This window comes from Tamandua tetradactyla, chromosome 16 (assembly GCF_023851605.1).
Source record: "Tamandua tetradactyla isolate mTamTet1 chromosome 16, mTamTet1.pri, whole genome shotgun sequence".
Taxonomy (NCBI): domain Eukaryota; kingdom Metazoa; phylum Chordata; class Mammalia; order Pilosa; family Myrmecophagidae; genus Tamandua; species Tamandua tetradactyla.
In genome coordinates, this window is record NC_135342.1 from 12,852,483 (window position 1) to 12,913,430 (window position 60,948).

General features: G+C 44.3%; 2 protein-coding genes across 12 annotated transcripts; both read right to left on the reverse strand.

Moving 5' to 3' along the window:
* Window positions 1-3,696: 3,696 nt before the first annotated feature.
* LOC143658893 (caspase recruitment domain-containing protein 8-like) lies at window positions 3,697-35,984 on the reverse strand. 6 transcript variants are annotated; one of them, XM_077131289.1, is made up of 13 exons: window positions 35,800-35,984; window positions 34,877-34,907; window positions 26,810-26,914; window positions 25,391-25,552; window positions 23,822-23,935; window positions 21,490-21,560; window positions 19,903-20,053; window positions 19,317-19,546; window positions 18,983-19,245; window positions 14,873-14,998; window positions 12,639-12,780; window positions 10,311-10,355; window positions 3,697-5,269 (listed from the first exon to the last, which is right to left on the reverse strand). In XM_077131289.1, exons 3-13 carry the CDS (start codon window positions 26,869-26,871, stop codon window positions 4,998-5,000), a joined length of 1,638 nt encoding a protein of 545 aa, XP_076987404.1. In that variant the 5' UTR covers window positions 26,872-26,914; window positions 34,877-34,907; window positions 35,800-35,984; the 3' UTR covers window positions 3,697-4,997. The 6 variants fall into 6 exon arrangements, with proteins under 6 accessions (XP_076987404.1, XP_076987406.1, XP_076987405.1 ...); XM_077131291.1 differs by having other exon boundaries at window positions 35,494-35,984; XM_077131290.1 differs by having other exon boundaries at window positions 34,708-34,907; window positions 35,800-35,983.
* Window positions 35,985-36,352: 368 nt separating this feature from the next.
* LOC143658894 (uncharacterized) lies at window positions 36,353-50,187 on the reverse strand. 6 transcript variants are annotated; one of them, XM_077131299.1, is made up of 4 exons: window positions 49,873-50,187; window positions 48,007-48,225; window positions 44,725-45,102; window positions 36,353-43,682 (listed from the first exon to the last, which is right to left on the reverse strand). In XM_077131299.1, exons 2-4 carry the CDS (start codon window positions 48,115-48,117, stop codon window positions 42,981-42,983), a joined length of 1,191 nt encoding a protein of 396 aa, XP_076987414.1. In that variant the 5' UTR covers window positions 48,118-48,225; window positions 49,873-50,187; the 3' UTR covers window positions 36,353-42,980. The 6 variants fall into 6 exon arrangements, with proteins under 6 accessions (XP_076987414.1, XP_076987412.1, XP_076987409.1 ...); XM_077131297.1 differs by having other exon boundaries at window positions 48,007-48,343; XM_077131294.1 differs by having other exon boundaries at window positions 48,007-48,202; window positions 49,692-50,187.
* Window positions 50,188-60,948: the final 10,761 nt, after the last annotated feature.

Below are 60,948 nucleotides of genomic sequence, written 5' to 3' on the forward strand. Positions count from 1 at the left end.
TCATTCTCTGGATGCCTTAATTTGGACATTTTTAAGGCTTTAGGACTGTATATCTGTAACTTAATAAATCCCCTTTATTAAAGCCATTCTATTTCTGGTATATCGCATTCTGGCAGCATTAGCCAACTAAACCAGTGAGTTTGCCTCAGAGGCTGAGGGTGAGGGGAAAAGTATTGCTATCTTAGGCGTCAGAGAGGGTGGAACATATTCACTGGGGATTATGGAGACCTGACCATCACCCCATTGCTCTGAAGGGGCTGAGAGATGGCAGAGGTCTGGGTGCCACCCAGATGCTTGAGGAGGGTGGGGTTGAGAACAAGGTGGTCTCCCCAATGTTTTCCTATGTTGCAACCCTCGTTCCAGTGTTTACAGAAAGCAGGGCCACTGCATAAGCCCTTGGAAAGGGTGAGACTGCTACTTACTCAAGCCCTGAGAATAAAATGCCACTCTATAAATGATTCTCAGACCTCAAAATCTAATGAAACATGCCCTGCAAGTTTTTGGAACTATTTGGGTCCAGTATCTCCCGTTTTCCTTCCAATTTCTTCCTATGGAAATGAGAACATTTATCCTATGACTGTCCCTCTTCCCTTGTATATTGGAAGCAGAAAACTTTTTCTGAGTTTCACAGGTCTACAGCCAGGGGAGAATTTTTGCCTTAAGACAGACCATGCCTGTAACTGACTTTGACGAGATTTTGAACTTTTTATTGTATTTGTATCGTTACTGATATGATTTAAGGCCTTTGTGATATTGTGATGGAATGAATGTATTTTGCACTTGGAAATAACATGTCTTTTGGGGGTCCAGAGACTGGAATGTGCTGATTTGAGACTGTTTTATACTCCAGAAAAAAAATCATGCTGTTTTAATCCAGTCTTGTGAGGGCAGACCTGTTTGGGTGGGATCTTTTGATTAAGTTGTTTCCAGGGAGATTTGACTCCAACCATTCAAGGTGGGTCTTAATCAGCTCACTGGAGTCCTGTAAGAGGGAAGCATTTCGGAGAAAGCTCAGACAGGCGCTTAATGATGCAGACGGAAATGACCCAGGACATGCTAAACCAGGACACAGTAACAGAAAGCGCCAGAACTTGGAGAGGAAGCCATGGAAATCAGAAGCAGGGAGAGGACAGTTGGCATCGCCATGGGCCTTTCCGGCTGACTGAAGATCTCGGTTACCAGCTGCCTTTCCTCCGAGAACATATCCTCGTGTTGGCGCCTTAATTTGGACATTTTCATGGCCTTAGAATTGCAACTTGTAAGTCAATAAATCCCCACTGTAAAATCTATTCCATTTCTGGCGTATAGCATTCTGGCAGGCTTAGCAAAGTGAAGTAATGTTGAATCCTGTGCCTTTGAGAACCTCTCTTGATTCTAGGAGCTTTTTTGTAGCTATCATAGGATTTTCTGCCTAGACAATCATGTCATCTCAGAATAAAGTGTTCCTTCTACTTTCCAACCTGTATGATTTTTAATTTCTTTTTCTCTCTTTTTCACCAACTATAACCTCCGTTCTCTGTTGAATAGAGTTGGTAAGAGTAGGTTTCCTTACTTTATTCCTAATCTTGAGGTCAAAGCATTTAATCTTCACCATTAATTATTATTTCAGCTAAAAGTTTTACATAGATATCTTTATTAAATTTAGAAAAGTCCCTTCTGTTTCTGGTATCTGAGGGTTATCAGAAATGGTTGTGGAATTTTTCCTAATCCTTTTCTGCATCTATTGAGATGGCAATATGGTTTTTCTTCTTTGTCATTCTAATAGCAATTACTGTGATTGACATCAATTGTATACCTATAACAGTTCTTGATCTTTGTTTTGAGAAGCAGTTAATTTATTTGCAAACAATTTGACCCTTCAGGTTTTGATTTTAAGCTTCCTTCAGGATGGACCAGCAAAGCATTTAGTCTAAGACTAATTTTCACCCACTTCTAAGTACTCAACTCAATGCACCATAAATTGTGAGATTTTCCCGTCTGGCTGGTGGGCTATTACCAGCCCTATGTAAATTCTTGTACTCTTTCCTATTTCTTTCAAGTGGTTCTGCCTCTATTGCTGTCAGAAAACATGGTCCTATACAGTCAGGCTCTCCTGATTCTGCATCAAACAGAGAAACAAGTCTATTTGCTTTGGTGAGAAGGTGAGTTTACTGCAGATGCATCATCAAGGAACTGGAGATAAAAATCTTTCCAAGACCAGTTCAGAGTGGAAAGGCTGGTGTTATAGTTTGCTAGCTGCTGGAATGCAATATACCAGAAACAGAAGGCTTTTAAAATGGGGAATTTAATAATTTGCTAGTTTACAGTTCTAAGGCCGAGAAAATGTCCAGTGAAAACAAGTTTATAGAAATGTTCAATCTAAGGCATCCAGGGAAAGATACCTTGATTCAAGAAGGTTGATGAAGTTCAGGGTTTCTCTCTCAAGTAAGGAGGCACATGGCGAACATGGTCAGGGCTTCTCTCTTATCTGGAAAGACACATGGTGAACACGGCATCATCTGCTAGCTTCCTCTCCTGGCTTCCTGTTTCATGACGCTCTCTGGGAAACATTTTCCTTCTTCATCTCCAAAGGTAGCTGGCTGGTAGACTCTCTGCTTCTTGTGGCTATGTCGTTTTGCTCTCTCAGAATCTCTTGCTTTCTCTAAACTTTCCTCTTTTATAGGATTCCAGTAAAGTAATCAAGACCCACCTAGAATGGCTGGAGACATGAAACAAACACTCTTGATTGAGTCACATCTCCATGGAGATAATTTAAATAAAGTTTCCAACATACAGTACTAAATAGGGATTAGAAGAAATGGCTGCCTTTACAAAATGGGATTAGGATTAAAACATGGCTTTTCTAGGGCACATTCATCCTTTCAAACCAGCACAGGTGGTTTGGGCTTTCATAACCCCAGACAGGCAGAGAAATGGCCAGGATCCAGAAGAAAGCAAAAAAGAAAAATAATAGAAGATAAACTGTTTGGTCAATATGTGCTGTTATCTTGTAGGCACCTCTTGTTGTTGACTATTTGAGCTTTTGATCTTGTCCTTCAAAAGGGAGAAAGGTGCTGATATTAGTTCATTGGTGTTTCATTCCTGCAAGCAGAGCAAGGGAGAGTTTCTAGGAACAGAGAGTAAGTTTTTGAGATTCGACCAATAGCAAACTATTTCAACAAAGGTTTTCTATGCTTAAAATAACTTTGAGGCTGCTTGAGTGATCATTAAAACACATATTTTTTTTCTAGCTACTGAAGATTATACCAAACATTTTAGCTAAAGGATTATATTGAGTATTTTTTTCTATCTATCCAGCTATCACCTCCAGCCTCACCTGAATGTGCATCATTGCTCAGCCGAATATTTGTGGGGAACTCTGCAGACTTCCGGCATTCTTTCTTCACAGCCCTCTCCAACAACCCACCCCGTGACCTCTGCCACAATGTTCCCGCTGGACACAGTTCTAGCTCTGCAACTCGTTAAGACTGCCAGAGTCTGCCTGGGCCACCTTCTCTTCTCCGTGACCTGGAAACTCTCCAGAAAGTAGTCTGGCAATATTATAAGGATGGCCGGTTTGTTTATCATCTCTCAAGGATCACTGTCCTTCATTGCCTGATGTCCAGTCTCTTGAAAAGTGTTATTCCTTATATTTTATCTAGTTCCGCCCATGTTCTAGTTTGGTAGCTGCCAGAATACAACACACCAGAGACTGACTGGCTTTTAATAAAAGGGGATTTATTTTGTTAGTTCTTCAGAGGAAAGGCAGCTAACCTTCAGCTGAAGTTCTTTCTTATGTGGGAAGGCACAGGGTGATCTCTGTTGGTCTTCTCTCCAGGCCTCTGGGTTCCAACAACTTTCCCCGGGGTGATTTCTTTCTGCATCTCCAAAGGCCTGGGCTGAACTGCGAGTGCTGAGATGAGGTATGCTGAGCTGCTTGGGCTGTGCTATGTTGCGCTCTCTCATTTAAGCACCAGCCAATTAAGTCAAACATCATTCATTGCAGCAGGCACGCCTCCTAGCCGACTGCATATGTAATCAGCAACAGATGAGGTTCATGTACCATTGGCTCATGTCCACAGCAACCGAACTAGGTGCCTTCACCTGGCCAAGTTGACAATGGAATCTAACCACCACACTCCACCTTTGGTTGTTTTAGACAAGAAAGTAAATATAGTCTTTACTCCATCCTGGTGGAAGCAGAAGTCCAAAATTTCTCTTGATTGCATTTACTGTCCCATACTCCAAGTTTTGTATACAATACATAGGTATCCGCCATGTTATATGTCCCGAGTATAGCTTGTGCTATGGGTAGGTGTTATCCAGCCCTCCTCTCTCTTGAGTAATAAATGCAATGATCACCTTCCATTTATCCAATGCCAATGAAGATTGGCTGGATTCTCTCTACCTGAGTTCAAATTTGGGGTGGGGTACCCAAGACCTCTCTCAGGTACAATTAATCACTAGAAGGACTCTTAGAACTCAGCCAAGTCATCATTCTCATGGTTATAGTTTATGACAGTAAAACTATAACCATGGGACACAGATTAAAATCAGCAAAGAGAAGAGGTCCATAGGGCAGGGTCTAGGAGAGGCCAGGTGCAGAACATCCAGTTGTCCATTCCCAATGGTGTCATGCAGACAGTGGTGTGTGGCCACTCACATGGAATTCTGCCAACCAGGGAAGGTCATCCAAACCTTGGTGTCCAGAGTTTTATGGCAGATTGGCATGTAGACATAACTGAATGCTCACGAGACTGACCTCAGTCTCCAGCCCTCCAGAGGTGGAGCTGATGCTGAATGGCCCAAGGCTCCCACCATAAATCACATTATTGGCACAGACTATCCAACATGGGTCAAGGTCCCACCATATTGCTGGCACAGCCTCTCTGGCATGCCCAAGGTCTCGGGTAAACAAAGACATTCTTATCAGGTAGGACATTCCAAGGGTTTAGAAACTACCAAACCTTTATTTGGGAAAGATTAATTCTTTACTGCACACTGAAGATCTATCTAAATCACTGTGAAAAGCTCGGCTGCCTGAGGTAAGACACGAGATAAGGGTCTCTTTCACTGAGGCTCCTGTAGAGCTTCTCCAGGGCCTGGTCCCCTTTGTTCTTTACAAACTTCAGCAGGGTCTCATTCCTCCTCTCCCGTGTCTGCTCCTGCTCCACCAGCTCCGTCTCATTTTCGGTGAGGACCTCACTGTCTTGAAGGTCATCCAGCACCCCGTCCAGATCCCCCATCCTGGCTTGGAGGTGCCGGAGGTGTTTCTTCACAAAGGCTGCACCTGGATGGGAGAAGGATGTAGACTCAGAGAGGGAATGCTCACTCATGGGATTCTGGACTGTGCCAGTTTGAAAGGATGATGTTCCCTAGAAAAGTCATGATTTTTATTTTTTAAATATTGTTGTTGATAAAACACATACAAAAAAACATTCTTAACATACAAACATTCCATACATGGTGTACAATCAATGGCTCACAATATTAGCACATAGTTGTGTATTCATCACCATGATCATTTTTTTGAGCATTTGCATCACTCCAGAAAAGGAAATAAAAAGGAAAAAACTCATACATACATACCCTTTATCCCTCCCTCTCATTGATCATTAGTATTTCAATCTACTCAACTTATTTTAACCTTTGTTCTCTCTATAATTTGTTTATTTTTTAATCCATATTTTTTTACGCATCTGTCCATACCCTAGATAAAGGGAGCATCAGACACAAGGTTTTCACAATCATACAGTCACATTGTAAACGTTATATCTTCATATAATCATCTTCAAGAAACAAGGCTACTGGAGCACAGCTCTAAAGTTTCAGGTTCTTACCTTTAGCCACTCAAATATACCATAAACTGAAAAGGGATATCTATATAATGCATAAGAATAACCTGCAGGATAGCTTCTCAACTCTCTTGGAAACCTCTCAGACACTGAGATTTTACTTTTTTTCATTTCTCTCTTCCCTCTTTTGCAAGATTTTCTCAATCCCTTGATGCTGGGTCCTGGCTCATCCTGGGATTTCTGTCCCACGTTGGTGGGGGGTAGGGCAGTGGGTTCTTGATTAGATTATCTCCAAGGAGATGTGATTCGCCCAATTGTGGGTATTAACCTTGGATTAGATGGAGATATGACTCCACCCATTCCAGGTGGGCCTTGATTAGTCTACTAGAATCATTTAAAAGAGGAAACAATTTGGAGAGAGCAGCAGAGCCAAGAGGCTGAGAACCACAGAGCCCATGCAGCCAGAGACCTTTGGAGATGAAAAATGAAAATACCCCCAGGGGAGCTTCATGAAACAAGAAGCCTGGAGAGAAAGCTAGCAGATTTTGCCATGTTTCACCACGTGCCTTTCCAGTTGTAAAAGATACCCTGAACTTCATCGGCCTTTCTTGAGTGAAGGCAACCTCTTGCTGGTGCCTTAATTGGGACATTTTTGTAGACTTGCTTTAATTGGGACATTTTCACAGCCTTAGAACTGTAAACTAGCAACTTATTAAATTCCCCTTTTTGAAAGCCATTCTGTTTCTGGTATATTGCATTCCAGCAGCTAGCAAACTAGAACAAGTACCTATGCCCATCTATAAGCTATTATTCTAGGACAAGAACACTGTTCCTTTGTTTTGTGCATGTTGCCTAAACCTTCCAGACACACATTCAGTGGGCATGGCTCCATTTCCAGTGGTCCATGGATTTAGGTGTGTTCAGTGAATGTATCTTCCTCTTGGAATGTACCTTCCCTTCCAAGCTCTGCTAGCCTCTTTTTTTTTTAATTTAATTTAATTTTTTTAAATACCAAAAAACATCAAACAAATGAAAACATTCCTATTTTGATCATTCCGTTCTACATATATAATCAGTAATTCACAATATCATCACATGGTTGCATATTCATCATCATGATCATTTCCTCGAACATTTGCATCTCTGCTAGCCTCTTATTTCTATTTTTTCATTTAAGCCTTAGACCAAGGGTTATACCTTGCTTACGAGGCTTATACCTTGCTGTATATTCAAATGTCCATCCTTCTAAAAATCCAACAGAAACCGAAGTCCATAAATCCAAGAAAAAACCTGGAGTCTGTAAATTTTCAGAAGCTGTGCGTGATGCTAGATATATGGAGATAGATTAAGCTGCTTCCCTGCCCTCATCACTTTTCTGGCAAATCCGTGAAGGAAGAAATATGAATGCATAGCTACAACATAGAAGTAACATGGGACTTTCCCATCAGACTTAGGGTTCATACTGGCTTCTATATTTAATATCTGTGTAACTTGAACCAAGTCACATCATTTCCCTGCATCTCATTTGCTTCATCAAAATGGCAGTTACTTTGTTTGTACAACTGGTGCCTCTCTCTCTTTTTTTTTTTTTACCAAAAAGTCAGGGATAATTAATGCCATGTCATCTGGGACTGCAATCCAAACAGTTAATTTTAATGATGAAATTTGTGTGAAGTATTAAGATTTATCTTGAAAAATTCATTCACTATTTCCTAAACATGAATTAAGTCGTTCCTACAGAAATATTTTTTCCTATCCTATTCCTGTTGCAGGCATCTCTTCTTATTTTGTCTTGCAACTTCTAAACAATCTTCTGATCTTGGCATAAACTTCTCTTTTTGCTTTCTCAAGGATGCCCCCTGTCTTTCTCATTCTCCCAAAGTGAGATCAGAACACCCTATTATACCCTTTCCTAAATCTATCTAATTTTCCCGGGAGCACATATCACAATTGTATTAAATAATTACTGTGTAATTAGTTTCATTATTATCCCTTTCATAACATATAAACTCCATGAGTCCAGGGTCTATATCTGTCTAAACTGCATTTCTTGAGATACTCAAAATATGATTGTTTATTTATGGATGTTACTACATTCACTCTGATCCTCCTCTGAGATTCTCAGTTCTAGCCCAGCCAGAGGTTTTTTGACAGGATTAAATGAACTGGAAGACAAAGAGTACAAATATAGGTACCCAGAATATTTAGCATACTATAGGTGATTGATAAATTCTACCTACCGCCACCGACATCATCACCACCACCACCACCATCACCGACACCTTTATCACCACCATCACTGCTATCGTCACTATCACCATCACCGTCATCATCACCATCTTCTTTACTATTATAAACGCTTACAAGAGAAATGTGAGAATTGCCTTGAGATCATAAAAGAGGGGAATATCTTGACTTCGGACATACGTGGCACTGGTAAAGTCTTCACAGAAGAATAAGTATCAGAGGAGTTTGAAGTAATACTATTTTATTATTAAAGCTGAGATGATACCAAGCAAATAGGAAAAGAGGGACAGATAAAGGTAGTGATTTACAGGGCAGCTCCAAGGCAGTGTGCAGTGTGCAGGGTGAGGATTTAACTCTAGGGGTTCTAGAAATTCTGGGGCTAACTTGTGAACAGTCTTATATACATGGAGCTAATGAACTTAGGCTTTGAGCTGCAGGAACAGATGACATTTATTGTTCAAAACCCTGTATATGGGCAGTGCAACGGTGGCTCAGTGGCAGAATTCTTGCCTGCCATGCCAGAGACCCAGGCTCATTTCTTTGAGCCTGCCCATGCAACAAACAAACAAACAACACTATATATTTATTTGTTGTTCCTATCCAGCATTCAGTCACCACCTAGAGGGAAGTTCTTTGAATTTCATCTTCAGCAGATTCTTACTGGGCTCTTTAGTTCAATTTGATGCCCATGGTAGCTCCAAGTAGGAGACATGCTTTTGAAAGATAGTCTGCCTCTCAGAACCTCCTGGCAATAAAGGGTGGCCAGGACACTGGTTCATAACCATTTCAAGTCCGTTGAAGACCCACTAAAGCTACCTGTTGTATCTTCATTGGAAGATACAAGAAGAAGCTCTATGTTTTTCTCTCGACTGGTCTGTTTTGAGGTGTGAGGCTTTCCATTTCTATTGAGTGGAGCTTGAGGATGAAGCCAATGTGGAAGGCAGAGTGGGTATATGCAGTGAGACTGCAACCTTGTGACACTATGTGGGTCAGTGGACCAGCCCCTCATGAGATTGGTCCCACCTCTTGTCCTTTCATTCACCTGAGCCATTACACACTCCCTATATTGTCAGTTAATTTAAGTTGGACTTTCTGTCTTTTGCTACACAAATGTTTACCCACATAACTGGGTGTAGTAGTTAAGTTTGTGTCAACTTGGCCAGGTGATGGTATCCAGCTGTTCTGTTGCTGTGGACTTAAATAATCAGCATGTGAATTTCCTGTATGGCTGATTACATCTGTGGTAGGCTAAAGGCAATGCCTTCCACAATAAATGAGGCTTAAAAGGAGAAGTCAAAAGAGAGAGAAACAACTCAGCCAAGCCCCAAGGAGCTCAGCACATCTCAGACCCAGATGTCTGTAGATGCAGAAAGGAATCATCCTAGGGAAATCATCCTCAGAAGCCACAAGAGAAGCCAGTAAACATCGCTGTGTGCCTTCCCATATGACAGAGGAACTCAGAAGAAAGCTACCTGCCTTTCCTCCAAAAGAATTGTAAATTTGTAACTAAAAAGAAAACCTTTATAAAAGCCAAATCCATCTCTGGAATATTGCGTTCTGGCAGCCTTAGCAAACCAAAACACCAGGACATTGCAGATTGTTGACTCATGTTATATATTTTTTTAATTAATTATGGATATGAGGGCATCAAGAGACCAGTATTTGCAGTCCTCAATCCACTACTTAACAGATGACGGATTTAAGTCCTCTGAGTCTGAACTCCTTATTTTAAACAATTTATTTCTCTGTTACATATCAATTCCAGTGACCCTAACCGATTCCCTGCTAAGGCACTGCCTTTATTTTTATCAAGTGTCCTAACCCAGATCCCCACTTCCTGTCTCATTCCCAACACTCAGTCGGTGATCTACACTGTCGGAAAGAGTTAGAACACTGTTATCTATCTTTAATAGTTACCCTTTGCTTTCACTCTAAAGTTAATAGTCAGACATCATTCTTGGACTTCCAACATTGGGCTCTTGCCTGCCTCTCTAATTTCATGTTTACCTTGTCCTTCTAAAAATGTATGTTCCAGCCACATCAAACTATGTTTACTTGTTGCTCTCAGATGCAAGATGTTTTTTCAATAGTTTGTGTTTGAATGCTCTTTTGTTTGCATATTACATCCTAACTCCCTCACTTAGGTGAATCATTTACATTGTTTATATCTATCTCTTATATTAGACAGTCTAAGATGAAAGGAATGAACTCTTGGCCGATGATATCAAACCATTCAAAGACCTCTGATTCAAAAACATTCTCTGGCTTTTAACATACTATTTCACTGACCTGAGAAAGTAGAAGGGGTTGATGCAGCACCAAACTGAAGATCCACTAGGAAAGAGGGAAAAATTGTAGTAAAGTAAATATCAATCATATACACTTATTTAACTTTTCCAGTCTTTGATACAAGCAACTAAAATAATTTATCGATTTCATAAAGGATCCTCTTTTGAACCTTAATATACTAATGCAATCCATGTAAATAGAGGGGCATCCACCAGCCATTAAGGATGTTTATCAGAGGAAGAAAAAAAATTTTCCAATATTCTTTTAGCTTCTATCTGCAAGCCAATGTGTTAGGAAATGTGATGGCTACAACAAATGCCTGTTACACTGTCCTACCTTAGTACAAAGCTTAGATAAATGCATTTTAGAAGTTAAAATAACAGCAATAAATGACTAAACTTGAAAATATATTTAAAAACATGAAAACACCAGCACTGCTAACAGTGTGGAAAGTTAAATTGTTTCATAAGCTGATGGAAGAATGCCAGTTGGAGTTAACATTTTGGAAAATAACAGATAATGTTTACAATTAAGGCTACAAAATGTCTTCCACTTTTACCTAAAGTCCCTGATATACTTTAAAATTTGAATTAATTTTGGAGCCCCCTCTTTTTGAAGCGGTTCAGACTCCATGTAGACCAACACAGAATGAAATTGGGTTCTCCATCGTCAGTCAGGTACCATAGTTTGGGTTTATGGTCATTTGACCTAAGAGCAGAGCATGTGAAGTCTTCTATTACTCCACTCATCTCAAGGTCCAGCCATTCACAATTTTCCTATTTTGCCTATACTTTCCTTATTAAAGTTGTCCTTGCAAGCTGGCAAAAGAATTTTTGAATGAAAGAAAAGTTAACATGAAAATACATTCTGATGTTTAAAAAGACGATGAGAACATGACGGCATTTGTTTTTTATTAAAAATATACACTGCATGTCTGCCATAAACTAGACCTTATTCTAGCCTCTGAGGATGCAAACAATGGAAAACGAGACAACTGCATTGGTTCTTTCCACATTGGAGACCACAGAAAAAGTCAAGAAAATCTCACAAATAAAACAAGACTCTTAAAATCCGAGTTGCTAAGACATTTTAGAGAATGAAGGCAGGAAGAGGAGAGGGCAGCATGAGGAGACAAGGCCTAGGAGATGAAATGCCATTGATACCTGAAATGTGACCAGGAACACTATGTCCGGGCCCAATACATGTCCACGACCTATACAAGAGGGTGCTTAGTGGGAGGGAGGAGAGCACTGGAAGCTGAATACTATTATGGGGCAAAGAGAGGAAACAGGTTGTGAAGCCTCTGAAGAAAGAAGACAAGTGGTGGAGGAACACGAGGGGACAGTGTGGCAATGTGCCCACACAGAGGAACCACATCAGTCGGTGACAAACTCATTTTAAATAGTTGTAAAATATTACACAATATGATTCATACATTTTTTTTTCAAATGTTGTCCTACTATTGGGCATTCAGTTTGGCTTTATTTTTTCCCCACTACAAATGATGCTCTGCCATATCCTTGCATCCCATTTCCCTGCATATGGTGGTTTTCTTATAGAGGATAGATGTCCAAATGTGGCTTTCTGGATCAAGGGACAATCAAAAAATTTAAACTGTGTTTCCATATTAGTATCCAAAAAGGGTAAAGTAATTTATTGCTCCTCTACTAATTTATCTTAATGCCCTCTTCCTGATAAAGCCTTATAGAAACTCCTCCTTGCATAATATTGCCCAAGGCAATGATATGTTATTTTTAAAGATTTGCGTAGCCTTTTCAAAGCATGCTGTCTTACACTTTTGCATTATTTCCAGGGATTCAAACACTCATAGAAGGCTTTGGGCAAGGCTCCTAGGAGCTTCTTAGGAACTTGAAATAATGTTTATGATGTTGAATTTATGTAAAAAGATTAAACATTTTACAATGACTTTCATCAGATTATATAAAGGCATCTAACCCCCCAAACTATTAACTCAGACTATAGAAGGAATTATACAATTTCACAGAAGATGGAATTAAATGACCTCTACATTCCTTCTGACTCGTATTATATCTCCTGTAGTTTAGGTATTGAGTGATTTCCAATCACAGCACCGACAGCCATCCTCACTCACAGGAACACCAGGACATTTCACACCCTAGAAGTGAACATTGCCGCCATCTTGGTTTCACACCCTTTGGCTATATAATAGTTTACTCTCTGGGTAATAATTTACTCTCTGCGATAGGACCATAAACAAACTTTCTCCTTTGACTCATTTCACTACACCCAAGGTTAGAGGTGCATAATTTTCCTCTGCAAAATACTCAGCCTCATAATTTTACCTACCTGGCTTCACCGAAGTTTTCCAAACCAAAGTCCCAACTCTTTTGTCAGTAATTTCAAGTTCGATTTTTTCTTTCATCTGTCCAGCGTAAATTTTAGCAAAGGGCTGGATTTCTCCAGGGCTCCTGTAGGACAATTTCAATTCCTAGAGGAAACATATCACTCGACTTAAAATTTGACCTACAGTGAACAGGCCAATGGAACTTGCCCCCTGACTTTGCCTGCAACTCACGCTTGTTTGAAGGCAAAACAGAGGGACAGCTATCGATTCTTTTAAATTTACAATTTGAGGAAATATTGTTATACCTTTAGAGGAAGAGTAGCCTAACTGACAACAGCACATGGCTCAAAGAAAAATTATCTGAGCTATTGATTGAATACAAAACTCTTTAGATCTTGAGGATCTTCATAAACGATTCCAACAGATCACAATCTGAAAGTCTTCAGAGAAGTAAGAGTACTGTCAAAGAAAGTGCATCAGTTCTCTCCGCCTAACTGGGAATGCCAAAGGTCAAATACTGTCATTTCGGGTCCTTATCTCTGGTCTGCACCTCACTGTCCAAGATTTCTGGGGACAACTTCTTTGGGAGAAATTGCACTAACATCCTGACCAGGGGAGAATTAGGAAAAGGTTGGTTATGCAGATCTCTAGGAAACAAGCTCCATAGCTCTTGGGAAACAATTTTTTTAGAAATTGATCAGAGGAGACATCATAGATTCTAAACCTTTTTGATGGAATATAAATTTGCTCAAAATTATTTATCACTACACTTTACTATTTTACTATTTTACATTTCATACCTCTTGTTCATTATATCGTATTCTCATTTAAGGAACACGCTGTGCCCTACTCATTTCTGTATACTGATGGTTATGGAAGGTCTTGTGACATCTAAGAATGTATCATACCTAAAGGACAACCAAATGTTGGGAGAGAGTTCCTGCTTTGCAATGACTGATTCAGGATGTATGAAGGAAATTGGTAAGACTAAACAGACCATAAGTAGGCACTTTATTATAGTCTCATTATCTAATATATGTAGAAAAAGAGCACTGAGTTGATGTTTTCAATTAGCTTTGCCACTTATATTCTGTGTGACTTTGGGGTCCCAAAAGGATAAATGGGAGCACTGACACCCAACGCCCTTGATTTTGCCAAGCCTTAGCTTTGCACCCTTAGTCTTCCTGGGCTATACAACAGAAAAATTACATGTCTCCAAAAAAGCATTAAAATTTAACAAATTCACTATTAATTCAAGCACTTAAAATAGATGTTTTTCCTTTATTATTCAAATTGGAAAACCATTAAATTTTGAGACTTTACTGGTGAAATGATATTGTGCAAAATCTCTGTAAATTTATTTGTTAATCCTGTGGCTTTGAATAGGGCAATACTCTTTTTAATCAGTGGTATCACTCATGGTAGCCTCATGCCAAAAGGCACATATAAAACCATACGAAGGGGCACCCGGGTGGTTCAGTGGTAGAATGCTCACCTTCCATGCAGGAGACAAGGGTTCAAATCCCAGACCATGCACACACACACCTTTCCCCCCAAAAAAACATATGCATGCAAACATTTATTGCCAAGGCAGCTCTAATGAGAAATTAGAAACAACTAAATGCTGGATAACAGGGGAGGGCTAAATAAGATTTAGAGTTGTGGCTATTTGGAATATTTAGTCTTATTAAAATAATATGTAAGGGGTACCCAGGGAGTTCAGTGGTTGAATTCTTCACTGTCCTGTGGGTGACCCACGTTCGATTCCTGGACCATGCACTCCGAAAATAAAAAGGTAAAAAAATAATAATATGTAAGAATAACTTTAATGTACAAAAGATCATCTCAAGTTAAAAAAAATGAATAAAATTAGAGACATAGTATAAAATCAGCTATACGTTCAAGTACTTTAACAAATACCTATTGAGTGCCTTCCTCAGGCAAGATGTCAGGCCTACATGCAAAGATGCCAGGCAAAGGGAACTTCCAGTTACAAAAAAGAAACTAACAATGAGTAATTTTAAACACAAAATAAATGCATCAAATGCCAAAATGTTAACTCTGCGTGTGTTAACATCTTGGAACTCTGTAGTCTGATTAATATTCCTTTTCTCTCTTTAAAACAAACATGTTTGACACTAATAAAGAAAACTACTTGCATTTTGCCAAGTTCTCCCATTTGTTTTGAAATTCAACAAATTGTAAAACCTGCTGAGTTAAGGCAGATTCTACCCACCTTGGGCATTATTTCCAGCTGTGCAGAACCAGACACAATGTAACGGGAACCAAAGTTCAGGGGCTCCAGCGGGGGTGAGGTCTGCAGACGCTCTCCATGGAAATTAGCTTCTTCATCATCTATTGCCTGAGAAGAAAAAAACAGAAAGAAATTAGAAGAAAAATGAATAAATCAAATATGGCCATCAAGGTTATCTCTATATTTCAAAAGTAGTATATATGACATTATTCAACATTAAAATTTCTAGAGATAGATACATCTATATGGACATGTCAATCTTCATGAAGAAATTTTAATGGTTTTCTCAAGGCCAAGGAATCTATTGTGAGTATATAACTTTTTAGTAAAAAATCTTTGGGCTGTTTTGATTTTTTTCTTTTTTACAAGCTGGCTTCTCCAACCTGGGAGCCAAGAGGCTTCCTTCTGGTGCCTCTCCGGGGTACAGGTAGCTCCACTGAGTCTGTGGTTGATAAGTGACACCCAAGGTTGGAGACCTGACCTCTCCCCATTCCTGGGCGTGCTGCACCAGACAGGCTCTGCCCCTGACCACCAGTGAGATGATCCAGTTGTGACATCCCAGCAGAGAGGCCCAGAAACCAGAGGAGAAAAGGGCGCTCGGAAGTTTAGGGCAGCCAGCAAAGACCCAGAATAGAACTTGAGCAAGATAATAAAACTAACATGTGAGGAGTCTCAGGTGAGGCTCAGTAAAGACTTGATGGAAGTGATCAGCAAGAATTTAAACTAAAAGTGATCATGGAAGATGGTGGGGTAAGACCAGGTATAGATTCCACGGTGGAGGGGTAGTGAGTGGAAGGGGTCACCAGGGCACTTCTGCTCTGGGGCTGGGTGCTGTACACAGGTGCACTCACCACAAAAATTCATTGAATGGTATAATTCTCTTCCTATGTGTCATACTTAAAAAATAGATGGTATAAGTCAGAACAAAAAAAAAGGTAGATGCATTTGCAGGAGAGGATGACCAACACTGAAACCTGAATTGGGTCAGGAAGATAGAAAGAAAGAAAAGTCAAATTGTACTGCTCGGAGATGAAAACCAACATGGAGAGGAAGCAGGAAAGAGACATGGAGTGCTGTCCAGGAGTCATTTCATATACGCTAATAAAAAATAACAATTCTAGGGGGGTGAAGAGGAACTGATGGAGGAAAGACAATTGATAAATATGGGAAGGCAAGAATCCGATGATGTGGAGGTAGAATTCATCTGCCAGAGTGAAAAAAAAAGATAGGCAGTGAGTCAAACGGCATATCGCTAGTGTACAGACCTTGAGGACTTAAGTTGACCAGTGAATTAAATAAAACAGAGACCTCAAGATAGGGAAAGAAAAAAAGGAGCAAATACAGAGTGGAGCAATGATCTTCGTAATATAAATATATTTACAGTAAATGGACCCCAGGGAACTGGGTGTGTCTCATGCCATTTCCGATGGAGAAATTTGAAAATGTAGAGACACTTTTGACATTGTGATAACAGGCTGGAACTAAAGTAACTGATTACAGCAGCATAACATTGGCGGGGTTAATTTATAGAAGGATTTATACAGGCATTGAGAGACAACGCACTGCATTCTATTCTTATGGATTGAAATGCCCAGCTCTCCCAATTCTCTTAAGCAGCTGCTATATTTGTTTAACTCTTATCACATGCACAAATAATTTTCCTATACCATCAACATTTTAAATAATCTCTTAGTTCATATATTTTTGACTGTTTTGGTCACTGAAGTATCCCCCAGCCCCTAAAATAGTGCCTGGAGAATGTAAGGTACACAATAAATACCTGCTGAATGGATAAACAAATTTCCCTAGACCTGTTGATAGAAATATAATGCGAGCCATATGGTTTAAAATCATCTAGTAGCTACATTAAAAAAAAAGAAGCAGGTGAAATTAACTTTAACAATATACCTATATTTTATTTAATCCAAAATATTATCATTTAAAACACACAATCAGTGTAGGAATTCCTAATGTGAAATCCATGCTCTTTTCTTCACATGAAGTCTTCAAACTCTGGGGTGCTTTTCAAATCACAGCACATCTCCATCCACATTAGCCATATTTCAAAGTGTTCAAAAGCCACTTGTGCCAAGGGCTACCAGTGGTGGACGGCACTGCTCTGGAAGGACGAAGCGAGAGCACCCAGGGCAACAAAACACAATGTGGGTCTGACTTGTGGTTTGAAGTGAAGAAAGGGTCTTTCCTCTATAGGAGGATAGAGGAGGAGAGAGCACATTTCACTCAGTCAGTCAACAAAACTTAAGTCTCTAAGTAGAGTGAGGAATCATTAAAAGTCGTGATAGAAGGGTGACATGATATTATTTAGGCTTGTAAAAGACCATCCTATTGCTGGATAGAAAGCAAATGAAACCAGGAAGATACATCTGAAGGTCTCTATAATGTTTCTAACACATGATTATATGGCTTGGACCAATGAAGGCAGTGGAGATAAAGGGAAACGAAATGTGCTCAAGTTACATTACAAAGGTGGGAAAAGGAAGGAAATAGATAAATCCAGGCTTGACCAGCTGAGATGGTCTGAAGCTGTATGTACCTCAAAAAAGCACGTTCTTAAAAGTAATCCATTCCTGTGGGTGTGGATCCATTGTGAGTAGGGTGTCTTTGTGAGTAGAATCTTAATCTGAGATGTGACCCAACTCATTCTAGGTAGGTCTAATGCTCTTACTGGAGTCCTTTACAAAGGGATAAAAGACAGAGAGAAGACACAGGAGAAGAAGCCCCAGAGAAGGCCCCATAGAAGCCACGAGACAGAAAAGCTGAGAGAGAAAAGCCAGGAGCTGAAAGCAAAAAAAAAAAAAAAACCAGGAGAGGACAAGTTAGACACCATGTGGCAGAGGAGCTGAGGATCTTCGGTAGCTCATCTTGGGAGAGAAAGTATCTCCTGTTGATGCCTTGATTTGGACATTTTTTATGGCCTAAGAATTCTAAGCTTGTAAGTTAGTAAATCCCCATTGTAAAAGCCAACTCATGGGCAGGCCATGGTGGCTCAGTAGCTGAGTTCTTGCCTGCCATGCCAGAGACCCGGGTTCAATTCCTGGTGCCTGCCCATGCAAAAAAAAAAAAAAAAAAAATCCAACTCATTTCTGGTCTATCACATTTGGTCAGCTTTAGCAAACCAAAACACAAAGTGAATGGAATTTAGCTTCATACGATAAATGAGGAAGGGAGTTGGAAAAAAAAGTTTTAGAGTTAAAAGTCAAGTCAACAGACTGGTAGATAATGCCTATTAAACAATCAAATGGAGATGTTATGTGGGCAATTATAATTTGTAGGTCTGAAGAGGGACCCGGACTCGAAACAAATATTTAGGATCCTCCACTTATTTGGAATTCAGTTATGGGACCAGAAGACTTCACAAAGACCATCAGTGAGTACAGAGAAGGGAGAAGGAAATCCAAGATTCTGTTCTGGGAATTCAGTGTTCAGAGGTGGATTTTGGAGTAAGAGCCTGAGGAGGACATAACAAAGAGGTACCAGAACAGTAATCGGAAGATGGGGAGACTGTGATGTCCCAGTATCCTAGACGGGGCTGTTTCACGGCAGGGAAACCATCAACGGTAAGGGAGGCTGCTGAGACTTCAGGTAGAATACTTAACACGAAAGGGACCGGTGACTTTCGACAGAGCCATTTCGAAAAACGGTGGTGAAGCAATTCATGTTGAGGGATCTGGGGACAGCGTGGGAACCAAGGAAACACGGAAAACCAGAAACTGTGGTGGAAGAAGGAAGACCAGACAAGGATGATATTTCCAGTGTGCTGGGTATGACCTGTTGGCTTTTGTTGATGGGAAGGTACAGTAGAAGGGGAAGATCTGGTGATGGAGGTGAAGGAAGATGCCTCAGAACGTGGAGTCCTATGTGAAGATACAGGACACACGTTAATGGATGGCCTTTGAAAAGAAGAGGGCGACATCCTCATTTAGAGGAGAAAGCAAAAACAAAAACGATAAAAGAATGCATAGGGCACAGAACTGGGCTTACAGAGTTGAAGGTGAAAAGAGAGAGAGAAGGTGATTTCCATCTCACAGATCATTCTCCTTCTCTTATAATTCCCAAAAGCTGTCACCTCACCTTCCTCAGTACGGAGTCGCTGGGAATGAGGTACAAGTGGAATTTACTCTCCTCGGGGTGACTGTGGTGATAGACGAGCGTGGTGGAAGTGATAGGGACCGAGAGGCGGGTACCACTGGCGATCCTGAGCAGAAGCCCCATCAAGGAGAAGCTGGGGTTTTCCAGGACGCCGTGGAAAGGCTCCACCCAGGCCGGCTGCTCCAGCACCAGCCCTTCATCCTTGAAATGGGCCACCTGGAACCAGGCGACGTCAACCTCATCTGCTGGAGGAGAAGCGCCAGGGAGGTCAGGTCGCTGCGCCCGGGTCCCCCCACAGCCCCAGCCCCCCGCTCACCGTCGAGGGAGATGAAGTGCGGCAGGTGGATTTCGGCGATGGCCTCCGGGGGCTCGGCCACCACGTCGAACAAGGGGCCCGCGGCCATCCATTGCGGGTGGGACTGCAGCTCCGGCGCCAGGTGCTGCGCCCAGGACGCGAACGCCACGTGCACGGCCACGGCCGCGCGCGCCACGAAGCCCAGGCCCGCGGCCGGCCACAGGTACCTGCCGGCTGCCGGCAGGTGGGCGCTGCGGGGGGCAGGAGCGCCAGTCAGGGGGCCGGGCACGCCTCGGCGGCAACTACCCGGGGGGAGGAAGAGGGTGTCCCGCCTGGCAGGGGTTCGAGGCCGGGCTCCGGCGCTACTGAACCAGAACTCTGGGAAGGTCACCAAGCTCCCCGGGCCCCCCTTTCTCTGCATTCTGTATATGTCGAAATTAAAATACCAGCTTGCCGGTGCAGAAAACAAACATGTAATTGATGTAATTTCAGTATCTGAGAGGATGGATCGGGAGCATTTCCTATACATTAGAGTGATACGGAAATAATCGGCATCAAAAAGAAAGAGAGAGAGAGAGAGAGAGGAATCAGCATCTTCTATTCTTACCTGTATCTGTTTTCACTTTCATCAATTAACTCAATATCCACATTTCCTCCAGGTCCCAGGAACTGATAATTTTTACCATCTGTTTTAATCCCGGGACAGAGATTAGTAGCCAAGGAGGGCATCACTTGCTCCTCCTTTGAGCAGATATTTCCTGGGGGGAAACAGGAGCACGTGAGATGCGCTTGGACAAGGCAGGGCCTGGGCACCTGGCGCTGAGGCGCAGGCGGCTGTGGGGGGAGGACAGGGCGCGGACGCGCGGGCTAGGACGTGGGGGTGGGGTGCTTTGAAAATGGACCAGGAAGGCACAGGGGTGCTCTTTGTTGCTAATAAGATTGTACCCCAAATTAATAAGGGTTTTCTGGAAGCCAGAAAAATGGGATTGGGGCTGGAATCGGAGCAGCTAAATTTCCGACGTGACCCTAAACAGCAGGCGTTGCCTTCTGCTGATCAAAGTCGAGGCCAGAGAAAGACAAGCGCAAAAGCTGAGGGGGCCGAGGAACTCTCTCCTGCTGGCCCCCGCCACCCTCCGAGCCGTGGACCCCGCGAGCACGGCCCATTCCAGCAGGGAGAGGGTTAGCGCGGCCTCGGGAACCCCCGTGCATGCGCCGCTGGCTTCCTTTCCCCAGTCGGGCCCCGGACCGTGGCCCTTGACACGACGCGAGTCCTTGCACACTGCCTGGTCAACTCTCTGATAGTCTGTGGGTGACGCAGGTCACTGACAAGGAAGTACCCACGCGGGACCTCATTTGTGTGGTGTCCGTGGAGAGCGGGGATTGCGTATGGGCGTAATGAGGCGTCTCCGCTCTGTGAGAAGTTCCTCCACCCTCTGAGCTTGTTTCCCGCGTGGAGATGGAGACGGGCGCGGTTCTCCACCCACAGACCTCCGCGAGCACAAGCACCCACGTCTCCTAGTGAAACTGACACCATTTAACAGACCCCGGGGTCACACGGCCCGCGTGCTCAGGAGCTGGGCTGGGCATCGAGGTGTGTCTCCACCTGTGCCCGCGCTCTCCTTGGATCTCATGTGGCTTCAGACCACGTCTTACCACGTGGAGACTTTCCCACCCATGAGCCTTTAGGGGTGGAACGTGCAGTTTCAGCACCTAGGAGTATCAAGTTTGGGTAACTAAAAAAAAAGTAATACTCTAGTACCATGAACCTAGAAAAGCTTTCTTAGCCCAGGTCCACCATGGTACAAACGTCTTAAAACATCAAAACATCTTGGTGATAATTTGAAGACCTAGCATTGGCAAGGTTAAAAGAAAATAGGCTCCATCTGATGAAGCCAGAAACAGTTAGATAGCCATCTCATACCACCTACCATCTCTATTCACCTCTAGAATCCACTCATAGAGTTTCCATGGACAATAAAAGAGAATGTGTCTAATGGGTGTTTTTGGAATACAGAATTCATTTGAGAAATAATACCTAAGCAGACAAGTATTTAGTGTCCCCTTAAAACTGCATAGTGCACCTTCTAGAGGTGAGAAAAGGCCCTTTTTGTCTTCACTGCCACAAAAATTATCAAAATTGTCTTGTCCATGTAAAACTACAAGACACTCCCGGCAACCCTCTGATGGAAATTACCTGTTTCCTTTCTCTCGTGCTTCTTTGAAGATTTCTTGCCTGCTGATTTCCTGATGGCTGGGGCCCTTTCGCTTCAAAAGTATAGAAAAATTTTAAGAATAAGTTCATTAAAATGAAGGGGATGTGTTTAAGAAATAAACCTGTGTTGTCCAAGCAGTAGCCACTAGTCGCCTGTGGCTATGTACACTTGAATTAATAATATTAAATTAAATTTAAAATCTGGTCCCTCGGTTGCACTATCCACATTTCAAGTGCTCGGTAGCCACATGTGGTCACAATATTGTACAATGCAGAACAGAGCATTTCTTTCATTGCAGAGCATTCTATTGGACAGCGCTTTCTAGAGAATCCAAAAAGAGATGATTTGGGGGGGGGGGGGTTGCAAGAGTAGTTCAGTAGTAGAATTCTCATCTGTCATACAGGAAACCCCAGTTCAACTCCAGGTCCATGCACTTCCCAAACAAACAAGCAAAACAAACAAAGAAGCAATCAAAATTCAACAAATGGTGCTGCAATAATGGGATACTCACATGGAAAAATAATGAAATGTGACCCTGTCATACAGCATACAAATAATTAAAAAAAAAAGATGACTAGGCTAAATATAAATTTGCTCATCCAAATATAAATAGCAGAACCAAGGGGCTCTCTGAAGCCAAATGTGTCTTAACTATTTTCCCTCTTCTCCTTTCACTGCACAAGTTTCCAAAATGGCCACGGTCAGTACTGATATCATATGACTGCTGGAATCAAAAGATTGGATCAGTAGTTGACCTCGTGTGTGAATTCAACACAGACCACACCTGGGGAGCTTTAAATGTCACCCCAGCCCTGCCATTCCCAGGTCATAACCCAACTTCAATCAGGGTGTTGGAGCTGGGGCTCAGGCTTCTACTAGTACTTTGAAAGCTTACAGGGTGATTCCAATGTTGAGCAGAGGTTGGAAACCACGATCTGTAGGATGAACCAGTGGTTCATTAAGCATCTCGTGTGAGAAATATGCCCTAATCCAGGTGATGCCCTCTAGATGAAGAAAGTCAACTCAATTCAGCTCTGCCTTGAGGAATTGAATATGGACAAATCAAGACCAAGGGAATCTGAGAACAAGAGCCCCAGTGTCTGGGAGGCATGTGAGTAACGAGAAATAGAAACATTTACTTCTGTGACAGTGACATTTATTGCAGAAGAGATGCTCCTGTGGATATGAAATATCCCATCATGAAATATGGTCTAATTTTCTGCTGACGTTCTCTTAGATCTTCTTGAGTCCAGAGATCCTTGTATATTCCTGAATATATCTACTCATCTCAACATGAAAAGGATTAACAGAGAAATTGACATGGATTAGGACTAATGGAGGAGTGAGGTTAAAAATAAAGGGTCTATAGCTCTTTTCTCAGAAGAGTTCTATGGGCAGACCCAGCAGTCAGAGACCCCTTGGCTGCCTTCCTTAGATTTGTTGCTTTGCCTGTAGCTACTAATCTAGCCTTGGATTATACCAGCACCATGCAAAGCACGGAGGGTGAATATGCCATCTTATGTTCTCTCATGGAGCAGGTGCTTGGTGGATTCTGGTGTCTGACTGAGAAGGGCAGGATGTAGGGGGTAGGAAGTGACCCCACAGGTAAGCTACAACCAGCTCACACCAGACGTGAGAGCAGATTGCCAGATTTTCAGGAATTTTACAAGAAAATCGCTGACCAGCCATTATTAAAATTTAAACTATATAACCTGACAGTTAAATATATTTTAAAAAGTTAATAAATACTCAGAATTATCCTTTTAAAAAAAAACAAACTATTTTACTAAATTTTACTGTAGTCCGTCTACTTGAGTTTAGGTTTGTCTATGGCACGTATGTTGAAAAATACTCTATAATGGTGGGCTACTATTCATGCCATGTTAGTAGTTTGAAATCTACTGTGATCAGAGTATCTACTGCGTGGAAATTGGCAAACATTCCATATCCAGGCTTTCCCCTCTGCTCTGTATAGCTGGTTGTTGAACATTTACCAGCACAACACTTCAGGGACCCCACTCAGGATTTCTTCCTCACTACCATCTGGTTTCCTAGAGAACTTACCTTGGTCATCTGCCATCAGCTCAGCTAATAATGCCATGGTCATCGATTGCCATGAGTTACAGGTTTTGTGTAGATACCTTCCTGGAAGATGTGGTGGAGCTAATTTAGAAATTTTGGGTTCACTGGCAACATTGTGTAAGCTCATTTGATCCAATGTAAACCACCCGAGTGCCCCTGTTAATTATATTTCTCTGTGAGATAAACAGCATCTAATATGGTGAGCATTGTCCACGGGAGAGCCTCCCTTACCTGGAGATCTCGTCCCAAGCAGAGTAAAGCAGACCCACAATGTCCACAACTTGCTGCCACAACGATGGCTGTGCCACCTCCTCGTCACGTGTTGGGGAGTGGTACCTCGCTCTCCTAACAAATGCAGACCCAGAAGAAACAGAAGAGTTGTACTATAAACATAGGGGAGGGATCTGGTGGTAGGACAGTCTCTTAAAAACCATAGATCTTATGGTTTGATTTTCGGAAGTCTTCTTCCCAGCTCAACCTACCTCCTGAGTCCATCTCACCCTTCATTCTATTGAATTTAGTTGTTTATGCCTCTGCTTCCCCACTCAGTAGGACTCTCTTCATCCCAGGAAGCTCATTTCGGTCAATTTCTCAACACCCAGTGCTCACCATCAGGTTTTGCTGACAGTGAGTGGACATGCCTAAAGTACCTTGCTGAGAATCTTATGGAGAGGAGCGTTTCCTAGTTTATATTCTAGCTTCACCCATCACTGCTGCTCAAGAGAAGGTCCCCCTCATCTGATTGATTAAAACTCCAAGACCTTGGTGAAATTATACGTGATTTATATGATCCCACACAACTGTGATGATTCTTTTCTGCCTTCCATTTGCACATGGTAGGTGCTCTGGGGAAAGCATGAGCCTGCCCAAGGGGAAGGCAACACTGCATGTTTACTCCCTCCTTTTATTCCATAGAGGCAGGCTTATTTAGAGCCCCCCCGCCCCAACAAGAAAGTCTTATGCTAGATTCTTTCCTCTTCTTTACTTCTTTGATCTGCTTTGCTGGATGGGACCAACACTGGGCCTTAGCTGCACTAGCCAACATGATAGCTGCTAGCCATGCGCACCTATTTAAATTAAAATTTTAATTAATACAATTTTTGGAATCAGCTCTTTATTTGCAAAAGCCACATATCAATTGCTCAAAAGCCACCTGTGTCCACTGACTTCCATTTTGGCCAGCGCAGCTGTGGGACATTTCCATGATGGTCTTGGTTCTGTTGGGCAGCGCTGGCCTGGAGCTGAGTCATCTGTTGTAGTGTAGTTAACCAGAGACACTTTCTTATTCAGCTCAAATAAAGTGGTTCTTTAAGCCCCATAAGCTATGGTTGCCTGCATGTGTTGAGAAACTGGAAATATCCCATAGAGAAAGCACGGATAAGCTAGCCAGGACTGAGGAATTCTTGAGTTCATCGGCAATATTTTGTAGCTCATCAAATACAACTATGAAAGAAAATATTTTCCTAATTTAACTGCATTGTATCTACATAAATTTCGTGGTTTTGACAATGACTGTGATTTGTAATGACTACAGTATTGAGAATGACTATGGTTTAGAAGTTATCAGTACTACAGGGAGTTGGGGTAAAGGACACATAGGAACACTGTACTATTTTTGTAACTACTGTTTGAGTCAAACTATTTAAAAAATTTTTGATGGCAAATTAAGGAGTAGAAAATGCACAGATTTTGTGCTAATAACCCAAACTCCATTACTTCTCATATACCTGTATGAAAGAGAGGGGGTGGATAGGGTTCAAAATCTTCCATTTCCCCCCAGAAAATTGATATATCCCTTACCTAAAAGTATTGTACACGTGGGAATCAGTCTGGCGAGAGAGACTTCTCGTCACTGGAATTTCATCATGGGAGTAAGTCTTGTCATTGGAGGGATTCTGACCATCGGAGTGATGTGCTTTCAAGTCTTCCTGTGTGACTGTGTGAGAGCTTCTTCCAAAAAACCTGGGAAAACACAGAAGAAGGAGCCTAATGGAGGGACAGTCTCTTTCCTATAATGTATTGGATGTAGCCCCAGAAGTCTCCTTAGAAATGTCTTCTTGGATGCCCAGCCTGATAAGAGCCCACTCCTCCATATATTACATTGAATTCCTTGTGCCTCTGTCTGCTCAACACTAATCTTATCTAAGGAGGCAACCCCCAATATGTACCGCTTGTTAAGGTTCGTTATGTGCCTGCTGAACAAAACCGAGTTCTTAAAAAGTGTGGAATTGGGCCAGCAACGGTGGCTCAGTGGCAGAGTTCTCACCTGCCATGCCAGAGACCAGGGTTCGATTCCCGGTGCTTGCCCAGGCAAAAAAAAAAAAAAGGGTAGGATCAATGGGTCCTTTCTCTTCCTCTTATTACTGGTTCTAAAGAGGAAGGAACATTAATCTGGTTTAGTTAAACCTCAGAACAGTGGTTAGACTAAATTCTTTTAAAAGTAAGATCTATTTATTCAGCGTGATTTTATTATGGTCTATGGGAACAAAAGAGACCTGATTTCAAATGCTGGCACTGTCATTTTTGAAGAAATCACATTCATGAAGAATTGTGGCATAACTTCACTAAGGATCAGTTTTCTAACTTTTGAAATAAGGATATTGTATATCATCATAAATTCTTGTGATAACTAATAATGAAAAGATGATATGACTTAGGTTCTAGAAAACTTTGGGTTTTCAAAGAAAATAACTCTTGTAATCACTCTTGACATTCCCTAGCCTGTGGTCGTTTATGCATGCCCTAGTCTCTGCACGGGGTCCAGAGAAATCTTTGGTCAGACTCATTTATTTTTAGTTCCAAGAACAAGCAAAATTGCACATTCATGGGTCTCCAATGAGACGGGAGCTCCTGGAAAGCAGGCCGAGGGGGAGCTGACGCCCACGTGGAGACACGTCGTGAGTGCGGCTGCGTGGTTCCGTGGGGAGCCGAGGGACCCGCTGTGGGGTTGTGGGGACCAGGGTCAAGGCGACCCACCCAGGCGTGGGAAAAGAGTCGGAGGAATGGCCCTAAGCCCACTTCTGCTCGCTTATGAAGTCATTGTGGTCGCTCAGGGCTGTGCCGCCCAGTGATGCGGAGAACAGGCCTAAGGCATGCACTGGTACCCTTGTGGGGACGAGTAAATGAGCCGATATTTTAATTCCGTAGCTCAGTGTACACTAGTGAGATGGCAAGGAACCAAAGCAATCAAGAGTCCTCATGGGACATCTGCTCTCTCACCCTCTTGTGAACCATGTCCAGATACCAGAAGTCTTTTGTTCTGAAGGTTTATCTCTTTCCATTTCTTAAATGTTGTCTTTAGGTCTTCACTGTGGTCTATGAACACTGAGAAAATTAAAGAAGACTGTATTTAAATAAACCAATGAAACTTTTAAATGAATGTTAGATTTATCTTGTATATGTGGAAATCAAAATGCAAAGCCATAAAAGGATTAATAAATTTGAGTGTGTAATAATATTCAAAATAATACTTCTCATGGCAAGGAATAGAAATCAGCAATGTCATAAACCAATGACAAATTTGGGAAAAGGTCTGTAGCATGACAAGAGTCAAAGAGCTATTCTTAATACATAAAATACATTAGATATTACTCTGGAGGCTACTTTTATGCAAACATCATAATTATCATGGTTTGCTGAGCCCCAACCAAAGCCATTCCTTACAACCCTAAAGAACACCTGGGCTTTCTCTGAGATTCTACAAAGGTTCCATGCACTGATTACTTTCCAGAAACCTACAATCTCCAGATGGGTTCCAAGGTCAGATAAGTTCTGAATCCCAGAGGGGCCAGCCTCTCCAGAACATCAGCAAGTTCTATCCCCTTATCCCATATTATCAACAGTCCTTTCCAACATGAAAAAGTTAGAATGGGCTTAGCCCAAATATTCCTAAAGATTGGGAGAAAGATCAAAGGAGAAGATGGAGTTATAACAGAAAAGATGGGTTTTAACAAAGGAGTATGACTGCTGAATCATTATATTGGTATTTCTTTTAGTCTCCAGTGTCTTGGAGAAGCTAGAAGGAAAAACCTAAAATTGTAGAACTGTGACATATCAAGCTGTGGGAAATCAGGCATCCTCACACATTGCTGAGGGGAGTGTGTATTCCTTTGATGGACGGCAATTTATGAATATCTCTTAAGTTTAAAAATCACATAATCTTTGGAACAATAATTCCATCTGTTGTGAAATTTATTCTACAATATATTTACCCATGTGTGCATTTATGTATGTAATCATTCATTCAATTGCAACATTCTTTATAAATAAGAGAAAACTTCAAATGATGCAAATGTTAATCAACAGGCGAATAAAAAAGACAGCATGGTAATCTGTACAATGAAATATTAAATTATAGGAAAATGCCAAAAACCTCTAAAAACCAATACTGCCATATCACTGAGATATGTTGTGAATGGAAAAAAGAAAGGTAAATAACAATGTTAACTTTCAGACTTGAAATAAAAAAGCAGGAAAATAAGAACTCAAATTTGTTTGTATATGCACAAAGAATCTTAATGTCAATGTAAGAAATTAATAGCACTACAGGAGACATCTAATTCTGTTTGGGGAGTGGACTATGTGAATTTATTACCCTATATAACGTTTAAAAATGCTTTAAAATGTCCACCTAAAATTTCTAGGTGGAAAATTTTGTATGTATACATAAAACTCTAATTGCATTTCCGGGCCAAGATGGCGGCTTAGCAATGTGCACGTTTTAGTTCGTCCTCCAGAACAACTAGTAAATAACTAGAAACAGTACAGAACAGCTCCTGGGGCCACGTTAGTGACCGGACACACAGCGTACCCCAGTCTGGACCAGCTGGACTGGCTGCGAGCCCCCCAGAACCGTGAGTTCCCCAAGCCGCGGAGGTCGGCGCCCCTCCCCCGTGGCTGCTTCCCAGAGAGGAAAGGAAAAAGACTTTACCAGCAGCAGGGGCTGAGCCCAACCAAACACCAGTTGTGGCATTAATTAACGAACTCTGACTACTAAAAATAGGCCCCCAGCTCAGGTGAACCTGGTCAAAGTGGAGGTCACTCATTTTTGCCCTGGCACCAAGGGGGCAGGGCTGATGGAAAAAGGAAAAAAAGAGAAGGAAACAGAGGTTTTTGTGGCTGTTTCTACAAAGGTTTGACTGCCTTTGGATACAGAGGCAGGGCTCCTCAGGCTGCAACTGCCCCAGGCATAGGCAGAAACAAGCTTGTTTTGAGGGCTTGGCTGGAAACTGCCTTCTCCAGGGGAGGGGTGAAGCCCAACTCAGGTGGAATCCCTCTCTCAAGGAATTCAGATACCAAGGCTTGGTAATTTGAAGCCATTAAAACCAGCCTACAACCTCTCCTCTGTCTCCACCACGCCCCCAGCCAAAGTTAAAGGTACCGCATCATCTTATGCTGGTGGGACCTGAAGGCAGACAAGCACCACATATTGGGCAAGATAAGAAAAACAGAGCTCAGAGACTTCACAGGAAAGTCTGTCAACCTGCTGGGTCTCACCCTCAGGGAAAACTGATGCAGGTGAATCTCTCCTCCTCATAGGAGGCCAGTTTGGTCTGGGAAAATCCGGCTGGGGTCTATAATACCTACATAGACCCTTCTCAGGGTGGGGTGGAAAAGGCACCATACAAGCAGGGTAAGAAACAAGAAAACAAGAACTGAAAATTCTCCTCTGTTAAACAAAACCTAAGCTAGAGGTCCCTAAAAAGCTGAACTGAATGTCAAAGAACAGAGAGACAACAAATTCATCCAGCAAGAAAACCCTAGGTAAAAGAAGTGCAAGCAATCTCCAGAATAAACTAATTAAGGTAATTAAATGCCTAGACGCCAGCAAAAAATAATAAATCACATTAGGAAAACTGAAGATATGGCCCAGTCAAAGGAACAAACCAACAATTCAAATGAGATACAGGAGCTGAAACATTTAAATCAGAATATACAAACAGACATGGAAAACCTTATCAAAAACCAAATCAATGAATTGAGGGAGGATATAAAGAAGGCAAGGAAAGAACAAAAAGAAGAAATTGAAAGTCTGAAAAAACAAATCACAGAACTTATGGAAATAAAAGGCACGGTAGAAGAGATGAAAAAAACAATGGAAATCTACAATGGTAGATTTCAAGAGACAGAACATAGGATTTCTGAACTGGAGGATGGAACATCTGAAATATGGCAAGAAAAAGAAACTATAGGGAAAAAAATGGAAAAATATGAGCAGGGACTCAGGGAATTGAAGGACAATATGAAGCGCAAGAATATACGTGTTGTGGGTGTCCCAGAAGGAGAAGAGAAGGGAAAAGGAGGAGAAAAACTAATGGAGGAAAGTATCACTGAAAATTTCCCAACTCTTATGAAGGACTTAAAATTTCAGATCCAAGAAGTGCAGTGTACCCTAAAGAGAATAGATCCAAATAGATGTACTCCAAGACATTTACTAATCAGAATGTCAGAGGTCAAAGAGAAAGAGAATCTTGAAAGCAGCAAGAGAAAAGCAATCCATCACACACAAGGGAAGCCCAATAAGACTATGCGTAGATTTCTCAGCAGAAACCATGGAGGCGAGAAGACAGTGGGATGATATATTTAAATTATTAAAAGAGGAAAAACTGCCAACCAAGAATTCTATATCCAGTAAAATTGTCCTTCAAAAATGAGGGAGAAATTAAAACATTTTCAGACAAAAAATCACTGAGAGAATTCGTGACCAAGAGACCAGCTCTGCAAGAAATACTAAAGGGAGCACTAGAGACAGATACGAAGGCAGAAGAGAGAGGTGTGGAGAAGAGTGTAGAAAGGAAGACCATGAGTAAAGGTAAAAAGAAGGAAAATTAGAAGGACATATAAAAGCCAAAAGGCAAAAAGCCCAGGCAATAATAACACTGATGTTGATGGATTAAGCTTCCCAATCGGGGGACATGGACTGGCAGAATGGATTAGGGAACGGGACCCATCTATATGCTGTCACTACTCAAAGGACATGAGGGCAAGGACACAAATGGACATTTGCACACCGATGTTTATAGCAGCATTATTTACAATTACCAAGAGATTTAAACAGCCAAAATGTCCATCAACAGAGGAGTGGCTAAACAAACTGGTATATACATAGGATGGAATATTATGCAGCTGTAAGACAGAATACAGTTATGAAGTATGTAACAACATTAATGGACCTTAAGGACATTATGCTGAGTGAGATTAGCCAGAAACAAAAAGACAGATGCTGTATGGTCTCACTGATATGAACTGACATTAGTGAATAAACTTGGAGAATTTCGTTGGAAACAGAGACCATCAGGAGATAGAAATAGGGTAAGATATTGGGTAACTGGAGCTGAAGGGATACAGATTATGCAGCAGGACTGAATGTAAAAACTCAGAAATGGACAGCACAATCTACCTAACTGTAATACAATTATGTTAAAACACTGAATGAAGCTGAATGTGAGAATGATAGAGGGAGGAGGGCTGGGGGCACAAATGAAATCAGAAAGAAAGATAGATGACAAAGATTGAGATGGTAAAATCTAGGACTGCCTAGAGTGTATAATGACAGTGACTAAATATACAAATTTAAAAAATGATTTTGCATGAGGAAGAACAAAGGAATGTCATTACTGCAGGGTGCTGAAAATAAATGGTAATTAATATTTTAAAATTTCAACTTATGTGTGAGACTAAAGCAAAAAATGTTTATTTGGTACAAAATTTATATTTTGACTAGTGCATTTCCTAATATAACTTAGGTAGATAGCTTGGTTGAGCAACATAAGTACATGGAACCTTGGGTAAGACATGAGATTTTGTTGGTTTGTCCAGAGTGATGCTCCAGTGAATCCCAGAGTGATTTGATCAGTGAGCGGAAAAGTATTTGCAAAGTCCACTTTGGGGAATGGTGAGAATGGGGAAAATTCAACCTCCCCAAGTTGAATTCTTGATATTCTCACAAGCAGTGTGGAGAACCAAAGCTACAGGCTGAGCCCCCAGTCTTGGGGTTTGTTCATATGAAACTTAACCCCACAAAGGATAGGCTAAGCCTACTTAAAATTAGGCCTAGGAGTCACCCCCAAGAGAATTTCTTTTGTCGCTCAGATGTGGCCTCTCTCTCCAGCCAACACAACAAGCAAACTCACCACCCTTCCCCTGTCTACGTGGGACATGACTCCCAGGGGTGTGGACGTTCCTAGAAACGTGGGACAGAAATCCGAGAATGAACTTGGACTCAGCATCAAGGGATTGAGAAAAACCCTAGAATGAGCTGAGACCCAGCATCAAGGGATTGAGAAAATCGTTGTCAACCAAAAGGGGGAAGACTGAAATGAGACAAAGTGTCAATGGCTGAGAGATTCCAAACAGAGTCCAGAGGTTATCCTGGAGGTTGTTCTTATGCATTAAGTAATTATCACTTTGTTATCTAAGAGGAAATGGAGAGGCTGGAGGGAACTGCCTGAAAATGTAGAGCTGTGTTCTAGTAGCCATGTTTCCTGAGGATGATTGAATAATGATATAGCTTTCACAATGTGACTGTGTGATTGTGAAAACCTTGTGTCTGATGCTCCTTTTATCCACCTTGTCAACAAACGAGTAGAACATATGGAATAAAAATGAATAATATGGGGAACAAATGTTAAAATAAATTTAGTTTGAAATGCTAGTGATCAATGAAAGGGAGGAGTAAGGGGTATGGTGTGTATGGTTTTTTTTTTCTATTTTTATTTTATTTTTCTGTTGTATTTTTGTTTCTTTTTCTGAATTGATGCAAGTGTTCTAATATATGATCAGGATGATGAATCTGCAGCTATGTGATGATATTGTGAATTACTGATTATATATGTAGAATGGAATGATCACATATTGGGAATGTTTGTGTTTCTTTCTGTAATTTTTTTTAATTAATAAAAAAATTTTTTAAAAAAGTATGTAATCCTTAGATGTGAGCAGCTCCAAGCCTTCTCACAATAACATAACAGTGGTTATTTTGCATATTTATTTAATTTTCCATCTCTTTTAACTAGACTGTATGTTCTACAAGGTCACATTTTGTTTTGTTTTGTATTTTTTTGTTTTTCTACCATTCTATCCTCAACACATGAAACAATCAATGATGCATAGTATATGCTCAACAAATATTTGTTTAATAAAAGAATCAATCAATAAAAAAACAAAAAAAAGAACTCTAATTGCATTATCTGGATTTTACACAAACCATATTAAAAGTATGCCAATTTTTAAATTGATTTACACATAACAAATATATTTCAATTGAAAACTTTTAATACTGCATTTTAAAAGTTTGAGCTAGTCAGTAATAATTTTAGAAATCAAATTATTTCATGGCATCCAAGTATCCTATGCCTTAAATTCTCTTTTTTATTCCCTTCAAGAATTTGTATTCATCACCATAGGAATTAAAATTGCATAATTACATTCTTTAAAGTCAGGTTCAAATATTAAAATCCTGGTATATCAAATAATACACTTTATACTACATTGGAAATTTAAAAGGTTATATAATATTTCCAAATTTGGAAAAAAAAGATTATTCCTGGATATATTAAAGAAGCAATCAATAGAGAAATGGACAAATGATATGGATAATGAATTCAAAGAGAAGGAAACACAAGTGTCCTATAAGTACAGCAAATAAGAATTTTCAAACTCCCTAGTGACCATGGAAATATACATCAAAGCCACAATGAGATATCACTTGCACCACAGTACTGATGGAAATAAGGGAATCTGACAAAATCAAGTTTAAATGAGGGTATGGAACAATGGAGACTCATAAACTTGTAGTAAAATGGGAATTGTCCTACTACTTTGGAGAATAACTTGGCTGTATCAGGAAAACGTCAACGTACATATCATTGCATCAGCAATTCCACTCCCATGTATACACCTTAGACAAAGTCTCATATGTATCTAATAAGGAAATGCACAGAAACAGTTCATTGTATTGTTAGTGCTATAGAGAAAAAGTAGAAGCAAACTAAATATCCATCATCAAAAGTCACAGCATGAGAGGAAGACATAAATGAACTAAGCTGGGTTTTTTAGAGAAAAGAAAGGAACATGACATGATTCTTGCCTCCAAATCTCTGGAGAAATATCCTGGGGTAAAGTCTAAATTTGTGAGCCCAAAAAGAAGTCCAAGGGCTATTCCATGGACATTGAAAGGGGGGATTTCATCAGCATAAATTAGCAGTGTGGCGTGGCTGTCAAATGTGCTAATATGGTTTAATCCACTTCCACTGGTAAAGCCTAATAAAATCCAGTTCACAGGCGTAACTTCTGTCTCTAGAGGTAATGAGCTTTCCATCAGTATACGTATTCAAGCAGAATGTGGACAGCCAATTGCCAGAGAAGGTTTATAAAGCAAGGATCCTTAGTCCTCTGAAGTTACGTTTACAATTTGGAGTGTGGGTATGTTCATTCATTAGGGGAAGGACCTCACACTCTTCATATTGTCTAGTTGGTTTTAAAAACCAATCCTCAAAAGTTTTAAAAAGCCATTGTTGTACACTGAGGGCAATATAAAAGATTCCACAAGGGTTCCATGCACTAGAGTAATTTTCCAGAAACCTACAACCTCCAGATGGGTCCCTGGTCCAGATAAGTCCTGCAACCTAGAGGGCCCAGCCTCTCCAGAACACCGGATAGTTCCATCTACCCCATATTACTGACATCCCCATCCAATATGGAAAAGTTAGATTGGCCATAGACCAAACACCCCTAAAGAGAGGGATGGAAAGATCAAAGGTGATTGCGGAGTTATTCAGAGAAGATAGGATTTAACAAATGAATATGAATGCTGCATCATTAAATTGATATCTCTTTTAGTCCCAGTATTTTAGAGCAGCTAGAAGTAAAACCCTAAAACTATGGAATTGTAACCCATGTCAAACTCTGAAATAGGTTCTACAACTGAAAAGAAAGAAAGAAAGAAAAAAAAAAAAACATTGTTCTAGTAATAGTCCTGGGAAGAAAGGAACATGGACCGATACATATTCTTGGAAAATATTAACTATAAAATGTGGGCTATTGTAAGACTTGTTGCTATAGTTGTAAGAAAAGAAACCTCAATTTTCAGAAAGTTTTTTGTTAAATCAGTGACTTACCTCTGCCTGGATAAGGACCTGCCGCCTTTCCCTTCACCCAGACTCACTCGCCTCTGATACGGAGACAGTGGCGGCAGCGGTAGGGGGTCTCCCCACCCCAAATCTGTTTCAGATGTCAACCAAAGAGGCCACTCACGCACACCAAGCAGGTATATGGTTTAATACTCACAGAAAGACTTTCAGGTATGGCAAGGTACTTCCTGCATGAGAACAAGGAAAAGATGCTGGCTTGGGATTTTTATGGCATTTAGGGGATGGGCCTGGGTGAGGGTTCTCACGAGCAAACTTGGGTGGTTTGAACACCCCTGGGGGGTAGGGCAAAGGAGGGAGGCCCCGCAGCTCTCAGCTTCCCTAGATGTGGGGTCCAAGGGGAAGGAGGGCTGGGCTTTAAGAACCGTCATCAGGCAACATCAAAAAATGGGATCACACTCTATTATATAGACTGCCGCTTTCAGTTCAACTTCATCAAGATGGACATTTGACTGTGTGGCATATTTATGGGAATTGGAGCCTAGCCATCTTTAAAAATTTAAACAATATTTTTCTTAACATTCTCTCCATACCTGCAATCTAACTTACTGTCCTCCCCCTCTCTTGTCGTAGACCGCCCATTTCCGTAGCCCACCACAAAACCACAGCCTTCCTGTTATGTTCAACTCTATCCCTATACCTAACTTCTGCCCTAAGCCTAGCAACTGTCCCCGTGCGTGTGTGATTGGCTACCCTCCCCTGGAGTCCATGTCCTAACTCCACCCTTCCATAAACTGTATATAACCCGAAGCTCACCAAGCTTCGGGGTCCTTTTAGCTCTTGAGCTCCCGAGCACTTAAGCTCCTGCAATGTAACAATAAAGAAGCTTTGTGCCACCAATTGGTATTAGGCTCAAGTCTTTGGGTCCCTCAGCAGCTTGCTGCTGAGCCTCGGCGCTGCCTTAGATCCCGTCCCCGAGCTCGGTAATTCACCCATAGCAGTTAGAGAGTTGTCCCCAAGCGGTCTCCGGTCTCCTTCGGGGGAAAACTGCCGCTGATAGCTTCAGCCGGGCCGCGCGACCGGTACACTGGGTGGGTTTGGGGCGAGCTTGCAGGAATTAACCTGGGTAAGCTGGAGCCGGCGCTTTCCCCAGCCGGCGGTCGCGAGAAGTCGTCACTCAGGCCAGATGCGGGTTTTAAGCTTTTATTGTTACACTCCGGGATGGGCCACCCGGGAACCCGAGGAGTGAGACGTCTGGGGTCCGAAGACCCCGGGGCTCGGACGACCCAGAGCGGGGTAAGCGTGGGGCTTAAGTACTCTCGGGGAGGGGTGGAGTCTTGGGCGCACACGTCAGGAAGGGACAGCCAATCACACAAGGCAGGAGGCAGTTGCTAGGCTGAGGGCTTAGGTTAGGTATAGAGGAGTGAAGAGAATAACAGGAAGGCTTGCGGTTTAGTGGTGAGCTACGGAAATGGGCGGTCTACAACAAGAGGGGGAAGGGGGGAACAGAGACGGGGGTTACAGGTTCGGAGGGCAGAGAGTGAATGTAGAGAGGGAGAGAAGGATTAAAAAATGTTAAGCATGGTTAGGCTCCAGTCCCTGAGAAATATGCCACAGAAAACGACCGCAGACTGAGTTAATATTTCACGAAGACTGAGTTAATATTTCATCTGCAGGGTTTGCAGTTTGCCCCAAGGAGGGATGAAAGTATGGATGTGGTTCATTATTAATGGAGAGCTTATCTCCTCTTTTGAGTGTTTGGCAGCAATCACAGGTAGGAAAACCATGTTGACATCGGAACCGATGGTGCAAAAGCAATGGTGGATAAAAATGAACGCACCTTAGCAGAGATCAAGGCAGTGCTGCAAACTGGAAAAGCAGTCATTATACTCTCCACCACCACAACATTCCCAGAAAATGAGAAAAAAAACAGCCAATTTAATTTAATGTCCTTATGAAGCCAAATAACCATCATTAATTTTATTAAATGTTGCCCCTGTTTTTAATATTGTGTGACTAACTAATGCGATGCATAAGAACCATCTGCTAATACGGAAGTATGATAGCTGTCTCTAGGAAAAGTAGTTTTGCAATCGCTTGAGTTATGAAATGAACCAACTACTCTTTTCATGGAAAACTATTTGCACCTGAAAGAACTGACAGACAAAAAAAAAAAAAAAAGAACTGACAAATTGTGATTACAAACTATGTATTTAGCAGATATTGTTTTGAAAATCAACAAAATGAGCTTGTCACTTCAAGAAAAACAACAGCATTTTTTTCATCAGTAATAACATTTGAGCTTTCGAGTTGAAATCCAGTATCTGCTACCTTGAGCTTGACAGATTCCCAAGACTTAAAGACTTTTCTGATGAGATCAGTGAAGACAGGAACAAATGTGACTGTGCCAGTTTGAGTCTGTGGTGGACCCCAGAAAAGCCATGTCCTTTAATCCTCATTCAGTATTGCTGGATGGGAGCATTTCCATTGTTCCCATCGAGATGTGACCCACCCAATTGTGGGTGGTAACTTTTGATTAGATAATTTCCATGGAGGTGTGTCTCCACCCATTGAAGGTGGAGAATCCACTGGAATCCTTTAAAAGAGGAAATATTTTGGAGAGAGTACCTTTTGTAGAGCCACAAGAAAGCCAGCAGACACCGCCATGTTCACCATGTGCCCTTCCAGCTGAGAGAAACATTGAATGTCATTGGCCTTCTTGAACCAAGGTATCTTTCCCTGGATGCCTTAAATTGAACATTTCTATAGACTTGTTTTAATTGGGACATTTTCTCAGCCTTAGAACTGTAAACTTGTAACTTATTAAATTTCCCTTTTAAAAAGCCATTCCATTTCTGGTATATTGCATTCTGGCAGCTAGCAAACTAGAATAGTGACTTTCTGATATTGTAAAATGAAATGGGCCAACGTGGAGGATCTCATATAACTTGGGAAACTGATGTTTTCCAAGTGATCAAGGCCTGATCTTACAAAATTATGCCTGAGTAAAGGATCCATTTAAAGTTCCAAACAGACCTTGGGACAAAATATAAGTCCATTGATATAGTTTTAGATTGTACATGCCAGTTAACCTTTGAGAAATTATGACTTGACTTTTGATGTAGCCCTCTTTTAGTTTTCAAGGCTGCACAAGCAAGTACCACAAAATGGGTTGGGTTAAACAATGGAAATGTATTTTTTTTTAAATGGTTTTAGGGATGGGAAAATGTCCAAATCAAGTGTCATCCAGGCAATGCTTCCCAAAATTTGGCATTTTGGGGCCAGCTGCTAGTGATTCTTGGCTCCTCTATCACATGGCAGTATCTGCTAGCCCCTCCCTTCTTTCTGCATTTTGTTGATTTCAGCTTCTTGCTTCCGTGGCTTTCTTGTGTCTAAATTTCATTCTCTTATTAAGAACTCCAGTAATGGGATGAAGATCCATCCTGATTGAGGCGGGAAACACCTTTACTGAAGTAGCCTCATCAGAAGGTCTTACTTGCAATGGTTCACGCCCACAGGAATGGATTTTTCTGGGGTACATATACTTTTTGGGGTACATCCAATTCCAAACCACCAGAAGTGTCAAATTACTGAAAAGGCTAAACAATGCTCCTCCCCTTTCCATGTACATATCTGTGGGAGGCCAGCTATTCTTCATATCCTCCAATAAAACAACACATATTGCCACAGATTCTAAGAATAAATGGCTAAAGAAATCAGCTGTTTTATATTAAGCCAGATATAAATTCCTTCTTGCATCTCTTGCTATTTTTAAAGATAGCTAGGTTTGGTAAAGATCATCTTCAAAATCTCTTCAGGGAGTTTACGACTTAGCTGAAAATAAAAGCAAATGGTACAGTGAATCAAACTATCATTTCCTTCCCTCCCTTCTCCCAGTCCCTCAATGTAAGAGGCTACTTGGGCCTACCCCCAAGTCCTCACTCTGGTCCTCAGTTTCCTATATCTTCCCAGGGTGACTGGCATGTAGAACTGGCAGGCGTGATGAGTTTCGTGTCTTTGAGGACCCTATGGTGGGTCTAAGGAAGGATTTCTTTTTATCAGCATTCGTCACAGAGCTCGACTCCAAGGATTTGAATTCATTTTTGGCTCAACCACACATATTTCAAAAGACTTTTGGTAGCTCCAACCTCAGTCTCAGTGACTATGGTGGCCTGGAGATATGTACCCCAGAAAAAACATGTTCTTAACCCAGTCCTGTAAATAAGACCTTGTGATGAGGTTACTTCAGTGAAGATGTGTTCCAACTCACTCAGGATGGGTCTTAATCTTAATGCTGGAGTTCTTTATAAGCAGAATGAAATTTAGACATACAGAGAGAAAGCCACAGGAAGAAGCTGGAAGTGAATGGAACCGAGAAGCCGGGACGGACTGCCACATGCATTGCCGTATGACAGAAAATTATGGACCAAGGATCACCAGCAGTCAACCCCAGAATGCTGGTCTTCGGGGAGAAAGAATTGTCTTGATGTTGACTTGACATCTCCTAGCTTCAAAGCCATGAGCCAATAAATTCCCATTGGTTAAGCCAATCCACTGTGTGGTATTTGTTTTAGCAGACAGGAAACTAAAAAAGTTATTCGTCTGCAAAATAGGATGCAGCAGGGTGCTGTTTTCCCAGAACTGGATATCAAGACCCAGAGATGAGAATTAAAAAAACATTATCCTCACAGTTCAATGTCAGAGAATCAGCAGGAGCTGGGACTGGACTTCCGGTCCTAGCGTGACCTACTACAAAGCACGAGCTCAGCAGACTCGGTATCACACAATTCCCACTTCCCATCTGAGAATTAACTGGACAGATTCATAAAGAAGAGCTTTCCCCTCTCTTAATTCCTTATGGGGGAGCAAGAACTTAGGGTTGCATGCAGTGGAGACCAGTTGAACATCTTCTTGACCATTCAACTCAATGACCTGCCCTCATGCTACCTGAACAGGGCACAACACGAATCTCTTGTGTGTTACCTGGATTCACGGCCCTACTCAAAATAAAGACTCTATATCCTAGACTCTCAGCCCATTGCTATCATAGGGACTACGTTCTGGCCAACAGAGAGTGAACAGCAGTGATATGGACAACTTTTACATTGTGCCTTCAAAGACAAAGTAAGACTCTTCCATTTTCCCTCTCCTCCCTTCTTGCTAGATGGAATGTAGACTGGGCAGATACCATGGCAACCATCTTCATAAACAGAAATGAGTGAAATGCCCTAAGGGATGACAGAACAAGACAGAAGAAGCCTGGATGCTGTCTTTTGGGATTTCCTAATCAATACACAGGAGGAAACGGTCTTGAGGAGCAAAGTCACTGCAGTGGACTTCCAGGTGTGTAGAGGACCAGTACCATCTCCACCTAGTTCCAGATGCCCAAGATATAGAGAATAGGGGCCACAGAAAGTAGATAGGATTTCAGAGCTAGCATTCAGAAGATTGGTATAGGTATGGGACAAAAGGTCAGTCCATAAAAGAAACAGTGTGAGACCACTAGCTGTAGGTCAGCAGAAAGTTGCAGCTGCTAAACAGCAGGTAAATAGGATAGGGCTCCAGGCACTGTTCTAAGTGTTTCACATATATTAACTGATATATTCCTCAGCAGACCCCTCAGAGGAGGTACCATTATTATTTTCATGAATAGAAGGAAAAAATGAGGCACAAAATGGTTAAGTAATTTGGCCAGCGTCACAAGTGGCAGAGCTAGGATTTGAATCTAGATGATCTGGCTTTAGAGTCCATGCTTTTTACCAGACCAAAGGGGACCGTCAATGCCTGCTGGAGATATTTGTGAGTGGGCTGTCGGAGCTACTACTTGTTCTTACTGAGTCCACAGATGAGCCAAGAAGAGGATATTAACCATGTCTTGGGCAGTCAATCTAGGTGAAATGTCTTTTTTCACTGACGGGGTTGTGGGCAGGTGGGAGACAATATAGATGTTCTGGAAAATTCCACAGAACCAAGGGTAAGTCTGTAGCACCAGCAAAATGGCACCTAGGATGGATATTACATGCTTAAAAATTACTGTGATAATTACGTTCAGGCACCAACTTGGCCAGGTGATGATATCCTGTTGTTCTGTTGCTGTGAACTTGAATCATTGGCATGTGAAATTCACCTATGGCTGATTACATCCACAGTCAACTAAGGGGCGTGCCTTCCACAATGAGTGATATTTAATCTAATTAGCTGGAGGCTTAAAAGAGAGAGGTCAGAAGCGAGATCAACACAGCACATTCCAAGCAGCTCAGCATACCTCATCTCAGCACTCACAGCTCACCCCAGATGTTTGGAGATGCAGAAAGGAATCGCCCTTGGGAAAGCCACTGGAACCCAGAAGCCAGGAGAGAAGGCCAGCAGACATCGCTGTGTGCCTTCCTTGTAACAGAGAGCCTCAGATGAAAGCTAACTCTTTCCTCTAGAGAACTGTAAATTTTAAACTAAATAAGTCCCCTTATTAAAGCCAGTCCATCTCTGGTGTGTTGACAGCCTTGGCAGACTAAAACAAATAGCATCTGCAGAGCTGATCTTGGGACTGGGATGGACGGGGCAACTCAGATGATCTGGACACCACCTTGGCCACCATCTCATCATACTTCCAGCTATCTGTAAGGCAAGGAGCAGGAGGGTCTCCACTGAAAAGTCGGGTCCATAGACCTACCTCTGGGGTGGCAGGGGACATTGTGGATGGTCTGGAAACCACCACACATTGATCTGAAAGGGGAGGCTCAAGGAGAAGCCAATCAGACGGGACCATGCAGGCCACATTAACATCTGTAGCTAAATGTTCTTAAGATGCCAGAAATCGCCACCTGGAGATGTCAGCATCAACAGTTTCGGTGTGCTATATTTGCAGGGTTATATCCTAGAGTATCCTTATGGAAGAGGTAGCCACGCAGCTGATATGAAAAGTCTTAAAATGTGATTGTTGGGGATTGAATCATGTCTACTCCCTACCCCAACCCCCCAACCCCAAAAGGACATGTGCAAATCCTAACCACCGTTCTGCCACTGTCCTGTGGATGCGAACCCTTTTGTAAACAGTATCTTTGAATATGTTAAAGTATGTCAGGGTGTGTGTGTAAACCCAAATAAAGAGGACTGTTGAAGACTTTTCAATTAGTTAGAGTGTGGGACTCATTTGTGAATAGGATCTTCGAAAATTCTATTTAGATGAGGCCAAATTGAATTGGGGCAGGCCCTAATCCATTTTGCTGTACTCCTCATAAGCAAAGGAAACTGGACACAGAATCCAGAATTCCGCCGAAATGCAAGGATCAGATATAAGGAGAAAGAGACCGCAACACGATGGAGGCAGATATACAAATCAAGGAACCCTACAAATCTGAATGCTATGGATTCCATGGCCTGTTGAGACTCTGATTCTGACCGTCTAACCTCCAAACCACGAGAGGATACATTCCTGTTGTTAAAGCCAAGCCATCTGTGGCATCTGTCCCAGGCCCCGTGACAAACACCACCAGGGAGCCCTCATCATCAATGGTCCATGTGCAAGGCCACATCCAGGAGGGTTAATATACTCGACAGCTCCCACCTGCATTTGTGGTTAAACCCAGATGTCCCTAAAATGCCACAAGCCACCAATGGGAAGTCCTCTCCCTGAGGAGGACTTCAACACCAATGGTTTTGTTCAAGGCCCTTTGCAAAGTCTTAAGAATATTTCATGGCTCACATGGGCATGTGCGATTCTTAAAATGTCACAAACGGCTGCCGGGGAAGCCTCCCTGCTGGAGTCTTCATGTCCTTCACTTCTGCTGCCCAGTTTGGAGGCAGCTAGCCCCCTGTGGCTATTTAAGTTAATTAAAATTAAATAAAATTTAAAATTCACTTAAATTTTTGGTGAAATTCAAATGAGATCTCAACCTGAGTGAACAGTATTGAACCAACATTAATTTCTCGGTATTGACATTGCATGGTAGTTTTCTAAGGTACCGTCATTGGGAGAAGCTGGATGAAGGGTGCATGGGAAGTCTCTGTTCTGTTTTTGCAACATTATGTCAGTCTGAAACTATTTCAAAATTTAAAATTACACGTAAAAAAATCACATCTGCTGTTACACCAGCCAAATGTCAAATGCTAAACAGCCACATGTGGCTAGAGCTAGCCCAGCTCTAGAACAGGCATAGCTATGTCACTGCGGATAGTTTCAACCCACTGTGCTGCCACAGACGGTGACTCAACTGAACACGGCTAACCTTCCTCCCCAAATTCCCACTACAGCTCCAGAGAACCTGTGCCATCCTCAGCCCCCCGACTTCCTGGTGCCCATGCCCTCATCCATCCCGATGGACCCTCTGATGCTGCAATAGGTTGCTGGGATGTGCGAAGCCTTTGCTGCAGACGCTGCACTTGTAGGGCGTGTCTCCTGTGTGCACCTTCTCGTGGACTGCGCGGTAGGCCAGGTCCTTGAAGAGCTTGGGGCAGAAGCGGCAGGCATAAGGGCGCACAGGGCTGTGCACGCGGCGGTGCTGCAGCAGCAGCGAGGGCCTGGAGAAGGCCTTGCCGCAAGCCTCGCAGGGGTAGGGCCGCTCGCCCGTGTGCGCGCGCTGGTGGATGGCCAGGTAGGACGACTGCTTGAAGGCCTTGCCGCAGGTGGCACAGCGGTAGGGTCGCTCGCCTGAATGCACGCGGTGGTGCGAGGCGAGCGCATTGGACTGCTTGAAGGCCTTGGCGCACAGCGGGCAGACGAAGGGCCGGTCGCCCGTGTGCACACGCTCGTGCACCCGCAGGCTATGCCCGTACGTGAAGCGTTTGCCGCACTCCCCGCACGCGTGGGGCTTGTCCTCGCAGTGCTGCCGACGGTGCAGAAGCAAGGCCGGCCCCGCCGCGAAGGCCTTGCCGCAGTCCGCGCAGGCGAAGGGCCGCGAAGGGGCGTGGAGCGGTTCATGGCGGTGCAGCTCGTAAGGCGTCTTGAATCGCTTCGGGCAGGACCGACACGGGAAGGGGCGCTCGCCGGTGTGGATGCGCCGGTGCTCCTGGGGACAGGACAGAGTGTCACACCCCTCCAGATACATTCACCTGTTCCTTGCATGTTCAAGGGCAAGAGACCAAATGGAGGCCCACGTACCAGGTGTCTAAACAGTTTTTTTTTTTTTTTAATGATTGGCCAACAAGCTATTAAATTAGGTTATATCCTCCACCTTTTGTCAACAAAAGACTATGACAAACCTGAAAGGCCAGTTCAAATTTAAAAAGCATTGGAATCCTCGGAGTTCCCTACCTGAAAGAGGTGGCCTGGACCCATCTCCCTTCTCTTCCCACGACTCGAGGGAGACACACACACACACACACACACACACACACACACACACACACACACACACACACACACACACATACACACACACGGACAGCCCAGCCCCAAATCCGAGCCACCCTGTCACCCCTCCGGCCCACCGCGTACACAGTGGGGTGGTGGACCAGGCCCTGGACGCAGCTCGGAGCTCCCTGAATAGGAAACTCCAAGGTTCCTTCCCCAGAAGTCATGTCCCCCGGCCCTATGGGGAGGGGTGCAGCCAGGTCAGGGTCCAAGCAGCGCCCTGTAACCTGAGGGATCCAAGAGATCCAAGGGCAGAGCTGCCTCCGGGCCGACTCCAGAACCTTTCCTTTCCTCCCATCCGCCTCAGCACAACTCAGCCCACTCCCAGCCCGGGCCATACTTTCCCCTCACCAGTGCCCTCTCCCTCCAAATCGGACCCCTTTTCACCCGCCTCGCAAACCCATCCCCCTATCCTATTATGGCACGGCCATCCACACTGCCACTTTCCTCACTGGCAGGCCTTACTCTAGGCCTCTCCCCTCACCTTTCCCTGCCATTCCCAAGTCCTAGGAGACCTCCACGGCCATCTAGCCCCTCCTATCTCCACCTCCAGGCAAGCGCCCAGTTCTCCCTAGGGCCTGCAAGCCCCACCTCCCATCCAGGGCCCCGCCCCCTCCCCAGGGCCCCACTTCCGGTTTCCTTGCCCCGCCCCTCTATTCAGACCCCGCCCCTGCGGCTCTGCCCCTCCCGCTCGGCACCTGCAGGTTGCTGGGGCGCTTGAAGCGCTTGCCGCAGGCGTCGCAGCGGTGCGGCCGCTCGTCGCTGTGCACCAGCCGGTGGCTCTTGCAGTCCGAGTGGCGCTTGAAGGCGGCCGCGCACAGGCCGCAGCGGAAGGGCCGTGCCGCCGTGTGCACCACCTGGTGGCTCAGCAGCTCCCACGCGCGCTTGAAGGCCTTGCCGCAGGCCGCGCAGCCGAATGGCCTGGGCCCCGCCAGTCCCGCGCGCGGCTCCGGGCTGTCCTGGAGCGAGCCCGCCTCAGCCACCCGGTCCGAGACCAGGCGCGCCGTCGAGTAGGCCCCGTGCTCATCGATGAGCTGCACCAGGGCCGGAGCCTCTGCGTCGGCTCCTCCGGGCGCCTGGGGGATCAGGAGAATGGGGCTTAACCCGCCGGGCTTGGGGCTTCAGCAGCCTCGTCTGTCAAATGGGGAGATAACGAGACCTCCCTGCCGGAACGGTGAAGTGGATTCACTGGGTAATGCCGAAATTTGGACCCTCCACCATACGCTCTCCACCTGACTCTTCATTTCAGCAAAAGGCAGTGTTTCCTTCCTTCCAGGTGCTCAGGGCAAAAACCTGACACCTCTCTCGCACTCCCTCAACCCATCCCTGGGTAAACCTGCCTGGCCTATCTTAAAAATAAACCCAGACTCAGTTCACTTACCATCTCCACAGCCACCAGCTTCCTCTAAGTAAAAATCCTCTCTTTCCTGGCCATTGCACCTGCTTTCTCCCTAGTCTCCCAGTCTCAGCTCTGGCCCCCCATAGTCTGTTCCCAAAATGGCTGGCTTCTTGTTTAGGCGAAGCAATAAATTACCTTTTTTGTGTGCCTAAGGAAATTTGAATTAGCCTTTATAATGACCCCCACAGATACTCAGGTCCTAATTTGTAGAATTTACAACCATTACCTTACATGGTAACAGGGTCTTTGCAGATATGAATTAAATTAAGGATTTGGGGATGGGGACATTATCATGGAATGTGCAAATGGCCCCAAATGTAATGCCCAATACCAGGGAAGCAGAGGGAGATTCACACAAAAGGCAACAAAGCAATATGCTGCTGGCGCTGGAGATGGAGGAAGGGGCCCCACGAGTCAAGAAATGCAGCTCTAGAAGTTAGAAAAGGCAAAGAAAGGGCTGCCCCCCTAGAGCCTCTGGAGGCAGCACCTTGATTTCAGCACACTGAAACTGATTTCCAACTTCTGACCTCCAGGCTCTAGGAAAATAAATGTGTGTTCTTTTAAGCCACCAAGTTGGTGGTTATTTGTTACAGCTGCAAAAGGAAGCTAATACATGCCATTTGCTGCTGAGACTCCAAACATAGGGGGCACACTGCTAATAAAAAAATTTATCTGCGGATGGATTGTATGGTGTGTGAATAAAAATTGCTTGGGAAAAAAAAAACAGTTTATTTGGTGATCTTGCTAATATGAAATTCATAAAATAAGCAAATTCATAGAGACAAATAGCAGATTACAGGTTACTAGGGGTCAGAGGGTGTGGGGAATAGGGAGTCATTGTTTAATGGGTGCAGAGTTTCTGTTTGAGATGATGAAAAAGTTTCAGGAGTGGATGCTGGTGACGATAGCACAATATCGTGAATCTAATTAATACCATGGAAAGTGGTTAAAATGGGAAATTTTGAATTATATATGTTATTACAATAAAGTCTTTTAAAAAACGACATAAACAGTTTATCTGTCATTTATTTAGTACTTTCTGTATATTAGGTACTATACTGAGTGCTCACCATTACCTGCTCATCTCCAGGGAAACTGGGGCTCAGATAGGATGAGTCATTTGCCCAAGATCACTTAGGTTGGAAATGAAAGAACCAGGATTCATATCTGCAAAGTTGGGATTTAAAACCAGCCCTCACCAACACCACACTCTACCACCTCCTCAGTGTATTTACAGACCCTTTAGCTACAGTGTTAGAGATCACGCGATCAGCTAACATTTACTGGACACTTTAGAGGATGCCAGGCACTGTTCTGAACACTTTATGTAGGATTAACTCATTGGAAACTCACTCTGTGAGATGGAGGCTTTATTATCCCTACTGGACAGAGGAGAAAACTGAAGCACAGAGAGGTTAAGAAATCTAGATAAGATCACCCAACCAGTAAGAGGCAGAGCTGGGATTTGAACAGCACTACTCTGCCCCTTTGTAATGATGAACCCCCAACTGGGGACCCAAGGGCCCAGAGAGAGGCAGGAGAGATTCCAATGGCACCTAGCAGTGACTGGCCCCTCCTGGGTTGGGACCCAAGCCAGGCTGTCTCCACTGCTATACACATGCTGTGTGAATTCGGAGAAGGAGAGAGGCCTCCCTGAAACTCTGTTTCATCTGAGAAATGAGGGGATTGGGCCGGACCAGAGTGTGGCCCTCAGAGCACCCACATCGAATCGCCAGGGCAGGCTGGTCAAAAGTGCCTACACACGAGCATCTTGCCCAACAGATTCCCGAACCACTCTTCACCCAACTACCTGCCAGGTGCTAACCTACTCCTCTAGATTCTGGCGATAAAACAGTGTCCAAAACAGGCAGACTCCCTGCCATCTAGTGTGGGCAGGCAGATAAAAAAATAAATAAAATGTTAAGTATGTCATATGAGTTTTCATCAAAACTAGCTTGAAAGCAACAGTTTTCATGAAAACTGACTTGTACATAATAATTTAAAATGAGCTGACATATAATGGTTTTCTTGAAAACAAATTCCTGAAAACCAGCTTCCATAGAGGAGTATTCATTACTGTGAGCTAGCATAAAAATATATATTTTCATTAAAACTAACTTGAAGACACTAGTTTCACTTTTTAAAAAAATAAGAAATGAAGCAGGGGTGGGGAAGGGATAGGAAATGCCAGGGGTGGGATGGGGGTGCCATTTTAAAGGGGGTGACTTGGGGAGGCTCACCAAAAAGCTGACATTTGAGCAAGATGCAAGGGGAGGAGGAAGTGAGGGGGCTGGCATTTTCTAAAATGCCTATGAAGTCTCAGATCCAGCGTGATTGTTCAGCCACCACTGCCTCTTGGGCTAGATCCAGAAACAAGGTACACACTGATTTGCAACTGTTCTGCACTGGACACCATCTCTCGGCATCCCTACAACAACCAACAAGCAGAAAATGAGGCTTGGGCAGGGTGGCACTGCCCAAGGCACAGAGTCAGGACAGAGTTAGGCAGAGATTCGTGCTTACAACTCCCTGAAACTTTATTTCTATGCAGAGCCACTTCTCCCCGAGGAGAGAAACTCACCTCTTCTGCCTGGATCTCAGGCTCGTCACGGACTGTCCTCAGATGAGATGAATCCAAGCCCCGACAGTTTGGGGGTTCTCCAAGACCCACTTCTCCATCTCCCGCCTTCATGGGATGGGTTCTGCCCCTGGCCCGGCCTTTAGGCCCAGGACGTGGAGGTGGGGGTGAGGTGGAACTGTTGTTGGACAGCTCCAGGCTGTGAGGAAGGGGTAAAGGGGACTGAGGGAGAGAGAAGGTGAATCTCAGGCAGGTGGCAGGGAGCTCTCCTCTCAGGTCTTACCATCGGCCTGGTCACCAAGGCCAGAATCCCAGGAGACCGTCTTTCTCCAGGAACCTCCTACAAGGGATGGGGGATAGTCCCAGGGCCTCAATCACCAACTATACACGGTTCACCCCACATCCCTGACCCCAGCTCATGCCGGTCAGCACTGAGCCTTACACACACACGCAGCCTTACACACACACACACACACACACACACACACATCAGCTTGCTCACCTCCATTCCACCCCTCACGTGGCCCCAGAGGAGTCTTTCTATCATCCAGCTCTGACCCTTTCTCTCCCCAGCTCATGGCTTGCCAACGGCACCCCACCTACGCCTAGAAGGAAAACTAAGCTCCGCAACCTACTGTTTGAGGCCCTTGGAGCCAAGGCCACTGAGCCTGTTTCTGCCTCCTTTGACTTCCCTCTGCCCAGCTGTCTCATTCACCCTCACAGTACCAATGACCAAGCACAGCTAACAGTACCATGACCTCTCTTCTGAGCTCCTCCAGAAACCAGCAGACACTCATACTCACCGCTTCCATACTGACCTCAGGGTTTCCCTCAAACTCATTCATCCTCCCCAGTTCCTATCTGTGGATGGCCTTCCTGTCCACCCAGTCACGGGGACAGACCTGCAGGAGCTGTTCTCATCCACCCCACAAGTCCCATCAGTCCCCATGCCCTGTAACCATGTCTCCTCCTCGCTGTCCCCACACCTCAGCTCCAACTTAGGCCTCCTCCTCTCCTGTCTAGACCATCTGCCCAGCCTCATCTCTGGCCTCTCCCCCTCCAGTCCATCCTCCACAGGACCCCAGGTCTCTCTATACCTGGAGCTGACACTCCCCCGACTTTCATGGTGCCCCTAGGGCAGAGCCTATCCCCACAGCGGGCTGCCAGGCCCTTTTGATATCCTCACTCCCCCATCCCCATACTCTCCAGCTTCACTTCTGATGTATTTGCCTGTGGACTTCACATTCCAACGCGCAGCCCCTCCTTTTGCACGTAGGTCCTTAACTCTTCCAACATGGGTATTCGCACCTGCCCTAAATTTGCTATATACTCCCAAAGTCTGTCGCAATCCAGTGCCTGCTTCAAGGCACAAGTGAAAGCCCATCACCCACACACACTGACTGTCCCCTATCAATCCAACTGGTACCGTTCCCATTCACACACACGCAGAGGTGACTCTCCCAACCCCCCCCCCCATAAACAAAGTGGCCTCTTCCAATCAATGGCATTCCTTTATTCGGACACACGATGAACTCGCCCACCCCACCTCCCACCTGCCACCCAGTGAACTCACCCACCACAGGCCTCGCCCCTTTTCCTGACAAAGGTCTTCCAGATACTATCCTACCCTTCAAACTAGGTTTCCCGAAGCCCCCTAAGTTCCTCCTCCAGCCGTATAATCGCCTTACCCCCGGCATTTTCCCCCGACCGCGACAATGGTCTCGCCCGCCGAGTCCCTTCGCCACCCCCGCCATCCCTTTGCTGGAAAACATGGTATGTCCTGGAGTGGCAAAAGAGTACGGGAATCGGGCGAGACCATCACCCAAGGAGGGAGGCGAGGCATGAGTCCCTGTACAACCAGGGGCTGACCGGACAGGCGCCGAAGTCGTCAGGCTACGCCGGTGCCCTTCACATCCAGCAGTTCTCTTCCCAAACTTCGCGGCCTCTCTAACGCCCCCCTACCCTACTTGGTGCTGAACTGGGCACCTTTCCGTCCAGGTATACTTCCGGTTCACATGAGTCTCCATCCATAGGGGCGGAAGCGTTTCCGGCTTCTCGAAGCGCATGCGCACTGCAATTCTGGTCCAGTGAGGAGGGGTTATGAGATTGCCTGAGTCTAATGACAATCACTGGAGACCCTCCCCATGCGACGCGTCCAATCTCTCCTTACACGTCAACCCACAGCTTTAGTCTCTCAGAAAAAGGGACGAGAGAGCTGATAAATAATAATGATCACGTTGTAAAATACTTAGCATGTGTGAGGCAGTCTAAGCGCTTTATTTTCATTTCTCAAAACAACCCTGGTAGAGGGGTGTGGACCTTACAGGCAACGTGGGACAGAAATCCTGGAATGAGCTGAGACTCAGCATCAAGGGACTGAGAAAAACCCTAGAATGAGCTGAGAATTAACATCAAGGGATTGAGTGAACCTTCTCGACCAAAAGGGGGAAGAGTAAAATGAGATAAAGTGTCAATGGCTGAGAGATTCCAGAGTTGAGAGGTTATCCTGGAGGTTATTCTTACGCATTAAGTAGATATCACCTTGTCGTTCAAGATGTAGCAGAGAGGCTGGAGGGAATTGCCTGAAAATGCAGTGCTGTGTTCCAGTAGCCATGTTTCTTGATGATGATTGAACAATGATAAAGCTTTCCCAATGAGACTCTGTGAATGTGAAAACCTTATGTCTGATGCTCCCTTTAGCTACTATATCAAGAGAAGAGTAGAACATATGGAATAAAAATAAATAATAGGGGGAACAAATGTTGAAATAAATTCAGTTTGAAATAGTGGTAAATGAAAGCGAGGGGTAAGGGGTATGGTATGTATAGTCTTTTTTTTCTCTATTATCATTTTATTTCTTTTTCTGTTGTCTTTTTATTTCTTTTTCTAAATCGATGCAAATGTACTAAGAAATGATGAATATGCAACTATGTGATGATATTAAGAATTACTGATTGTATATGTAGAATGGAATGATATCTAAATGTTTTGTTGGTTAATTTTTTTTAATTAATAAAAAAAGTTTTTTAAAAAAAACAAACAAAAAACCCCAACCCTGGTAGAGTCATGTTATCCCCATTACCACATGAAGAAACTGAGACTCAGAGAGAAGTAACCTTCACAAGCACAGAGGCAACTTGGGACCCGGGTCTATGCGACTCCATTAGGTGCTCTGTAAAGTGAAAACCATCGAATGTGCTGGGAAGAAGGGTCATGGGGAAGAATCCCCTCTCTGCTGTGTGACCTTGGGCAACTCACTAAGCCTCTCTGACTTAGTTTCTCCAGGTGGAAAATGGGTGCAATGCCCACCTCCTGGGTTTTTTTGGGGGTAATTATGATCATATAGGTAAAACACATGGCACAGTGTAGTCCAGGGTTAATTAAATGTCAGCATGAGGCAGGAAGGATATTTGAATAAGCCAAAAAGAGCACGTGGGGAGCTGTGTAGACAGAGTTCTGCCTATCTACACAGAGAACTGCTGCCACCTATCTTCTATCAATTGTTGCCACAAAGAACACACGACTGCAGCTGATTAATCATCTGCAGTGACCTGTTTGGCAGAGTGAATTTCAAACCATATTTTCAGAGCCTCAAGGTTCTGTCCAGGTGCAATGAGGTAATGTTGGGGAACAGAAGGAGACAAGAAGGCAGGGCTCTGTGCACTCCAACTCCTGCTCCAGGCTTTGAAATAATTTTAACGGCAGGCAGTGTTCTAAGTACATTTCATAGTTACCCCCATTCCTCAAACAAACTTACGAGATGGATACGATCATTATTTCCATTTTACAGATGGGGAAACAGAGGCACAAAAAAGCCCAAGGTTACACAGCCTGTAAGTAGCAGAGCTGGAATAAGAATCCGGGCCATCTGTATTTACCTCGCTGACTTGCTCTGTTTTCTTTTTTATTCATTTATTTTATGTGTTTAATGCCAGCCTTCCCACACTGGACCCATACCCCTCCAAGTTCTTGGTCCAGACTATATCTGAACATCTCTCAAATCCAGGTGTCTCTCTTTGTCTCTGCAAACACATCCTGCCGACTTTAGGACACTATTGTTGTGGCATCTCTCTTAGGGATGCTTGCAACAGCCTCCTCTCTGGTCATGTTGCTTTCACCCCTACTCCCTATGGTCCATTCTCCCAACAGCCACAGGGATGTTGTTAAGAGCACCTTACCCTTGCATAAACTCATCCAACAGGTTCACAGTAGATTTGGTAGAAAGATCTAGGTCTCCTTTGGCAGGTGAAGCCCTGCACGATCTTTATCTCGTACTGTTCTCACCCTCACCCTCCAGTCCGGTCACGCTGGCCTCCTATAAATTCAGACTCGGACAAACCCTCTCTGGATGCCAGGTTATTTCAATTATCCATTGCTGCATAATAAACCACTCCATAACTGAGCAGTGTAAAACAACAGTTTCTAATTTCTCGTGATTCTCTGGATTGGCTGGGAAGTTCTTCTGATTCAGGAGATATTTGGACCTGGACTAGCCATTGGCTGGGAGCTTGGTGGGAACTGGAGGGAAGGATGGCAGTCCTCCTTCCCGTGGATCTTCTTCAGGGCAGCTGAGCCCCAGTAAGACGGGGTCAAAGCAGCAAAGACAAAAGCTGCATCCCTCCCAGGGGCTCAGCCTCAGAAATTAAACAGTCACTTCTGTTGCAGTTTTTGGTCAAAGAAGGTAAGGTGCCAGATTCAAGGGGAGGGAGAGAAACAGAGGCAAGAAAGAATTTACAACTCTCTTTGATCTACCACTTAGACTTCAAATGCAATGTTTTCTATCCTTGGACAGCTCTTCCCCAGATCTGCCCGTAGCGAGCTCATTCCAATCCTACAGATCTCAGCTCAAATACCACCTCCTCGAAGAGGCCTTCCCTGACTACCTTATCGAAAGTGGGTTCCCTCTGTCACAGCCTGGTATTATTTTATTCATTGTCTATATGACCACCTTAATTAATTGACCTCCCATTAGGACGTAAACGCTGAGAGGGCAGTGTCCATGCACTTTCTCTCCCCAGTGCCTCGCCCAGTACTGAGCAGGCGATGGGTACTCCAGGAGCAATTAGTGAATGAATGAAAGGGGAATTGACCCAAACCCCTGCAGAGACTTGAACTTCTCCCCAGGTCTAAACAGAAGCCAAAGACGAGGAAGAGTCTTGCTACTTGGTGTTCCAAATAAGATAACAACAACACAGGGGATGACAAGACAGTTCAGATCAGAAAAACAAAGATGTGAGCCCCTATTCACTCAGAAAAAATAAAAATAAAAAAGATCAGAAGTATGAGGGTTCCTTTAAGACTGGGGAACGGCTTCTAACCCTGTGTTTTCAAAATGCAGGCCATGACACATTACAAGGGTATGAAAGCAATCTAATGGGTTGCAACAAACATACAAATATAGAGAGTAGAAAAGAATAGAAAATTTCAGAGTCGGTATATAATGAGTAGCTTCTGTCCCATGATTTATCTCTAAATATGAATGTGTATAAGCAGTTGGGGCATAAAATGTATTTCTCGGGGGCGGGGGGGGGTCGCCGTTTAAAAGCTGGAAAAATATAGATCTGTGCAGCACAGCACCTGCCAGCAAGCTTGAAGTTTAAAGGAAAAAAATTAAAAGGTTTAAAAGTAAGTTTTCCACTAAAAGCAAGCTCCCCGAGGACAGGGATTTTGCATTTTGTTCATTGCCATATACCCACTGCACATAAAAGGTATGTGAGAGATGCGCAATAAAAAGTAATGGAATGAGTTTGTTTAATTAAAGTAAATTTTTTTTACAAAGTGCTATACTGAATGCTCACTGTTTATTATCTTCACATCTTAAAAAGTTCTAGTGCTAGTGTATGTAATGGCTTCCCAGCTGAGAAGATTACTTTTCTCAGCCTCCTTGGTAGCTAGGGGGAACTAATTTCTGGCCATGGGGCCCAAGTGGAAATGACATGTACACATTTGTTACAAGATAATTGCTTCAGACACTATTAAGATAAATTCCGAGTGTGGACACTCTCTAAGACCACCAGCTGAACTTTTCGCCAGATTCAACTCCATTAAACAAAAGAAGTGGGGAAGACCACTCTGATTTAAGACTCAAGTGATATAAGGGTCAAGGGCAATGCTCAAAAGGCTCTAATTGGGGCAACTGGGGAAATTTGAACTTGGACTTGATATTAGATGATGTGGTGGAATTACAGCTCTCTGTCTTTGGCGTGAAAATTATGTTGTAGGTATTTCTTTGGAGAGACACACCAAAGGGTTCAAAGGTGAACGGTCACGATGTCTGCCGCTTGCTTTGAAATGTTACAGTAAAAAATGGTGTCTATGTATATACAGAGAGAAAAGCGAGGCAAATGTGGTGAAAGGTTGATGTGAAGGGTGTATGGATATTCATTTCTCCACCACCAAGTTTTCTGTGGGTTTAAAAATTCTCCAAATAAAAAGTCGGGAGGGGGGCATAAAATGCATCGCCTAAAAGTAAATGAAAAAATAAAATAAAGGAAGAAAGGAGAGGCTCACCCTTTGCTTCCTTCAGTTTGCCCTTCTCCCAGGCTGGATGTGGATGTGCTAGTGACAAACTTCTACCATTTGGAGCCATTGATACCTTAGGAGATTGCAGAGCTACGAGATGGCAGGAACCTGGGCCCTGTGATGGCCTTGGGCTCAGACCCCTGCCTGCCCTCCACTGCTCACCTAGCTCTAGGCTGCTATGTGAATAAGTGTGCTGGTTTGAAAGGAAGTATGCCCCCTAAGAAAAGCCATGTTTTAATTTAAATCCCATTTCATAAAGGTAGAATAATCCCTATTCAATACTGTATATTTGAAACTGTAATGAGATCCTCTCCCTGGTTGATGTGATTTAGTTAAGAATGGTTGTTAAACTGGATTAGGGGATGACATGTCTCCACCCATTTGAGTGGGTCTTGATTAGTTTCTGAAGTCCTATAAAAGAAGAATGAGAGATTCAGAGAGACTCAGAGAGGGCAGAGAATGCTGCAACACTACAAAGCAGAGAGTCCACCAGCCAGCGACCTTTGGAGATGAAGAAGGGAAATGCCTCCCGGGGAGCTTCATGAAACCAGAAGCCAGGAGAGTAAGCTAGCAGATGACGCCGTGTCTGCCATGTGCCCTTCCAGCCGAGAGAGAAGCCCTGACTGCGTTCGCCATGTGCCTTTCCAGATGAGAGAGAAACCCTGAACTTCATCGGCCTTCTTGAACCAAGGTTTCTTTCCCTGGATGCCTTTGATTGGACTTTTCTATAGACTTATTTTAATTCTCGGCCTTAGAACTGTAAATGAGCAACTTATTAAATTCCCGTTGTTAAAAGCCATTCCGTTTCTGGTATATTGCATTCCAGCAGCTAGCAAACTAGAACAATAAGAAATACACTTCTCTCCTGCTTGTGTATTTTGGGATCTCTTTGTTAGCAGCCTAACCTGTACTTTACCCAATCAAATGATCTCGGCCTGGGGAAGGAGGAGAGACTCGATTTTAACTGATGGTGCCATAACTTTGTTCAAATGCATGAGCAAACAGGGGCCTATTTTAAAATATTTTCTGCAGGGCCAGCCTTTCCAGAACATCAACTAGTTCCATCCCCCTATCCCATATTATCAACAGTGCCTTCCAATGTGAAAAGATTAGAATGGGCGCAGCCCAAATACCCCTAAAGAGTGGGAGAAAGATCAACGGTGATGGTGGAGTTATACAGAGAAGGTAGGGTTTAACAAATGAATATGTGTGCTGAATCATTACACTGATATTGCTTTTAGCCTCCAGTACCTTAGGGCAGCTAGAAATAAAAACCTAAAATTGTGGAATTGTAACCCATACCAACCTCTGAAATCTGTTCTACAACAATTGTTGCAATGTTCTTTGAAATGTGTTGCTTTTAGTTATGCTATTTAGAGAGGAGGAGGATAACAAAGAAGATAGGCTTTAACAAATGAGTATGAGCGCGGAATCATTATATTAATATTTCTGTCAGTCTCTAGTGATTTGGAGAAGCTAGAAAAAAAAAAAAGAAAGAAAAATTGTGCAACTGTAACCCATACCAAACTTTAAAGTCTGTTCTATAACTACTTGTTAAAATGTACTTGGAAATGGATTGCCTTTTTGCATATATATTTCACAATAAAAAAAGTGAAGAAAAAAAACACATGTTCTGCTGACACATATTGTTCTAGTTTGCTAGCTGCCAGAATGCAACACACCAGAGACGGATTGGCTTTTAATAAAAGGGGATTTATTTTGCTGGTTCTTCAGAGGAAAGGCAGCTAACTTTCCACTGAGGTTCTTTCTTATGTGGAAGGCACAGAATGGTCTCTGCTGGTCTTCTCTCCGGGCCCCTGGGTTCCAACAACTTTCCGCAGGATGACTTCTTTCTGCATCTCCAAAGGCCTGGGCTGAGCTGCAAGTGCTGAGATGAGGAATGCCGAACTGCTTAGCTGTGCTATGTTGCAATCTCTCATTTAAGCACCAGCCAATTAAGTCAAACGTCACTCATTGCAGTAGACACGCCTCCTAGCCTACTGCAGATGTAATTAGCAACAGATGAGGTTCATGTACCATTGGCTTATGTCCTCAGCAACAAGACTAGGTATGCTCACCTGGCCAAGTTGACAACTGAATCTAACTAACACACATATCAATCTGTCTTTTGTCAGTAGAAAAACAATGTTCCTCAAAGTTCAACAGGGACCATTATTCCCAATGCATTCTCAAACTGTGCTTCTCTACCCCTGCCATCTCTTCCTCTCTCACGAGCACTTGCGATGTTCTATCTTTCTTTCCATTATTTGGTCCCGTCGGTTTCAGAACTGCTCCTCTGCCACTCTGTGGGACTCGGGCAGGACTGCCCCAGCCCGAGGCCCAGCTGGGAGACGGCTTTCTGAAGGCTCGAGCGGTTGGCTGTTGGCCGAGGGCATGGGGCATAGGCATGCTGTGTCCTGCTAATGTGGTAAACTGCTGCAGCAAATGCTCTCAAGGACGCTGACTCAAGAGTCCCAAGAGACCCGAATAAACAGCATGCTGATAAGAAATAAACAGCTCCTGAGACAAGGAGCTGGGAAACAAATTTTGTAGCTTTGCAGGCATGACAGGTCTTCAAAATAAATCTTGCTTTGATTATCCTCCCTAAAAGCAGTTCCCATGTAAGAACAGAATAAATACGTGGACATCAGTTTATTCAGGGCTCTTGCACCTGATGTGCTTGAGTCCCCTGACCCCACTTAACTAACTTCTTGTGCCTGTCATTTCTTAATCTTGCGTGGTGCCCCTTCTTCTCCCCTATTCTCTGGGGAAATCCTGGCAGGGCACCACCCTCATGCACCCCACCAGGGGCTGCTCTCCGCCGCGGCAGCAGCGGGCCAGAGAGTGCAACCGCCGCGGGGCCAGGCAGACACAGCCCCAAGGGGGCTGGGCCCCGACGGCACAGCCCGCTGTGCCCGCTCTGCAGCCCACGGCTCCACTGGTTCTCCCCACAGGCCCCTGAGGCCACCCTCGCTCAGGCCAGTGGAATGGGAGCAGGAGTTACAAGTCCCTTTCTGGTGGGGGGTGGGGGGAAGCTTTGAGAGGCAGCACTCCAACTGCCCTGCGACCTTCCCCCTGCCAGTGAGGGACAAGGGTGCCGAGGCCAGCAGTGACCAGCCGCTGTCTAGCCCGGGGCTCGACCAGCCACAGCTGGAGAACATTTATCTGGGTACAGCACACCCATTGGCATTCTCTTGCCCATGGGCTGCTTGCTCACCATAAAGGCAGAGTTCACCCGTTGCCTTGTAGACCGTATGTCCTGCAAAGCCAGCGATATTTCTTAACTGCCCTTTTAGAGAAAAAAGTTTAAGACTTTGTGGTAGTTACTGTGGCCTCTCTTAGGTACCCTCACTCTTGGTTTCTCTTGCTTGAGCTAGTGTGAATTGGGTTTCTGTCACTCATAACCTTGAGATTCCTAACACGCTCTCTTTACTCCCTTTCACTTTTCTCTATTCACAACCTGTCCCTGCCTCCCATCTATTGCTCTCTTCCCTCCTGTCCCACTGAACCTTAGAGCATGACTGGATACTTGAAGGTTTCTTGCCAAGGAACTTTCCAACAAGTCTAACCTCAAAACCCTCGTGTTACATGAAATCTTACCCGGTACTCAAGGCTCCTTATCCACATGCATATTTAAACACACTCATTCAATCAAATGCCCTCATTTTCCAGATGGAAAGGGGAAGTGACCCACTGTCATTGCGGAGCAGGGACACCGCCTTCCTCATGCAATTCAGCCCCCTTATTTCTTTCTGCTCTGTGTCCCCCCCACCCCCCTTTTCACTTCCCCCCAGCACGTTATTTTCTTTTTTGTTTGAAGACATAATTAGCCCAAGGCACAGGGTTTTAAACATCCCACAAACTCCTTTATTCTTATAAGGAAATAGTCACAAGCGACTCCTCTTCCTGCCTTCCTTTCCTTGGGTACTACTTGGCCCAGGCTCACCGAGAGAGGGTCAATCAGCCTCAGTATTTTTCTTCACCCCATTTGCTAAGAGCAGCCAGTAAACGAGGCCTGCAGACCACTGTCTGCCTCAGCCACCATCTCCTGGGGGCAGCAGGCTGGCATCAAAGAGTGCCTTCCCGACCCAGAGATGTGCCACAAAGAAGTGGCGGCAGGGCCTGCGGCTGGCGGTGAAGATGGAGCAGATGCAAGAGGCCAAGTCAGGCCCTCCGGCAAAGGTGGGCCCCAGCCCCCAGTCACCCTGCCAAGGATGAACGCCCCATCCCCAGCTGGTCAGACGGTGCCTACTGCCCTGTGCTGTGCCAGGGCAAGTGCCTCTGCCCCCAGGGCCGCTACCTCTGCAGGCCAGGCCTGCGGGTTCAGGGCAGTATCCCCGGCTTGGCTGTCAGGCTCTCGAGCTCTGGCAGGCCCCGCATCAGACCCGCCAGCGAGGGCTCTGTGGCTGAGACAGGCAGGAGCTTCTGGCCGTGGGTGCCCAAGTGGTCCGCGAAGGGGCCCTGGTCCTGCTCCCTTCTGCGGCAGTCGGTGGTGCCAGGACTCCAGGAAGTAGTGGAGAAACTCGAGGAGGGCCATGGCCTGCAGAGAACGCAGGGCTCTGCTGTAGACCTGGGGCGAGGAGGCATGACCCGGCTGTGCAGGAGGCTGATGACCGGCTGTGCCCTGAGCCTGCCAGTGCCCACACCCGCCTGCCCAGGGCCTCCAGGACCTGCGTCCAGCACGCCTGTACCCTGGCGTGAGGCAGGAGCTCCTGGAGGGCGTCCGGGCCTGGCAGTACCGCCCCCACCGTTGGGCACTTGCACGTGGGCCTAGATCTGGGGCACACTCTGCACCAGCCGGGCTGCAGTGAACACTGGGAGGTCAGCGTGCCGGCCTGCCTCGGGCAGTGGGCCACCTCGGCCCCCGCCTTCTGGGACCTGGCACAGCACGGAATTAGGGCTCAAAATCCCCCCTCAGGCAGGCGGCCTGGTGCAGGAAGAGCAGGCCCAGTGCCCACCTGCGGGAAGTGGCCAGGAAGATGGAGCTGAGGACCTTGGCCCTCGGGTTGGCGGGGAACAGGGCACCCAGCTGACCCAGGAGCTCGCGCACATGCCCTTGTCGCTGGTGTGACCGTGGTCCTCTAGGTTCCACGCCAGGTCAGCGGCCAGGAAGCGCTTGGACACGCTGTTGGGGACTGGGATGGGCAGCCCCAGGCTGGCCTCCAGAGGCCCGCGCCAGAAGCAGCGGGTGGACTCGGGAGGTGGGGGCCCAGCTGGCAGTTATGCTCCAGGGGGGTCACCACCAAGCAGTTCTTCCTGGGGCCCAGGCGGAGGGTGAGCGATGCCGGCTGTCACTCTTCTCACTCCTGGGGGCTGGGGTGCAGCGAGAAGGGCCATGCATGCATTTAGGCAGCCAGAAACGTCCTTCATTCACTCCACAAATGGCGCCTAGTCTGTGTCAGGAACTGTTCTAGGTCTTGGGGATTCAGTTATGTACAAGCAAAGCCCTGCATATTCCAGTGGGGGCTACAGATCCCAAACGAGTTAATCAGCAAAACAGGTGATAAGAGCTGAGGCCAGATAGTATGCAGGGAGTGGCTGGGAAGGGATGCTGTCTAAAGGAATTCCGTCTAAAGTAGGGGTGTCAGGGTATGGCTTTAGAGCTCAGGGAAGGTGGTGAAATAATGAATGAGCCTGTGGAGACTGAGGGGAGCCTGCTCAAGGCAGAAGGAACTGTCAGTGCTAAGGCCCCAAGGCAAGAGTGACAGGGATAGACAGGTGGGGGCACGGTTATTCAATTACAGAGTCAACAGACCCACCCACCCATCTATCCACTCACCCACCCATCCTCTCATTCAATAAATGGTTACTGAGAACCACCTATGTACCCAGAACTGTTCTAGGCTCTGTAGATACAGCAGAGCCCCAAACTGACAAAACTCCCTGCCCTCTTGGGGCATATATGCTAGCAGAGCAGACAGTTAACAAACAAGTAAATTGTAAAGTAGGCCAGAGGGTGATAAGTGTAATAGGAAAGACTAAAGCAGGGAAGGGGGATGTCCTGGGGATCCTCCAAAACCACCCCCGAATTCAATGATTTGCTAGGAAAACTTGCAGGATTCAGCATATGGTTATACTCACAGCTATGATTTATTACAGCAAAAGGATACAAAGCAAATTGATAAAGGAACAAGTACCTGGGCTGGAGTCCAAGGGAAACCAGTCTGGAGGTTCAGGGTCCTCTCCCCGTGGAGTCGCATGGGATGCACTTAATTCCTCCAGCATGGATTTGTGATAACGCGTGGGAAGTGTTGTCTACCAGGGAAACTCATTAGAGATCCATTCCCAAGGTATTTATTAGGGACTGATCATGTAGGTAGTAACTGCCTGGCACATACCAAAATTCCAGACTCCCAGAAGCAAAACAGGTATTCGGTATAAACCTTATGAATTGCACCAACAGTCCAAGCACAGTGAGCTCCT

Bases quoted from the DNA above. Each gene is read 5' to 3' on its own strand.
- LOC143658893 (XM_077131289.1), bottom strand. From the start codon at position 26,871: ATGGAAAGAGATAAACCTTCAGAACAAAAGACTTCTGGTATCTGGACA. The intron at 19,547-19,902 runs GTAAGAATAGAA...TGCCCCCCGCAG, and splicing joins GAAAGTGAAAACAGATACAG to CGCCCACCTGCCGGCAGCCG. The intron at 5,270-10,310 runs GTCAGTGAAATA...TCTCCCATCCAG, and splicing joins AACCCCTTCTACTTTCTCAG to GTGCAGCCTTTGTGAAGAAA.
- LOC143658894 (XM_077131294.1), bottom strand. From the start codon at position 49,846: ATGCCTCGCCTCCCTCCTTGGGTGATGGTCTCGCCCGATTCCCGTACT. The intron at 48,203-49,691 runs GTAAGGCGATTA...CCTTCCTCACAG, and splicing joins GTCGGGGGAAAATGCCGGGG to CCTGGAGCTGTCCAACAACA. The intron at 45,103-48,006 runs GTGAGTTTCTCT...CTGATCCCCCAG, and splicing joins CTGAGATCCAGGCAGAAGAG to GCGCCCGGAGGAGCCGACGC.